Here is a 71,303-nt window from a genome sequence, read left to right on the forward strand (position 1 = left end):
ATAGATTGGGTGAGATGAATAAGGATTAAATTAAATTAAATTAATTTAAAAGTTAAAATTAAAATCAAAATAACACAACTTAAATAAAGTTAAGTTAACACTTGAGCTAAACTTTTTACTCCTACTCTTTGTAGGAATTTAAATGGATATTGGACAATGGATTATTAGATTCTAGTTAAATAAATATTATTTCTAAAATAATATTAGGTTCAGGGGAGGATATTTGAAAACTACTTTTAAAATAACATATTTCAAAAATTTTCCTCTTCTTACTATTTTTTGCAAACTGATAGTTTAACAAAAGAAAAGGATTTTGAAACTTATTTAAATTTTTTTTGTTTGTTTGAAAAATATTTTAAATAGATATTTTAAAAATTAGTTTCAAAAGTTGCACTGAAAAATAAAACCTTAAAAATTACTTTACTTAATCTTTGTAAAAAATATTTTGCAAAATACTTTCAAAACTTACTCTTATACTTTTTCAAATAATTGTTTTGACACATGAAATGAAAAGTGTTTTGAAAATTACTTTAAAAACTTCTTTGATGGTTTATTTGAAAATATTTTGCAAACACGTTTTAAAAAAAAAAATACTTTGAAAATTACTTTGTCACTTTGAAAGTTGTTTTACTTTGAAAATCACTTTTAAAATATTGTGAAAAGTTATTTTGTTTGAAAATCATTTTAAAAATATTTGGGAAAGATAATTTGTAAGACTTTTCAAAAGTTATCTTAAATAATCGAAACTTTAAAAATTATGTTACGACAGATTATTTTTTTGAAAGTTTTTTAAAATCTATCTTAAAAAATAGTTTGTAAAATTCTTGCAAAATTTAGCTTTGCAAAATAGTTTATTTTTGCAAATTTAATTTTTCAAAATTTTAAAAACCTTTTGAAAATTTTAAAAATTCCTTTTAAAATACTTTAGAAATTTTTATTAAATCCACCCTGTAATAATCTTGTAAGTTTTTATGCTTACTTTGAAAAGTTATTAGTTGCTATGTTTACTTGTGTATTTACATTTTCATAATTTGGTATACTTATCTGCATATTTTTAATAAATGTCAAAGGAGGAGGGTTAGAATTTAAGTAAAAAAATCCTAAAAATCTGAAAAACTTTAAAATGATCAAGAGAATAAAACTAACTATGTCATTTTAGATTTCTCTTCAAATCTTCAAATTATATATATGTATATTTTTTCCTAACTTTAACCCAGGTTGTCATTACATCAAAAAGGGAAAGATTGTTAGCACATTTGATTGAATTGATGAATGACCGTGTTGGATTAAAGTGTGACGAAAGTGAATGACGGATGCTTAAGTGAATTGTTGCGAGAGTTGGAAGTGGAGTTGGGACAAGTTCGAGTTGGGATGTCGTTCGAGTCGGATGAGGCTAGGAGTAATTTCCTGTGAATACTACAATGGAGATCTATTGATTTTAAGATGGGATGTTCTGATTCTCAATTAGGCGAAATGGATATGTGATTCCAAACGGGGTTAGATTGTAGACAGTCCGGAATAAGTAATGTGTCCCAGATGTAATGTTGGATCTCTTCTACTGGGGAGGTGTGAATGGCGAGGTATCACGTTTCTTCCTACAATTAGTTGCGTAGTGAAGGTAAATCTCTTCACTTCGGCGCTAGAAGAATATAATCACCTTCACAAATCACCTTTTTACTACCTGCGATATCCAATGCTAATGGCTAGGACTAGTCAAACACGGCGATCACGAGTTCGGGATGTCTATGAGTCCGCGGCATGGGATGGAGAAGCCATCTAAAATAAACCCGCTTCTTACATCCCGGAAATCAACCTGCAACAAATAACGCAAAGAGTGCAGCCAAAAGTGCGCTAGATTTGTCACCACTAGTGGTCGGTCAAGCTACGGCCAATATGCCCCGAACTGAGATATGCGCTCCGTGACGATCTGGCACGAATCACAGAGCGCGACAGCGGCAGCTAGCTGGACGTACGAGACGTCGTGGCACGGTCCCTCGTGAACGCAGCTTGAAGAAGAGCTTGCATGCGATAGCCGACAGTCTCTGCACCGCGAACCGCAGCGGCTCAGCGGATAAAAGCAGTACGGAACGGCTCCGGCGAAGCGAGAAGAAGCGCGGAAGCAGCGGCGCTGTTGCAACTGCATCAAGAACCAAGTCTCACTGACATCGTCACATAGCATCGACCACGGATCGTCCATAGCCTCGATCTGGCGGATCGTCGTCGACGCCCGACCGCCGTCGAAATAATACCGTCCATCGAAAGCTCATCTCGTCGTCGCATCGGGCTAAGCGCGGTCTACCGGCTCTTCTTCTGTTGGCGATGCCGCCACTTCCGATCCCGGATACGAAAATCGTGCCGTCGATTACAACCGTGATGAGCCACCGGAATCTGCGCGCCACTCCGATTACCGATCTTGTGGCACAGATATTTTTCAGATATCCTTATACTGTTCACCGCCACCGCACGGAGCCTTCTGCTTGAAACACTTCTCGCCCCCTTCCCTAAGTATGTCATCCTTTTGACCGCGGTCACCTAGCACTTACATCCGCTTGGGCTTGCATCTAGTCATCTTCTGCGGATGATCGGCCACGCGCATAGTTGCTTCCGAGATACTCCCTAATCATGCGGCTCCGATCATCTTTCTTCCACGTGATCCGTGCAGAGTTTCTTTCTGCACCCAGACTCGATAACATACAGAACATCCCTCTTTGCTGCCCTCGGCCCTGTGCCTCACCCACTTCTCCTTGCTTAACTTGGAGACTTAGGAGCTTCGTCAGCGAGAGTCTGCGCAAACATGGGACTTCCAGCTCAATGCAATCGATAACTTCTTTTCGGTTCCGACTGCTTCTGGACTTTTCAAATACATATTTGATCTCTAAGCTTCCAGCTTAAGTCAAAACTTTTCTTGCGCCATTTTCCTTCAAACGTCTCCATACTGTCATGGAGCCGCGCGCCAAGTCCGAGTCTCAATGCTTGTACATTCAAGCGCTTTATATCTCCGTCGTTCCGTCTAACCCTAGACTGACCTCCGATTTTACGTGTATACTAATCTGGACAAAATACTAAAGCGGGTCAACCTTGACCTAGACTCAACTTCGTCTAAGGTTGCTTATACCTTCGATATTCATCCAGAGGCTCGTATCACCATCTTTCGACTTTTAATCTTAATCTTCCTGAACAGTCGGGTTCGACAGCGAGTCGTGAGTTCGATCCGACCAGGTAAGACAATGTCATGACGAATTCCTGTTAACTCGTTAACCGTCCAAGTCGATCGGTAAGTGCCTTGATAATCCCGACCAACTGTCCAATGTCGAACTAACCATTCCAATCAATGTGTCTCTTTTTAGCAGTAAACATCCCTCACGTCATCCAATATTAACCTTGATATAACTTGACAGCATCTTGTATTTCCTTAGATCCTCCTCTGAAAGTCCCCTCATGAAGACTCATAGTGCCTAAATAAACATCCCCTTCCCTCTCAATCGTAGTCCTCCCTCTTTGATTTCCCTCAACAACTCTAGTACTTATCACACCTCCTCGAAAACTCCTTAAATTTCCCCAAAACTCTATAATCAACATCACCAAATTAAGGGTAAAAACTCCTAAAGTCAACCTCTGACAATCCCCAAGGTTAAAGGTTACTCCCTGGACTCCTCAATTATTCCACCCCCTAAGGTTCAACATTTAAATTCCAAATCCCATAAATTGCACCACTCGAAGTTTAAACAAATTTGGAACCAGATCTCGGCCCCGCATCCGGCTTGGACAATTTGAGACGCGCTCAGGACCGATCGGTCCGAGTTTGCGATTCCTGTACAATAGGAGACCTGATCCACACGCGGTCGCGATCGGATGAAATCTGAAACGTCATTCCGAGATTGAATTCAACGCATCTCCCTCAAACTGATTTTCCGCCACTAAGAATAAACTACACGAATTGAAATTAAATTCCAAATTTGAAACTTTTGAGGATACACCATATCATACACTATCAAAATAGTTTATGAATATAGTTTCCATTTTTCAATTTTGATACAAAGTTCAAAAACTTTAAAATAGTTCAAGTTTAACTCAACTTTATATCACAATGTTCAATGATGAATGCTATCACTAGAGAAGCTTCAAGATTTTTCAAATCAATTTAAAATGATTTTAAAAACCATTTGAATTTAGGACTATAATCTGGGGCTAGATGTACATGTACATACAAGCTTCCCTATGATCCTTAATCTGAATTAGGGGTCATCTAGTAAGAAGACAATGACTGATCCTAACTCATGATCTATATCTATCTCACAGTGTCGAGCCACATTAAAGTCAATTGATGAGATATGGGTTAAGGTCAACTTAGGCTAAGTTCTCTCGCATTTTCTAAGCACAGTTGATCTATCAAATATAAATGCAAAAGATGATGACATGGCTTATAATGATATCATAAGTAAAACATGTGCCAGTCATGATGTCATGGCATAAAGTTTGAAACTTAAATAAAGCATGACATATATCTAACCTAACCATTATCATGACATTTCAAATGATAATAAAATGAATGCATGGCGGTGGCATGGCAAGCCAATCATGTGCGCACAAATAAAATACCTAAACCCCATCTCAAGTATCCTTATTTTGCCTTAACTTAAAATCTAAACCCTAGATTGCCCGTATATCCAGAAAACCAAATCCATATAATCAGAAATAGAAGAGACATGTACGAATAAGATTAAAATATATTCGACAGCGCATATAAGCACAATTTAACCTCTCAAAGGTAAATTAACTTTTCATTTCAAGGTTCAAAGCCTTGAATCCTTCACCCTCATTTCCTCAAGGTTAACCCTCTTATGGAGTTGACACCTCTAACATTATTTTACGGGTAATATATGTGCTAGGGAAACCCCAATATTGAGCTCTTCACTACTTCACTAGCAACCTTCCCTAATGACTCTCCTTATGACCTCTCTTGGGCTTTCTTTGAAGCCTTGGTCATTTAGGTCTCATCAAGGTCAACTATGGGGGTGACTTGACCTTGGTGATGGTCTTCCTAGCTCTAGGTTTTGTTCCATAATCTAATGAAACATTATGATATGTGGGCTTGACCATTTGGGACTTAGGTTTGTGACACTTTCTTGTCCTTGGACTTGAGTTTTTGACTCTTAAACCCTAGAGATGACTTCTCCAAGTTCTCAAGTTTTAAGGTCTTTTCTAATTTATCAAGTGTTGACCTCAAGACTTGATTTCTCTCTCTAATACCTCAAGTTTTAATGTCATTTTCTCTTGAGATATTCCTAGGCATGTGTCTAGTCTTTGGGATTTCTACAGGTTTTCCTTTAACTTTGTGAAGTTAGGGTTGGTATTTCTAGCTACTAGGCTTAACAGGCATGTTTAGCTCCAAACATGTATTGGTTCAAAGTTAATAATCTATATTCATTAACAATTGCAACAAAACTACTAGCATGAGTTTTATTATTGCAATAATGAACCTTATTTAGTTTGTTAGCTCCCCTCAGTCAGTTCGTCCCTGGTGGCTTCTCTCCAATGGCTCCAGTGTCTGTTTCAGATGCATGCATTGAGACGAGGCTGTCTCTTCGGTCTGCCTTGGGTCTTTTTGACACTTTACTTTCTTACTGTAATGTCCATGTCATTCCATCACTACATCAAAGCAGCATATAGCACATAATAATTTAATTAACTAAATTGCAGGTTACCCTAGGTTGAGGGTGGATGAGCAGGACTCTTCTTCCCCCTTGGAGGTAGCTTCTTACTTTCGTCAACAACACTGAACTTGAAGAACTCCTCCGTCGTCCTAGATGTTGAGTACCCTCGACTTCAATTCCTCCTCCTGATGATGTGAGCTATTTGACCACCTCCTCAGCATGTCAGCATAATTCCATAGTTACTCAAGAGTTGGCCATATCCCATACCCTGCATTGTTACTATCTTTACAAGATGTTGGTAGGCAATGAAAATTCAATTATTCGTACTTTGTTGATCTCGTTGTGAATTTGTCTTTCGTCTACCTCTTTCTCAAGAGGTTTCCTTCCTTATCCGGAGAGAAATAAAAACCTGTACACAAACAATTCATTATGTTAGTCATGAAAGTACTCATCCTTACCCAATACCACTGATAGCCCGTGACAGACGTAATGAATGGAGGACGCCTTCAAGAGATCCAGCCTTGCGGGGTGCGGCCAATTAATCCATGAAGAGCAAACCTTGCTCTGATACCACTATTAGGATCATCGGCGGGGAGGGGGGGAAAAACCATCATCCTCCACACTTGCACGTGCTTTGGCGTACGGTGAATAAATAAGCTAGAAACGAAAGAAGGAAAATATCAAACCTCCCTTACAGTGCAGATGATAGTCCGGATCCTCGGCCTAATGTGGGCGTATGCCTGCCATTTCCACGTCGATGAACCTGGAATGAACTCCTTAAACAGGAAACGCAAATCATCGGTGGAGAACCTACCACAAATCTCTTGCAATGACCATGACAAAGAGACACAGAGATACTAGACAAAAATACAAGAATGAACAACAAACTAAACGCTGTCTGTTCGAAGTCCCAGATGTGATTATGACAACACTTCACCGGAGACTCCCAAACTCAGCAACCGCACCATCGAGCTCCAACTGAAGATCCAATGGCGGCAAGCTGCACTCAAGCTGCAAGAGCTCAGAGAGCACATGAACAAAGGCTCATCGAAGAGAGGAAGAAGAAGCTTCACCAAACGGTCACCTCCCTATACCGCAAGCGCGGAAGGCCGCTGCACTAGCCTAGCTAGATTCCGCGACGATGGACATCACCGACTCGGTCGGTCGCGGCCGAGCTTCCGCCGGATCACGCGACAGACAGATCGCCTCGACGGCGCTCGGTCATCGGATGGATGCAACTCCGAATGCCAGCTCATAGTCGCCATGATATTCCGTTCATCACACCGCCAAAGGCCTCAGCCGATGGACCGACGACCAACAGACCAGGCTGCCTTTCCAGCCATGAGTCAGGCTCCTCGAGGAGGCATGTTACAGCCCCAGATCTCGTGTCGGGATCGTCGCACCGTGCCGATTTCAGGACGATTGAAGTAATTACTGTAATCTCACGTCTCATCGGCATCGGCCACTGGCTTGATATCGGACGCACACCGTTTCTAGATCCGGTCATCTAGAGCGGTCAACCGTATCAATCCGGCCGTGACGTTAGCATCTAGTCGAGTCCTCTTCAAACTGCCCTGCTGAGCCTACTCTCGCTTAAGTGTCGCGACTTTTGACTCGCACAAGCCGTGCGACACCCTCTAAGTCGCGCATCCGACTCGCTTCCTGATCCACTCTAACATCGAACATCCTCTAGACTACTTACAGGACGCTTATCCCTTAGCTGTGACCGACTATGGCGCCTGCTTCGCTAGATTCTGCCAGGAAGTCCCCTTCTTGGACCTCCTGAAGAGTCTTCTCTCCCAACCGCCTCCAATTACTTGGCTTGCCATTTTCCACAGGACTTTCCTCCACGCTGATTCTCGCGATGCCAGTAAGTTTAAGTCCATGCTTGGATACTACCTTCTCGCGTACGCTCCATACTTGGATGACTCCAGTGGACTCAGTCCAATCTAGGCTCCCACACAATTTTTCCACTAGAGTGACTTCAACTGTCCCGAATCCCGACTCTCACCTACTAGCGGGTGCGACCTCGTCAGCAAACCTACCTACCTGCTCATAATCTTGATCCTTTTCCGCCAAATCCAGAATATCTGCCTATGTCCACACGAGAGTCAAACATCAAACATCAATATACCTCATGGTCACTTGATCTTAAGATCTAAGTTAAGGTCAATAATCTTCTAAGTCAACGTGAATGAGCTCCGTCGGGTGTCAACCTCGGGTCGTCAACTCGATTTGTCTTAAATGCACCACTTAAGGCGGACGGAGTGCAACTAGACCACTCGGACTCAATCCGATGGGGACCCAGGACAGATGAGGCGCCAGGCGGGTCTCTATCTGATCTCTAGGACCTTTGAGGTCTAGAAAGCTAGACTAGATTACTAATTATTTATTAATTTTATTCTTAATTTTGTGTTGTATAAGACTAGGTCTTGAGCACAAAAATAATAGTCCCCCAAGCAAGCCAGAAGCTTGAGCCTTCATGGCGTCTGTCGAGGTTCTTACGATGATATGATAGATTTGTCAAGATAACTGCCTCTAAGGGCCTCTAATGTGGGAAAGGACCCTTACTGACCACAACTATCTGACCCTGCAACCATTCTAGAATACCTGTACTAAGCTTCTGTGTACTTGTGTGTGAAGTTTCGGTGCTGAAGTACTGTCACTAGCGACTTGAGGATTGGGCCCCCACACCTTGATCGCTTGCGATCCGTCTTGTTGGGAACGAATTATTTGTATTTAATTAAAGGAAAGTAGTGTGATGATCATGTCACTGTGATGCTTTAGAGAGAGCCGGTGAATAAGGCCAAGACTTTTTTCACGCCTTTAAAAACAATGGGACTAAATGATGCAATACAGGAAATAAAAATATAGCGCTAAGCTAACTTGTACTTTTTAGTTCGACCTCTTTGGACTCTGATTTACGATTACTTGCTACGCATGTCTTTGGACAACACATTATCAATTCTATCAATCGGATTAGTACAAGTACACAAAACAATCAGTACTTTTAATTAAAATTATATATATCTATCTGATCTAATCATCTGAGGATCCGCATCGCGTCGGCATGGGCTCCATCGCTTCAGCCTGTAGCAGTAGTTAGCATAGCATTGTGTTCCTCAATTGTAGTGGAAGCTAATGATCATGTTAACCGTTACGTTGTCCAACGGTGAGGCCCTTTTTATAGCCAAGCTAGACTAATCTAGATCCATTGATCTCGAGATCGTATTTGACTGACGTTGATTGGTTGACATACACAGAACCGATACCTCTTCGTCTTCCGTTTCTAGATCGTCCGGTTTAGTCGATCCGGACCGATCGTTCAGCTCCGAGCTCTCTAATCTGAGTGGCTTATCACGATCTCCAATGCTTATCCGATCCATTCATTCGCTATATCCAACTCGACGAACCTCCTTGCCTCCCGCTAGGCCAATGATCTTTATCTTCAGTCATCTACTCAATCCTCTAAATGCCTTGTTTGATTGACAATCCTAATTTAGTTAACCCAGGCCCAAAATGTTAGTCTTCACTGAAATAGAATTAGAATAAATAAAAAAAAATAATATAATGATGGCCTTCACACTTGACCTGAGTATCTTGACACACCGTCTGTAGTGTGTCTAGGTGCTGAAGAGAGTTGCAAGCGCCGCCCTCCCCTTCAGAAACACACGCTTTCCTACTCCTCCTTTTCGGGTCTCCTGCTGTCGTCACTTTCGTCGACTTTTGACTTTTCGGTACTGCCGATGTCGAAGGACTTTCTCCACGATCGACATCCGATCCGGTCTTTCACAGGAGTGTCTGCGACAGCTTTCCTCGAATTCATGCGACGGGTCCGCGGGACTGTCACTGACTTAGGATTTTACTCTCTCTATTATACATCATCGACGACTCGACTCTCATTAATACTGCCTTTGGCACCTCGCTTGCTGGACTGTGGGTTGTCACCGTAATGAACACCATGACTACTCATCTTCGAGTTGAGTTGCTGAGGTTCTGCATCGCTTCTCGTTGAGTTGTTGAGAGAGAAATTCTGGAGGTGGATGGACTAACCCGTGACCAGGACCATTGACTTAAATATAGAGTTTAGTCGGTTTTTGGGATTAAATCGAATTTTATTTTAAAATTAAGATGTTTTTATATATATTAATATTAGTATGATAATGATAGAGTATTGAGATAAAAGTGAATAATATAGGAAATAACCAAAAGTCGCTGAATGATCGACATCGTGGGTACGTTTGGTTAGATACTACCCTGGGTAGAGTTCGGTTACCCGAGATGGTCGGAACTACCGAACTGTGACGGTCGACTCTGTTGAGTTCCTCAGTTGACTGCGGTTCAGGTTCGGTTCCATCGACGGCTGAGTCTGCCAAAAACCCCAAGGACACAAGTAGCGCTATACATCCAGGCTCTGGAAAGGATTTTCCAGTCCTAGGAACCTAGGTCTCGCTATTCCAGGGTATCTGCTAGGATTAAACCATAAGGTCAAGGTCTTACTAGGACCCTAGGATTATCAGGTGAGTCCACAGTATTAGTGCTCCACTGCCAATGTAGTAGATAAATCATGACTTGTCTTGACTGTGTTGTGTCAAAACTCGCTCGCTTGTATTAATGGGAATAGTGGAATGAGTCCACGGGAGTGCTTTCGAGCAACCAAGTAAAAGTAAAAGCTGGGTGTTCAACCAGTAAAAGCCAGTTGTCGCGCTGGTGCAGCATCGCACGCTGTGGCATTTTTTTTAAAGAAAGTTTTTAATAACGTTGATCACCCCTCCACAATAATAAATTGATCCACACACTCATTTGGAGTTATGAGAGTTATAATACTCTTTGCATGCCCTGCCTTTGTTGCGCTTGCGCCTAGTTATAAACTGTCCTCACGCCACGCTATTAGACCAGTAGCTAATGAAGCGTAGCCCGTAAACCCTGGCGTCTCGCCCCGCTATCGCTACGCGCTGGATGTGTATTGATACGTATGAGAACTGGCCTCAAGTTTCAATTTCTATTATCCCACCTCAAGATGATTAGGATCCAGGATCAAGCACACACCCTCATGAATAACACTCCCTTTATGGTAACTACCGTGGGCCTTACCCTAGAAGAGAGAGAGGGAAGGGAACAGGAAACAATACAAAAGCTATACACATGTGCGATAACTAACTTCTCCGCTCAACTTTCTTCTCGATCTAGCCTCCAGCCTCCACCGGCACGTGCCGCACGTGCAAGTGCGTCGGGATCAGGTGCCGAATAGGATCTTGTAAGAGGCTTGAATCACATGTCCTGACCTGGTGATCGGTTGTCGATCCGGCTAACACATGTTGGAGCTGTTCGATCCAGCAGGCTGCCCGTCTCTAACTGCTCAGGCTCCGCGGGTAGACGGACTCGTTGGTGAACGTACCGTCCGCGATGGTGCGACCGGATCATCCCCCGGATCGGCACAACCGGCGGGAGAACCTCGACCCGATCTCGTCGTCACACGTTTTTGATCCACCGGATCAAGACCGTGCTGTCACCTGATCCAACCGGTTTAGAGCCTGTCCACGATCAAAGGATCCAGTCCACATCCAGACCTCTCACACAACCTCACTGCGGTCTCGATCCTTTGCTCCTCGCAGTATGCGAGGCATCCGGCCGATGCGCTAGACCTATCTTGTCCTAATCCACTCTGAGCAAGTCAATGACGCTGTCTTATGTCTCACGTCAACAAGTATACCTCATGCCACTACCAATCCGTCGGAACTTTACTCGTCTGTAGTCCTCCGTTTGCCTTACGCCTTACGGGGACTTGACGATTTCCCCGGTATCACTCACAGAACCTTTTTTTTGTCTCCCATCCGCCCAGCTTCACTCACACGCTGGTTCTTCCTTTTTCACCACTCGCTTCATCCGCATCTTTCACTTACTACTGGGACCTCGGCTACTCCAGGACTTTCGCACGTGAGCTCACTTTGCTTCACTCAGACCACTAGGTTCATACGCTACTGTGACTTTCATTTCCTCCTTAGGACTAAGTTCAGCTCTCATACCTAGCTTACACTTTCTTATAGACTATGCCTTTAGCTTACGGACGGCCGCTTCGGGGCTCACGGGTTACTCACCACCTAGCTCTAGGTTTCGTCAGTGCGAAGCTCACCACATCCCACTAGTCAAAGGCTTACTCTTACTTCGATCTTGCTTGGCTTTGTGTATCTTATTCTCTTATTGACCCAAACCAAGGGATTCAACGAGCCTGGTCTGGCGACCGAGGATTTGACCCGACCATAGCCCTTCGATGATATACTAATTGATCCCACAATATGTGTTAGCTAATCCTATAATCTTTCGTACACAGGTGATAGCTTTTCTTTGTTTCTCCCTCTAGAGGGCAAACTCCCTCTAGGTAATGAAAACCTAACTTAACTTCCTTTCATTCTCCCCCTATTAGCACATTCCTATCAAACACATCAACTGTGGGTCTTTGGACACCCCCTTTGACACATGCTATGTGCGATGTCTTTTGGAGCACACCTTAACACTTCAACAACTTCTGTTGAAGACTCTCTCTAAGAGTTGCTCGTGATCACTTCACCATTGTGTCAATATACAATAATAAAGGTCCCATACTTCATTTATCATAACTTCTCCTCCCTCCTGTGAGCAACAATACCCAACCTGAGCATTCTCATGAGTTCCCCATGAGTTTGAAATAATGAGGATATACTCACTCCCCATTTCAAACCGCGTATCGTCTCATCCATTTCTAACAAGGTTAACCACCTTCCAAGGTTTATGAATAATTTCATGTCTTTAAAGAGTCCCCCCCCCTAAAGACATGGTGGTAACTTCTGTCATTGCACCAACAAGAATCCCTAAAACTTTAGGAAACCCTATTGTAGAAGTTTTGAGGTTCAATATTCAAAATTTGAAACAAACCTCAACCTAAACTTCAACTTAGCCTTCATTCTTGCTTTATCCGATCACCATATACAAATGTATATATTTAGGGTTAGGTTTATTGAGGTTACGTTACGTCGTGAAAGTGCGATCGAAAGTGAGCAGTTCCAATCGATTGACAACAGCGCCGGATCGATAGTTGATGATTACCCGCACTACGAGAACTGCTGCGCTTCCTTGAATCCCGAAGCGAACGAAAGAATGCACGTTTTCCCAATTCGCCAGTTCAACCTCAGCACCGATTCAATGGATGTCGTTTTTAGGAAATCTCCATTTCGGTCGGTCAAAATTCTACAAAAATCAAAAAATTATGAAATTTTGAACATTATTTAAGGTATATACTATCAAGGAAAAATAGTTATCTATATCATATTTTCAAGATTGACACAAACTTGAAAACTTCCAAAAACTTTAGTGTCTTTTGTTTGTCTAACTAATATCAATAGTGATTACTATCAGATAGCCTTCAGGTTTTCCAAAATCATGAAAACATTTTCAAAACCAATATCCCACCATATTCTTTATTGCTTTCCCTATGATTGGAAAGCACATAACTATGTGTTTGATGAACCTAAAACTCAAAAATACACTAAATCAACATCTTGAGTTTTGTTCATCTCCCTAACATCTCACTTGTATCTAATATACATCAAGACATCTTATAGTTCTTGTGAGATGTAGATTTTGGTTTTGCCTTAAACTAGGGATCACGCATATCTATCTAGGCATTTTAGATATATATTAGACATCCACCAAGGATGTCACTTGTTAATAAGTGTTGTTAAATGCCATTTGTCCATAATTACAAGGAATTAAACTAATGGCATACATCAAAATAAAATAACTTTTTCAAAAAAAGATATCCTATAGTGTACATATGTATGAATGTCATGATGTCACAGTCTTTTTCATCATTATCTCAAAAACAATGCACATAGAATCACATGTCATGGTCAAACAAACAATCATGGCAAATTTAGCAGTAGCATAAAATATACCTAGATTAACTATAAGTATCCTTATTATTAGCTAAACTTACAACAACCAGTTGCCCTTAAGTTGAGAAAATGCCAAACCTAAATGTTTCTAATTCCTCCTAATTAATTTATGCCAATTGAAATTAAGCATATTCCTCAAATGTTGGCATATTTCATTTTTCCACAAGTAGTTTTATTATAGGGCGTTGATTGTAAATTTTTTTAGAACATACCAAACCCAACTTGGTAGTTCTTAGATTTCAATATGTGCAAGATTAAATCATTCACCACTAGGCACATTACTCTTTTCAGGAGTAAGTAATAGTCCATTTCATTTTCAAAGGTTAACAAAAACTTGAAAATACCTCCAAGTGCCAACTTTATCAAGGTTGGGTTAACTACCCTTCTAATCGGAGTTGACCCTCTCTAACCCATCTATGGGGTAGAGAAGATGCCCCTAGGAACCCAACACCTATTGATGCTCCTTGGATGCTCTAGGTATTCTCTAGGGATAACCCTAGATACTTTCCTAGTGACCTTGTTTGGCTTCGGAGGCCTGGTCACTTCTGGAGTCAACTCTGGGATAGCCTCCTCTTTCCTTTGTGTTTCTTTTCTTGTCACATTGTTGCAAAATACCTTAGGATGACTTCTAGTATTTTGCTTGACCACTAGACCTAGAGGGTTTGTTCCATACCTATATGGAACTCATGAGCACATCCTCTTAGCTTGGTTGGTGTATCCCAAACCTCTATGCTCATTGGGCTTTTGTACCCCTAAACCTAAGTTATGCTCACTTTGCCCTAATAGGATATTTTCCATCCTTTTTAGGGTCTTTTCTCTTGACCTCAAGACTTGATTTTCCATCACTAAGTCCTTAGTTTTTGTTTTTCCATTTAGTTCATGAGCATTTTTGTTTCTAGGCTTGTAGCTACAATCCTTAGAGTTCTTGCCTAGACTTTTACCTACATTCCTAGCCCTAAGAGTGGTAGTTTTAGCATGAAGAGCTACATGTTTTTCCTTAATGCTATCATGCTTCCTATGTTCATGGTAAATAGCATTGAAATGATATAAATTTGACCTAGCATGCTTTTTACCATAATGTAAAGGAGTAGGCTCAGAGCCAAAATAAAAAATACTTTTTGGGCTACCTTTACTACTGCCCCTGACTGGTGCCTGAGCCCCTTGATCTTCCTTGGGACATCTGGACTAGTAATGTCCTTTGTGCACTACACAAAAAAAAAACCAATGTGTCCCTGCCTGTTGTCGGATGAGTCCCACCTTGCTTGCTTGTGGCCATCAGCTTCTTCTTCATACTATTTGCACTCAGTAGCTCTCTAGTCCAGTCATGTCCCCATTCAAAAATATAATATGATTATTATTAATTAATTTACCTTCTGGTGGCATCTCTCGATCGGCTTCTTCTCTTGATCGGACCTGATTCTCTCCATTTGATTTTTGACTGTGGAGGTATAGCTTCATCCTTCTCTCCTTTTTCTTGACTGACCTAGGAAGCTTCCTCCTCTTCTCGATCCTGTCACACAGGATCTCTCTCAAAGGTCTGCCTCCCTCTGGGGTGAGGGGAGGGCCATCATCTTGAATATGAGAAACACAAGGGTAGCCCTCCTCTTCTCTACGGACAGGATGAAGCTTTATTTTCCTCCTCTTCGAGGTTGAGCAGCATCTGACCCAGGAGTCCTCTCGATTTGCCGAAGAGTCACCTCTCTCCGGATTCTCTCTTCTCTTGCAAGGTACTAGATCCTAAAGCTTGTCCAATTTGCTCCATAATTCCTTTGCATCAATCTCCAGGCATGGTGTTTGTCAGGAAATGGTGCTTGCAGAAAAGCTCGTCACTTTGTCATTAGCCTCGCACTTTTGGACTTGCTCTTGGCTCCACTTGCTCCTCTTGAAAACTTTGCCCTTTGAATTCGTTGCAAACAATTGCTCTATCTCCATCATAAAGTAGTTCTCGATCCTTGATTTCCAAAGGTCGTAGAGGCACCCTCGTGTCAAATCCAAGTCCATCTGTGCATCTGAAGTTGAGCTGTGTAGGAATGTGAATTTTTGACTTGAATTTCGCTCTCACTCTCTTCTCTTGTTACGCTTGACCCTTCCCTACGATTCCTCCGTGTGCCTGCCTGAAGAGCGTTGGCCCTTGTTGGGACCTTGCAGAAGTGTTAGAGGAGGACCAAAAGTGTGAATAGTTCGGCCCGAGTAAACCTTCCAAAGTTGCATCGCTCATCTGCGTTGCTGCGTTTGTGCATACGCAAATACACAAAAGCACACCACGCGCTAACACTTTATTACTGGTATCCACCTCAAAGAGGTGATCAATCAGATCACAGCGCACCACCAGCCACCTCCACACTAATGCTGAGAAGGCTTTATGGTGAGAAGCCCACAATACCTCCAAGGCTGCCCTACAGCTTACAATGACAGAGACACCCTACTTCTCTCCTTACAGCTTGGATTCCGCCTCTTGCGATGGAAAAAAGAACTTCTTCCTCTTGCTTGCGATAGACTTGGAACTCGATACCTCCGGTGGGAAGCCGGAGAGCTCCATGGCGACCTTCTTGAAGGCTGGCGACGCTTATGGTAAAAGGAATGAACCACTGAATGAATCTGACTAAAAAATAAACCCGGACGCAGCCTTCTCACCATGCTGGCTTTGTCGGATGCGATCACCACCCAAGAAACGGTACGATCGAAGCGCCTCTCCGAGTTCACCGATCGATAAACCGTACCGGAGCAATGACATTCGTAAGCTGCATCCGATTTGTCCGACACACTTCCGATGGAGTCACTTGGATGGACGGGGATATCTCTGAACGCGGGACCGTGCCACAGACTTCTAGACATCTGAATCGGCCCAATCAATCTTAGATCCTGCCTCATCCATCGTTTTACGACTATGCCTCTGGTTTTGCGCTGTCAGATCGCACGGATCGATCATCCGCTTGGTTTTCGAGACGGATCGATCCCGATCGATCCCGGAATCACTCTTTGCTACCTCCTACATCCGCCTCGCGTTCACTTCGACACTTGTGACTTCAATCGTCACGTCAATACACCATCTGTGACAAGGCTATCCGTATTGATTGAGCATCCATGGACTCTATCCTGGCCAACTTTTACTCTGGCGTCTCGAAGTGCGGCTAATCTCGTACACTCATCGACAACGGTATGTCCGGGTCTCGTCTTCCGACTTCATCCAATCGATTGCCAAGTCCGCTTCCTGACTTGACTGCTGCTAACTACAGTCAGTCCTTAGCGTTACGATCCACACTTGCAGCTGTTTCCACGTTTTCCATCTGCCTCACATCAATCCTTAGACTCATTCACTGACCTCCACTGACCTCTTTGAGACTTGACTCACCTTCCACGTTTCGCTACTTCCACTAGCTTCTCTCACTCCTAGCTCCTTACAGTTTTCCATCTCGACAACCGCACCTCTCTACTTACCTCTAGGACTCACTTTCTCTGTCACTTCACCTAAGACTTTTAGTCCCAGTTATCAGCCCTACCCTTTCTTCTTGCTTTCACTTATATCATCTAGGACTTTCAACAAGACTCACCATAAGCGCTGTCAAACCTCCGAACCGGCCTATCAACCTCCTATGGCTCTCACGCTCGAGGGTCACAGTCATCGCCGAGGACTACGGGTTTAAACCGGGACTTGTGCGCATCGATCTAGTCAGTCGTGCGTACTAATTGTCAAACATCTAAACCACTCAGCTATAACCAGTCACATCACTTGACCGATGAAGAATTTGCAAGTTACAGGGCTGATCACATCCAGCGCATTGTCGGTTACCAGTATCAAGTAACCTTAGTCTATAACTACCTATACTACCAACGGAATGAGAGTGAGTGCGCATGCACAAAATAGCTAAACATATGTCTAATCAGTGAGGAATATACCGAATGTGCATTCCATCATTTCCTTCTCCGATGTAAACTGAGGATCGAGACCAAAATATACTAATGTGGCAAATACAGAGGGACCTGTGATTACCTTGCTTATCTGTTTTGACTCACTCATTATGAATGAGTGCTAATAAGATAACGCTAAGAAAAAGGTGGCTAAGAACACAAAAAACATGCCCAGTTGAGATGAGAGGCGGTAGGCATCAAAAGGGAATGTGATCCGACTGCATCGACCACATTTGGGCTCAAACGGGCCAACAAGCCGATCAAGTTTTGGAGCCATTTGGACCATCCATTGAAGATCGAGAGTTGAGCCATCCGCCCATCCAAAGAGCCATCTTAGCCGAGATGAAGACCCGTCAGTTTTGAAGATCTGAGAAGCTCTGAGAACCGTTGATCAAGATCAACCAACTGACCGTCCGATTAGATGACGGAGGTTGATTTAAATCACGCGCTAGCTAGCCATCCCCTTTCGATCGGCTCTGTGAGACGTTGTGACACTGCTCATCTTCCTCCAGCCCTCCACTTCCCCGACGCAGAGCAAGCTGCTTCTTCTGTCCGTCATCAGAGGTCTGCGGGTGTCCCCGTTCTGTGGAGTCCGCTTTCCCATTAGCAGATCCGTTAGAGGGTTCCCATATATGATTCCACATTACCGGAGCCTGGGGCCCCGGCATTTCATTCTATCTTCCATTTCATCTGCCGCATTCAAACCGATCTAATCAATTGACTGGATCTGATGAAGCAATTCTAGAATTTGGCCGTTTCTGTGTATGTATGAGAGTGGTTACCACCAGGAGCTTGATGGGCTTGCCGTGATCGAAAGCTTGCACTAGCTGGTAGCTTGGTTTTTCTCCAGTGATGGTTTGATGGTCGTTCCCTGATTCTTCTCTGTTTCACAGTAGGGAAGAGAGATTTTGTTCCAGGCTTTGGGTTATGGAATGTTATTAGTTAGTGTTTTCTTTTCTTTTGCATGAAACTTGCTCAGATCTTCACATCTGATCCCTTACATTGCACTTTAAATCCTGTTTGAGTTTTTGTAATTCAAATAATTCCAATTTTGATTTCTTGCTTGCAATCCCGACCTTATTAAACCTTTGCAAACGACCTATGTTCTGTTTTGAATTTGTAGTACTGCTTATTATTAGTTTGTAGGTTTTTGATACTTAGTTAGCAAATCAGATGCTACATTCAATTAATCTTCGTGATTGTGATATTGCTTAAGTGTTGATTGCTTACTATTCAAAATTATTTGGTTTGAACATTTGAGTTTGTTGAATTTGATTATGATTATGAAGTGGAATGCTATTTGGCTTCTACAAGTTTGTTTGGTGATTGAATTTAATGGTTTAACTTGGTGAGAAGGAATTGGATCATGTTTAGAAGAGAATAACCCTTTTCTGATTCTATTCTTGATTTTATTAGACAAGTTCAATTTGTGATGTGAATCAAGTGGAAATGACCTACGGACCTTGTTGATGTAAGAATTCATTTTGAAGCAATTCTAGAATTCACATACACTAGTTAGCTATCCTTGAAAAAATACGAATTGAGACTCGTTGCTACAACACTTGTCTTAATTTTAATGAGTTTCAATTTTAAATTAATTTGGAGCGCCTAGTGACATGTGAAAAAGGCCGTCACCAAATTTTGGCGATCAAAGTTAGGATGTACATGATCGAACGAACCACTTATCTTGGATAGGGCTCCCAGAATAAACTCGATTGGCCTCAGAGTCAGTTAAACTACATATATCTGCCTAGCCCCAGAGTTGGTCGGACCTCCAGACGCAGTTCCTCATCACTCCTGGGCACAGTTCCACGTATGGCCTCCATAGTCGGTCGGACCTCCAAACTCAGTTCCTCACTACTCATGAGTGAGGCTCCTAGCATACGGCCGCTCGACCCCAAAGTCGATCGGACCTCTAGACTCATTTCCTCACTACCATGAGGCAAACTCCCAGCATACGGTCGCCTGACCCTAGAGCCGGTTGGACCTCCAGATCCAGTCCACACTACTCATGAGCGAGGTTCCTAGCATGCGTTCGCCTGGTCCCAGGGTTGGTCGAACTTCCAAACTCAATTCCTCACTACTCATGAGCGAGGCTCCCAGCATACGTCCGCCCCGCCCAGAGCTAGTCGGACCTCCAGACTGAGTTCCTCACTACTCATAAGCATGATTCTCAGCCTACATCCATCCGACCCTAAAGCTAATCGGATCTCTTTTAGGAGACAACATTGTCATAGAATAACAAAATCTGTCAGAGAATAACAGTTACTCACCAGAAAATATTCCCTTATTCTGGCATATATATGTAATGAAACCTTCCTCTGCCTAGAAGAGAACTGTTGTACATACTCCATCACTCGAAATATTCTAACACCAGACATTCTTTATTGCCTCATTATTATGGATGTTATTAGAGGTGATATAAAAAAGGATCATCTCCGTTAGTCAAATAGATACATATATGCACACATCTACATTACTATTCATCTTTTTCTATAGTATTCATTATATTACTATTCTGATTCAAGCATTGGAGTGTCTGTACTCCTTAGTTCTCACTCTAATGCCTCTGTTTGTTCTCTCGATGGTGTCCACATGTCCATCCGTGTCATCTAGGTCTTCGTCTTCTCACAGTTAACAATATTACCACTTCTTCGCTTTCAGACATTATTTACCCGCCTTCATCCTGCAACGGCCGACGATGAGGAACGCTGTGGGACATTCGGGAAAGAAATCACCTTTTACTTGATTGTAATGAAGAACACAAAAGATTAAAAAAAAAAAAAATCGATCGATCAGTAAGAATTTGATATCTTCATCGTGACAAACACTTGCAAGGTTCCATCCGACGCTCCGGCGGCGAGCGCGCCGGGTTCACCGTCCGACGGTAGCTGCATCCAGCTCACCGCCCCTACGAACCCATTCCCGGAGCTTCCGCTTTCGTGCCTCCGCCGCCGAAATCCCTGCACCCAAATCGGGTCTTCCCAGCGGAGGTCGTAGACGAAAACCTCTTCGCTCTCCGAGCCGCTTCCGATGAGGCCGGCGCCGCGCCACACCGACATGCCGACGAAGCTCCGGGCGTTGGAGTGACCGCGGTACGCCCGCACCTGCCTCCCCTGCTCCCATTCCCACAGTCGGTGCGTGCCGTCGGTGCCCGAGGTGACCAGGCGGCGCCAGCCCTGCGCGAACCGCGCGTACGTCACCGCCCGCTCGTGGCCGCCGAGAGTCGCCACCGGCCCCGCCGCGCCCGCCCGCGCGTCGAACACGTACGCGCGCCGGTCGGCGCTGCCCGCCGCGACCCACGGCCCGCCCTCCGGGTCGAACTCCACGCCGCAGACCGGCCCGCCGGCGCGCATGACGGCAGCCGCGCGCCCGCTGCCGCCGCACCGCGGGTCCCACAGCTGCACCGTGCCGTCGTCGGAGCCGGAGGCGCCCAGGTCGCCGCTGGCGGAGTAGTCCACGCTCCAGACGCGGCGGCCGCCGTGCTCGTCGCGCTCCAGCACCACCGCGTTCCGCTCCACGTCGTACTCGGTGACCACTCCGTCGTAGTCGCCGGACCCGATGACGCGGCCGTCGGACCCGGGGCGCCACCGCAGGCTGCTGAGCTTGGCCGGCGCGCAGATGCAGAGCCGGCAGGCGGCGGAGCGCTCAGACACAGCGGCGTGCGGCTCGGATTGGTCGGCCGGAGGCAGCAGAGCAGCGAGACCGTACAACCTTATCTTTCTAGCGATGCCTGCGGTGGCCAAGAGTCGACCGGTGGGGTCGAACTCGACTGCGCCGATGGCGTCGGAGGCGTCGGCCGCCGCTGCCTCCGGGGAGACGAGAGAGGAGAGTCGGAAGCGCCAGTGGGACTGAGCTCTCTCTTCCCAGGAGTCGGCATGCGAGTCGCTCATGGCCCATTCATGTAGCAATGGTGATGCCTAATTAAAAACGGCGCAGGCTATCCAATTACCTTCCTTCCTTCCTTCCTTCCTTCCTTCCTTCCTTTCTTCAGTCCCTGTCATCTTCCATTTTGATTTTGATTTTGATTTTGATTTTGAGACGATCGATCTGATCCAGTGCATTTGGAATGTTTGTTTCTTAAAGAGATGGGACTTGGAGTTGTGGTGCAAAATCAGAAGAAGGGCATTGGATACATGTTCAGTGTCCAAGCCACATATTTGGCTACAGACACGGAGCTGTCAGTGAATTTGCTACGCATGCAGATGGGTGGCCCTCCAGGTTCCAACAGGATTCCCTCACTCAACTCGAATTTAAGTCGATGCTTCAACGCCAACGGTACACCTGACAATGCACCTAATTCTACAAGATATTTGTTGGGCGTGGATTTGCATTTCGATCGCTTGGAATTTTTGCAATGGAAGATGGAACTTCGTCTGTATACTAATTTTGGACTGGCAGAGATCAGAATAATTAAAAAGCGTTCCATGGATGGAACCTGATTCCTAAACTGGGCGTTAATTGGTTCATGTAAACATGAATGTGATCTTGTTAATTAACTACGTTCTTCGAGTGAGATCATGGATGGGGGTGGATTTAATGAGAGGTGGGCGTTTTTTTCAGTGTTTAGGAGTTTTGGCACACTGTTCTTTAATTGTTTTGTGGCGACGAGTCTGCAGGAACGTGGGACAATGCAAGCCTGTAAGAGCTGCCTCTCCTTAATGATGAAGATAGCTAGCTTCTCTTTTGGAAAGTTTTTATTTATTTATTTATTTATTCTTTCTTAATACGATTTTTTTTTAAAAAAAATCATTAATGAGCCAAAAGTAAGATTTTCAATGTGCCCTGAAGAATTGTAAGTGTCAAACAATATTTTATTAATAAATTTTGGCCCAGATTTATTTCTGTATTAATTACTCATGTTTGACATTCAATAATTAAGATACATTTAGTATTTTTAATATTTTCTTTAACTATTTTTAATTAAAATTTTATATTTTTACTGTAATTATTTTAAATTAGAAAACGGTAGATTTATTACAATGAGACAAAAATTAATTTTTAATAGACATATGTTTTATTTTTTCTATCCTCTAATCACTTGTCGATTATAAATTGATTAATTTAAAGACAGATTACAAGGGACATTTGAGAGAACATATATAATTATCTTTTACTATAATTTATTGATGATGTTAACCTTAATAAATAATAATACAATTTTTTATCTGAATTTGATTGATAGTTCAGGTTTTTTTTTCTTCTAGAATTTACGGAGTCCTAAGTAATTATTATTACTCTTATTTAAATACTAATCATCCATTTTTTCTAAAAAAATATTCATAAACCAGCCTAATAAAGTACAAGAACAGGTGATGCAATTAATTCAGGGAACAGTTTTGTTTTTTCTTGTTTAATTATGTGGCTTATGACAAAGTGCTACAGTTGACAAATTTCTGAATTAGGCTGTGGGACTAGGAGACCTGCCTTTTCTTCAAACAAATAAATGACACATATCGTCAGAATTCAAATGTCAGCATCTCAACATTAATCATCATAGTGACCTATGAGAAGGCAAAGTGTCGTAGCACCTTTTAATTAATTATGTGAACCCAACAAATGAATGAAATAATTATAGCAAGTCATGCTCCCATCTGAGTTTGGACGGACGCCTTTTTTTTTTTTAATTTATTTTTTCTTTTGCTTTTGTTGTTCTTCCACCATTTGTGTCTTCAATCTACTTCTCTCAAATCGAATTTTATTGGGCTTCCAACAAAAGAGAGTCACGCACGGTGAGGTCCTGAAAAATTGTCCAATCAACAAGAGTTGGGAACCCATTCGCCTGCAACATGAGAAGTTATCTAAGTAAAAAAAAAAAAAGTCATAGTGAAAATTACAGGTCTTATAGAATTTTTAACTCCCTTTCAACAATATAGTGGCTAGTGAAAGAGACATATACAGCTCATAGTGGATAGGGTTTGTAAATTAACCTACAAACCCAAATATTCATGAATAGATTTACGTTTAAGATCAGTTAAATGAACAAACTTGAACAACTCATTAAACTAAATAAACAAGTTTGAACACATATGTTCAGTTGTTCATTAATAATATTTATTAATAAAACTCTTATTAACATACTAAATAAACAAAGAAAAATTTCAAAATCAATAAACAAATTTGTATTATCAAGCTCAATAATCAATCAAACAACTTTAAAATATAAAAGTTCCAAACAATCAAACAATCTTGAATTGAAAGTTCGATAACATCTAAAAGAATCAAGCTTGAACCAAGTTTGAACCAAGTTTAAGCACATAAAAAAGCAACAAAGTCAAGCTTGAACAATCATTTCAATGACTTTGTTCATTTTAGACTCGGCTTGACTCAATTACCTTATCAAACAAATTTGAACATCACAAAGCTTACCTTGGATCAGCTCGTTTACAACCCTAAATGTGGACAAATCACTATTGCTTCAATTCAGTTATACAAGTAAGGACTTACCGTGCATTCGCTGAACAAATCGACTGAATTCTTTGAAGTTATGACTACACATGAGGACTGGGCTCAGCCTGAGGTACGTGAATGATGATAAATGTCGTCCATCTGGATCACTCAATGGCTTAGCGTTATCTAAAATCTTATTATATCCATCCCTATCATAGCAAGGAAGAGCATTTTCACTTGCCATAGGTAAAGAAACATCCCACGCAGCATTTAAGACCTGAAAATAAGGCATATACCTCATGAAAGATATATCTTTGTTCAACTCCACTTATATTTGTTACTGATGATAAATATTTTAAAGCGAACTATGAATTTTGCACCATACATCTACTAAGCAAAGAGAACCTCAAATGGATGACTTAATTTGGCCAATTGCATTGCATGTCAGAACATCTTGCAAATTAATACTAACTAATAAGCATAAGTTTGACATGGTAACCTAAAAAATGGATATATCAAGCAATGCACCAACATTATAATTACCAAAAAAATTAGGTAATTGGTAATCAAATGGATGTTTAATTATCAAACTAACAAGCGTGTATTCATAATCTCAAATTATGATTCAGTTCATCATTGATTGATCATTGGATAACTTACAGTAATAACAAGGTAAGATAACCTTAGTGTATGAACTAAATGAGAATAAACAGCACTGAATCTAAAGTGTTTGGTATTCTCAGGGGGAAGAATTAATATAACATCTAGAGAAGAGAATCAGCAACTAAACAACATACAATCTAGGATAAAGTGAAGAAGTTTCACCAGCTATCACAGAGATATAAATTGGTATTGATTGATGTATATTACAACTGAAAGAGAAATTTCAACGTGTTGGAGTCTGTAAACCATAAACGAATAAACACTAAGAATCAAATTTGATGATGCATTGAATGGTTGAACAATCTTTTGAGCCATACCTGCCAGACCAATCCTTCAGGATCTGCCAGTGCTTCTGGAAAGTCTGCTTGCTGATTCAAGGTGCGCAACTCAACGCATGTAAAATTTAGTGTTGCATCATGCTTCTTAAGCATTGAGGCGATTGAAGCATAGCCATCACAGTTGCACGGATTATAAAACCCTGCAGTTAACTCTGCAGCATGGCTGGCAGTTTTGTACCACCAATGGATCCCTGATATCTACATCAGCAAGAAAATGAAGATTCAATTACGAAATGAATAAAAGCGACCTTACAATGATACTAGAAACAAGAATTAATACCCATGAAATGCATGGGTTTTAAGTGCAACAACATCAAAAATCACTTTCCATTTCTCCAATGAGTTGTATGTGTCATCACCACTTTTTAGTCCACAGAAAAAAATATATATATTGGGTTGGCAATCTGATAGAGGTAACAGGTTGAAAGATTTAAGCAAATAAATTCTTAAAATAAAAAAGATAAAAGAACTAATCATATACAAGTAAACTACTTGGTTGAACGTGATATAATTCGCTTTCAAAATGACAGGGTTGGAATTTCAGATTAACATAATAGAAAATCAACTAAAGAAATATTTGAGAAAAAAAACACAGAATAATACTAAGATGTCAGAATTCTCAAATGTTTTCATGAATCTAAAAAAAACAAAAAAAAATCCAAATACAGATAAATTTAGTTTGGATACTCGATCCTTCAAGACCAGGCCCTAAATTATCTATATCGTGAGGATTAATAAGAGTCTTCAAGAATAAAGCATAAGCATATATTTAACTATGATGCACATAAGTGATTATGTAGACATACCTTCGTTGAAATCAATGAACCTTCAAATGCTAATTTGGCCAGAGATAATACCACGTCTCCATGATCAATCAAAATTTTCGAATACCAACCTAGAAAGAATCTGCCATATGAATTATCATAATGACCTCCATCACGGAAAAAACCGGTTTCATGAGGCTGGCTGTTATATGAACCAGTATTTTGTGGCACTTTCCCCAACAAAGGATGCCCTCTAGCTTTCGCTGCATCTCTCAAACTTTTCAGCAAATAAGCATCATAGCACTGGAAGGGAGAAACAAAATTCTTAGTTTGATTTTTATGTCACAAAAGCGAATGCAAATTAGCAAAATAAAAGGGCTGCAATTAGCCAACATTTTGATATGACAACTTCGGAAATTAATGACTGAAATGATAAGATTGAGTACATTATAATTTTTCATCTGTTCATGACTCCAAAAATGGAAGGAAAAATTTCACTAGTGCTACCTGAAATTCTCCAATTCCTGGATATCTCCAGCCATGCTTTGCAGGATAAGATGGGTAGCGTAGTTCTCCGCAAGGCCCTAATCCAATCTGAAGCTCAGATATAGTGCCATCTTCAAATAACTCATCAAACTCTACACGGAAGCTTCGCATATAATCAAAATAAACCTATAAGAGGTTTATTCAGAAATATCTCCAAACAGGTTAAATCATCAGTATTTGATGGATATATATATATATATATATATATATATATTTGCAAATCTAGGGCAGGACAAATGCAGTAAACAACATCCAAACACTTTCCTAAATAAAACCACATAATTAAGCCATTTTTCAATTCATAATCAACAACGAGGAATCTACTTCCTCTTACAGAAATGAAATTCTAAATCGAACAAAAGAGAATTTAAAAAGCTCTTGTTGACAACATCTAAAATATTTTCTGTAAAATGATTCTTGATCAGATTCAAGAATTGGATTCATTCTTCCATGTATAATTCTACTTGGATTCATAGCTCTTGAGGCATGAGAACATGAGATTTTTTCTATTCATGTCCCAGCTGCTCCCTTCTCTCGTAGATCAATCTTCTGGAACAAAAGAATTTCTTCTATCCATTTTAAAGACTAATTCTTGATGCAAACCAAAAATTATAGGATTACTGATTTCTGATAAAGATTTACTGCACACTAAAAAGCTTTCAAAACATTCTTTTAGATGACTCATTTAAAACACCATCACAAGATGCTGTTCCATTATATGAATCCTATGATTCAGGTTGGATCTTCCAATCCAGTGGTAGCATCATCTAAATGGACTTATTTTGTTCATATTGCATGTTTGCATCATCTATAAAGACACTTCCTAGTGACTAAAATAATAGCACAAAGGAAATGTAGAACGCTCTTGCAGCAACATATCATTCAAACAAATTCTGATTTAACTATGCCAAAATACTGTATGAAGAACATGAAGAAGAACCTAATTATGTACCTCTACTGCTGTTCGGCCATGTAAGATTCTCATTCTGTCAATTCCCCAAGAAAGGCATTCCGTATTGCGTCTCCCTTCTCTATCTGTGAAAAAAATGTCTGGATTGTTGTTGCCAATTTCAATCACCCATTGTGGCAAAGGAATCCACACATCATCACCAACATTACCTCCACACTCATGAAATGACATGACGACCTAGATGATATTTGTTGACAAAAGACAATTCTAGTTTCAAGAACATCCAGAAAGAACAAGGATGAGCATCAAAGAGAAACCATAATCTAGCATATCATATAGATTCAATTTCTTGCTAGTAATTTAAGCATGATACATCATAATGACAGTTTAAACATTAAAAACACTGAGACATGCCATGAAAGTTCTTCAATACCCAATTGTTATATTGAAGAAAAACAATAGTGTACATCAGTAGTTTATATAACCCAGTTGGTAGCAAACCATTAACATTTGAGATTATAGATGAGTTTAGGAGCTGGTAATCAACAACACATGAATTATGTATCCAAAATATGCATAGGAACTCCTCTAATAATGGAAAGTGAATTCATTCAAAAGCTGTATGAAGCTTCAATATCCAAAGTCCTCAAATTAGTGAAGCAGGAAAGGTTAGGAATAGTGTAATGTAATTTTATTCAAATCCATAATGATGTAGCATCATCAGCAATGCTCTTTAGCTTATAATACTAAACTACGCATAATCAGAAAATTTCAGCAACCAAAATCAAGATATTTGCATGACAAAACAAAAGGACACAAAATTTGTTAGAGATGACAACCAAAAGGCAGGCATATATACCTGGAGCTTAAGCTTCAGTTGTCGTACAATTTGAAATAGTTGTTTATACCCACCCCAATTGTAGATTCTAGGTGCAGAAGCCTCCACAATTCCCCACCAGCAGTCAACCATGACACCATCTACATTGATGGATTTTAATGCCCTCAGTTGTTCCAATAAGATCTCTGGATATGCCAGCTTGCCTTGATTATCAATGACATCAAGCTATAATACTCCTCGACACAAAATAGTAAAATAAGCACAAAGATAATAAGAATAGTGATGATTTATTAGCGGAATCTAATCTACCAAGAAAAACCCAATTGTTGGAATAAGTAACTCACGGGTAGCATCACGTACACTGGGATATAAGATGTGCCGGCAAAACAACGCTCCTCAATCTTCTGAGAAACATCGATTGCCTTGAAGCGAAAGGGAAACCCACCAATTTAATGAACGTGAAAAATTTTAAAGAAAAGAAGAAAATGACAGAAGGAGAAGAAAGCAGGCACCTGCTTGTCATCATCGTCGTTTTCCATGAAGAAAGAAGAATCTCCCTTCGGCTTGTCACCGAATTGATTGAATTTTGCTATCGAGATGGCACTGTGGCACCGTCGGTGGCAAATAAGGTGGGGAAAGGCCGAAGCACTCCGTAGACGGACAGAGCGGCGGTCCTCCACGGAGCGTAGTGCTCGGCAACGGAGAGATGCAGAAGTTGGAAATGAAACAACAGGCAGCCTCCCAAGTGGAACGGAGTAGAAGCCGGCGCAGGGGGCTGGCTGTGGCATCTTTGCTCCAGGGAACTCCTTGTGCCGGAAGCGATGCACCTAAAAGTTTTTATATTAAATATTAAGATTACAAAAACTAACGTTTTCTCCAGCAACTTTAACGGATCTTATACTGGCATTCCTATTTTTCCCCATGAACTTACACATTTGATTCTCACTTCAACAAAAACAAACTAGATAGTTGACTAATTTGTCTCAACAAGAACCCTAAGAATCATCGGAGAAAACATCACGAAATCAACGAATATTGTGAAAATCCGCAAGAATCGAAGTTTCACATAATCAGATAATCAGGCGAGATGAAAGGAAGAAGAAAGAAAAGGCAAAAAACTTGCAAGCGGAGGAAGCAACGAGCAGATGTAGGGCTGGAGAGTATCTTTTAATTCTTAAACACAAATAGTTTATAATTAATAATTATACAACAACCACCTACAATAACCTAACATTATCCCAACCGATGACAACCAATAATTACATCATTAAATTCTACCCTAAATAAATTTTATTAAATAAATTTTATTTTATTTTATTATTACTAACTAAAGCACCGTACTTTCTCTGTAATATTTTCTCTCTAATAATTATAAAAAATCTAAATTTTTATTTGATAGATTTGAAATATAGTTCAATCAAAAATTGCATTTTATGATTTTACATAAATTTAATATAGACACACATTTGACTTTCACTTTGGAATAAATAAATTATCTTAGTTTGTATTTTAAAAAAAAACTTAATTTATTTTTAACTCAATTTGTAAAATAATCTTATAAATTGCTATTTAATAAATTGTGTTTATCATAATGATTTGACTCATTCAGACTTGGCCAAATCATAATAAAATTTCAATAGTTGCATAAGAGTGATCCAACATAAAATATTAACTAGCCATTCGATACACACACAGCTATATATAATACATATGAGCTTTCAGCTTCAAAGGAAAACACTCTCCTCTCTCTCACACAAACACACACATTGTATGAGCTTTAATGTAACCAAACAATGAAGGGTATACAACAAAATCTTTGCATCCACTTCTGCTTCAGCAGACATGCACAATTGTATATCTAACTCCAAGGGGATAATAAATGACAAAAATAAAGCCGAAACAAGGTATTTCGTATGGGTTATGTAGTTTTACATGGAGGGAGTACTAGGAAGACAGAGCTAGCTCAGCCCATGCCAAAGGAGACTCCTTGAGAAGGGCAGCTACTGACAAGTCAATTCCATTCTCCAACACACCGCTTATTATTTGTATTGAAGGTCGCTTCGTTGGATCCGGTTCGATGCAGAGGCTAACCACACTGCATATAACCGCAAGATCTTCAGACTTCACGTTTTTCAGTTCAGGGTCTGCTAGTTTTCCTATGTCTTCTGGGTTCTGAAGGTATGCAGGGGCCTGCAGTTAATAGGAAGACTTTGAGCAATTGCTGCAGCTATTCAGTAATCTAGAAGAACGATGAGCAGAGATATATCATGAATCTATTAACAAGCACCAATATATACGAAGCAGAATGCTGCATGAATCTTACTGCATATATGTTGAATCATACGAAAAGGAAAATGTTTTTATAGAAAGGAACATAGAGTCTTCCATGAGCCAGATTTGATGTCCTGACATTTGATACTTGTGTGATAGAAAAATGTTCGAATTGTCAGATTGACATATTTCTAAATGATAAACCAGCAAAAGACCTACCCAAGGTATTATACTGTTAGCTGGAATTAGCGATATACAGCAACATGCAATGCTATGTTTTCCTGGTTGATAGGGAATGAGGTAACTGAAGCAGAAAATACAATATTTAACTTTGCGGGACAAGAGTATGAGTTGATTGAAGGGTTCATTGAGGATTGAGTTGCTAAACTACATGGAATAAATGAATATCAGAATTATATAGAAAATAAGAACAAATTTAGGTTTGTGATCTTCCTGTCTGTTCCAATAGTATGATGCAATAAAATTTCCTAATATGTGAATTACCCAATTTATCAGACACCCTCTTTCTTTGCAATATGGAGGCCTTCCACTGATTATTTCCAGCAAAAGCACTCCAAAAGCAAATATGTTTCCTTGTATTTCCATCTCTAGTTGCTCAAGAGAAAAATTGTATCCTGGAAGGAAGCCTCCACTGGGAATGTAACCAGAATTCGTCTTGGATTTTGAGAACAAAATTTTCCAGCTTTCAAGCTCAACCAACTGCAAAAGTAAATGCAAAAAGGTTCATCGTTGATATATCATAATAATATAAGAATGTCAAAAGAAACCAATTTAATTAGCAATCTCAGTTTAAAAAACTGCAAGTTTGTGTTTGGACTTGAAAATTGTCACATTTGGAAACTACAACACAATAAGGATTCCATACCTTTGGAGAAAAATCTTCAGTAAGATATACTGTATTTGAGCTCAATTCAGACAACACAAATGGTGGCTGAAGCTCTGTGTGCAAGTACCTCAGTCCCCGAGCAACACCTAGAACTATTTTCATGCGTCTGATCCAAGATAACTGAGATCCATCACCATCTAGATTTTAGAAGTGCTATCTCAAGTTAATTTTTAAGCATTCTCATATTCACATAAGTAGGAAAGTTTGTTGTCACACTTACAGTGTAAATGCTCATATAGTGTCCCGTTAGATGCATAATCAAGTACCAACATCCTTGAAAAAGGTTCACTTTCTTTGCAATAGCCAAGTAACTTTGCTATGTTCTCATGATCCAGTCTAGCCAGATCTACTACCTGAAAACATAAAAGTCACATTTTCAACTGAAAATTCTCATGCATCTTGGAATATATTTTCACCACCTTCAACTACCTTATTATCAAATGATTGCTGGAGATAGTTTGTCCATTGGTCTTCTAAGATGCATGATGAGATAACAGCAGCTTCAGTTAAATCCTTCATTGTCCCTTTATATACTATACTATGTGAAAAAGTGCCAATTATATTGCTGAAATCCTCACAGGCTATTTCAAGTTCCTGCCGGCTAAACCTCAGGACATTTTTTAATATGTCGCCATCTATTTTTGAAATAAATTAGACATGTCAAATATGAGTTTTTTAAACAGTGTTATACAACTTTGCAGTTATTTTGAAGACATAAATGACGTCTGAGATGCAAGCCTTACCTATTGACATCCTTCTACCACCATCCTTCCAACTTTTAGCTTTTTTGCAATGGATTTTCTTAGAAGATTTTAGCTTACAAGTCCTAATTGCAGTGCCGATTCCTGTGATAATGCAGACGACTATAAGAACTCCAGTGGTGGCCTCCAGAATCAGAAGCCATTCTGGTTGTTGTGGACTCCGATGCATATTCCCTGTGGTAGACTGTTTATTTGTCTCCTTGGTTATTGCCTGGTTTTTATTTGAAATACCTAGATCAAAAAATCGATATTATCATTTAACAGCCTCATAACAGAGATTATTCTGAAACTTAAATAGTACTTTCATGTTAGAAATTTTTAAATAGGGATGTTCTACTTCAAATTGAATGGAAAGTTTTTCACAATCAAGCTATGCAGAAGAATTACCAAGTAGACAACAGTATACATGGAATATGCATACAGATTATAGAGTGGGAAAACAGAGATCTGTTAGTAAATAAGGGCATTTTTGTTCATGCTTATAACTGATTTTATTTTTTGCCATTCCTGCATTTTTTAGAATGTTTGTAAAGCAAAAGAGGATTGTGATCCAATTAATACCACTGGTGTCAAAATATTTAAAATATAGATAGTTTAATCAATTACACATATCATTATGGTTCAATCTACGTTTTAGAAGGTTAGAATTGCCACCAAAGATGCAACAGACAAGGAGAGGAAGAACAACATAGTTGTTGCATTTATATGAGTAACCTGCAATTTTGTCATGCCTGTTAGTCTAGATATAGCAAGTGATTATGAATTTGTCAAGCTACTTAACCTAAGATGTGATTTTCTTTTTTATAAGAATGACAGATTCTAAGGGATGGATAATCTAAAATGCAAGGAGAGGTTAAAAATTTTCTTTTGATAAAAAATGTCAATTTCTTTTGTCAAACGTAATCCAGAAAAGGAACTGGTACCAGTACATAATTGAGGAGTCCTCTGCGGAACTGAGTATTTATCTCCAAAACAGTTTGCTTGGAAGCTTGACCTGCACATGGATCCAAGAATTTACCAAGTTGAGCTAAATAAGATAAAAGGAAAATTAAGATAATATTAAATACCTTGGAAGGTACTTTAAGCATGATGGTATTTGTCCGATCAAGAAGTTGTAGGAAAAATCTCCCACTCTTAACTTTGCTGAATGGCAAAGGCCGCTGCTACTATTATCAGATGTATGCCTAATTAAAATAAAAGGTAAATATCAAATATTTAAGGATAGCACATCTTAATTGTAATCTTTTAGATGCACCCAATATCTCAAAATGTAAACAGTGATATAGCTGTATATATACACATATATGTTGTTAGTACATATGTAAAGAATGTTCAAATTATTTCCAAGTTTGCCTTAGATAGCAGCATAAGCCTTTTCTTTTTGGTTCACCAATCGTAGTTTTGCAAGTATATGCATACAAACTTTAACTAGAGTGTGAATATGGAGTTAGCACTATAAAAGACTAAACATCATAAACTTCTGGCACAGGGTCATTCCAAAGTGTGGTTATTGAAAATTATTTGTGACAATACTAATAATACTAAATATGCCAAAAAAGGAAACATAATGCTCTTGAAAAGAAAGTAAAGAAATTGATTAGATTTAACACATTCTTCATATATATGGTACAGGTTTTGATTATCCAATGGAAATTATGCAAAATGCAGTGGATAGTCATAAAAGGGGAAAGAATAAAATCAAAACCAATACAAGTCTGATATTTATATCTCTATGTTATTTTGTTGTCAAAATATTATCAGTTTGATCCTATAAAATTATGATGATTCTAAGAATTTTCTCTTGATTCCGTACTTTGGCTGAAAAAATGAGCTCCTTAAAACCAAGATAGCCGCTATAGACTTTCACCTAACTTAAGACAATGGCATATTCAAATGTCATCAAAAATGATTTCACTGTCACAGCATGACATCAAGAATGAATTCACCATCATAAAAGATTCAGTCAGTGATAGATTCCAATGTAAAGCAATTTCAATCTCAGTAGTCCAAACCTTGTAATTTATTGTGGTCATCTTTATTTTCTATCGTGCAGGATACCATGTTTATATATTCAGAGATTAAATATGGCTGACAATGGATACGATTTTAGTGAACTTTAACAATCTCCTGATAGTTATCTCGATTTCTTGTTCCACTCATTTCCATTATTTTTATCATGCTGAAAAATTAAAGCTGTATATGAACATTAATGTAGCAATTTATATGAACGGGTTTTATGTTTCAAGTTTCAACTAAGCCTTCCCATAACAAGTTTGCCAACTGAAAAATAACTGCAGAAAATTTTCAACATTTACCAAGAAAAATGTTCATATTGATTGGATCAACTAAGTTAAAAACATACATAAGGTCATTTTTCATTGTTTATTCTCCAGTTGTATATGTCCATACAAACAACAACAACTTGTCCTACTAGGTGGGGTAGTTGTGTATGTCCATGAAGTGAGAAATAATGTATAAGAATATTTTCCCGTAAAAAGACATTGTCGATGACGTGGAGAAGTTTTAATAATATCTAATCCAGGAAACAGAAGTTTAGTAGCCATAGCATTTGAAGAAAATAAACAAAAAATAATAAAAATATAACTTACATGGCGTGTAAAGTTGCTGAGAAATTTGACATGGTAACTCCTGGAATTTGTCCCTCAAGCCTGTTCCTGTCTAATCGCAACTCTACAAGATTCTTCAACTTACCAAGTTCTGGAGGTATCTTACCAGTCAAACCATTGGAATGAAGATCTCTAAAAAGAGAAGAAAAAGGGAAGCCAATTAACGCAAATTAGCCACCAAATTCACTAGTGTTCAAAATCCAAGCAGTGATTACTTCGTACAATTTTGTGACGGCAGTTAATTCTCCAAGCATAGGAGGTATAGGACCAGTGAGTCTATTTACACTCAAATCTAACAGAGTAAGGTTCTTCAGCATCCCTATTTCCGTTGGAATTGCACCTAAAAGCAAGTTATTTCTCAAATGCCTGCAGAATGACAGCTAATCTTCAGAGGAAGGCACGTAACACGAAGAACTAGGTCACAAGAAACAAAACCACATACAGTTCTTGCAAGCAACCGAGATATCTAAGTTCTGGAGTGAGAAATCCTTTCAATGACGACCCCGAAAGGTTTCTGCAAAAATGAAGATACAGTTCCGCACTTCACATACTGAAACAGAAATTTCCTCAAAAAAAAAAAAAAAAAACTAATAGAGGATAATTGCAAACATGCTTTTTCCACGAGAAGAGATAAAGAGGAAACCGAGATCTAAGAAAGAGTGAAGACTCCAACAAAGCGGCAGATGTCTTACAGGGAAACAACGCAATCCCGATTCGCGGAGCAGGCAACGCCAGTCCAATTGCAAGGACTCCCATCGAGGGGATTCCAGTCGGCGAGAGCCGACAAAGGATCCTCAAACGCAGCGCGTTTAAATGCAGCCAGCGCAGAGACTACGAGGAACAACAGTTAATCCCGACATTATCTCAAAAAGACAAAAAAAAAAAAAAAAACGAGATCATTCGGATCAGAACAAGATACTCACTTTCATAGGCAGGGAAGGAGTAGACTTGAGCGAGAAACACCTCCCATCTGAAAGCAACAGCGACAACAGTAGCAACAAGAAACTGAAGCCCAACCGATCTCTTCATCCCTTAGCAAAGACCAGATTCGAAAGCGTCCATGAAGATGAAGGAGAAGCAAAACAACAATTGCCACCAGGTTGGTGGCTGCGGAGGTGCGCTTTAAAAAGAGCCGCAGGCCAGAGAGTGCAGAGCAATCCTTTTCTTGCTGGTTCACGGTCCACTATTTAAGAGACAAAAGCATTCCTTCAAGGGTGTTTAGGTGCAACTCCTGTCTAGTCATTCATTCATCAGTCCAGTATTGTGTATTAAGCTTTTCAATACTACATATACATTCATGAGTTCACTCTCAGTATTGTGGCAACGTATCGATACAAGGATCGAACTATTGCCTTATCAAATTGTTGTGACTGACTGATTATGACTTCGGATCCCACTGTTGTTGCCTTTAAGGCAGCATGTGAGCAGACCGCATGACCACCCTCTTCACTTCGTCGGTCCGGTCCCTGTTCATTTCTCTGTGCAGTACGGAACGAAACATTAATTCGATTATTTTTTGGGTGGAGCAGCTGAAGGAAGTAGGTGAACGCTGTGGAGTGCAATAAAACAATAGTCATAATGCGATCCAACAATCCCCATGAACCATCGTTTTCTTTTTTCTCTGAAGCAAAACAGTAGATGCGCTGTTCCTTTCACGCCTGTTGCTGTTTCCACTCTCAACTCACTTGCTAAGGTTGCAAGCTCAGTCAGCACCTATCGACGTGAATACAAGCTCCGAGTCCTGACTGCCAGATTACCTGGTAGCTATCTCATCCCTTCGCTTCCAAGTCAAGGTAGGACAGAGGAAATTATTTTTGTTCTTGAGCAATTACTTTCACTTGATCTTAATCTTGGCATTTTAAGAATGAAGTTAGGAGGAAAATGGATGGGGAGAGAAAGATGTGCAAAATTGCACATATCATACACATGCTTTCTTTCAGCTCATGTAAACTGAGCTTAAGTTTCACAAATTGTTAACTCAACACAATTTAGACTTTTACATTGTAAATATTGGCCACATTGGCTCAATGGACAATTGAGTTTAGGTTGAGTCAATCAAGTCTAATCGACCAAGGAGAATGATCTAAGCAACAGGGACAAATCGTCGTTACCAGCAGTCTTAGATTCAATACGACGCAAGTAAAAAAGAGAAAAAAAAGGTAAATAACCTAGTGATGCTTGCTGCTTGAGCAAAATAGCTTAAAAGCTGGAGTTCATTTATCTTCAGAGTGAACTTAAGGGGAAGATATCAAGTGACAGCAGCGTCATCCGTGGAAATAAGCCTGCAAGCTTCAACTATTCAGTTTCGCCAATGGAATCTGGCTTCAGAATCCGAGCAGCAATTTCGCCAAATGATTTCACATCTAATCCCCACAACCTGGAAGGGATCCCAAACCATGTCATGTTTCAGCATGAGCACGAAGCTATCATTTCGATTGTGACATTAGAACCATCAAAATAATCCAGAAATAACATGACGAAGAAAATGGAAATTAGTCACTAGTTATTGGCGGAAATCCTAAAGTGTTGAATTTTCCCATCGGACACATTTTAGTTTTTTGATGAACAGGTACCTTCTCTCATTACACACCATAAATAATCCTAGTTCAGTGCACTAAAACTCCTCTTCTTTCCAATTACTTTGACGATCAAAATTCATTCATTTTTAGAAGAAAGAAAATACTAGTGAATTTATAAGAACGAAAGATAAATTTGAGTATAAGCAGATCATCAAGGAGTTTAAGTTCAAAAACTAGATAACTCTAATCATGTTAATTTTGACAATAATTTGATACCAGAAACTTAAAGTTTGAGGTAGAGTGGGCAACTACTTTTGAATTAAAATGAGCCATAACAAGTTACAGCAAAAAAGACAAAAAAAAACAAAGCTCCTTGATGGTCTAAGTAATGTCATTTTGATTTGAAAATCCTACCAGACTTCATGGGAGTGAGATGAAATACTTGGATGTTTTTGAGTTGAAACAAGTTATCAAGAAGTTTTAGCACCAAAATTTATTATTTTGATTAGCAATCATACATGAGGCTGTCTGAGAGTCACAGGTAGAGTGTTCAAGCATTTTCAAGTTGAAAAAAACCAGAGACCCTTTTCAGTTCAAAATGATTAATCCTCTTGATAGGCTAAAATAAATAATTTTAGTAAAAAAGGACTTTTTTCAACTCGGAAACAACACTCCACTTGGAGAACTTCGGGAAAACTATGGTAATAGAATATTTAGTTGAAAATGATCAATCACACTGATGGCCCAAAAATATCATTTTGCCCAAAAAGGGCTCATTTATGTAAAAAAATACATATTCTTTCCAACTGAAATACTTGAGCACTCCACCTGAGACTCTAGAACACAATATAATTTTTAATCAAAATGATCTATTTTGAGTTATTTTTGTCACAACTCCTTAATAACTTGTTTCAACACAAAAAAACATCTAAATACTCCACATGACACTCTCAAGACACCTATAATACGATTTTTTTTCTAAGACCCCCAAGGAAGCATCTCTAGTATGGTGTTCTAGCAAAATTACAAAATCTTGGTTGTCAAGGAGATTTTGGCCAAAAGCTCCCCAATGATCCGGTTAAACTTAAATTTTCCAAGTATACCTTTCCTTCTTTCGGAAACACTAACATATACATTTTTTAACAATGAATAAATTTTGACCATTAAAATAATTGAAAAAGAAAGAGATGTAATTTTGTTGAAGTAGAGGTATTTTGAATTTGTGGAAAGAAAAGGGGTATGAGTATGAGTGAATGGGAAAAATTAAAAGTGGGGAGTATGATTTTGGGAAATCGGCCTAGTTATTTGACCAAGTAGTTAAATTCCTATGGTATATAACAATAAAATATCCCTAGACTGCAATAGGGTTAAAGGAAAAGAGAAGCGTTTGCCATGAATTGGAAAATTAAGCCCCACTGCTTGTTGCCACTTTTCAAGATTTTTTTTTCTGATAAGCAAATAAAAGGGCCCAAGGATACGTCAAGCTAGTAAACTGAAATAAAATTCCCCTTTCAAGATGCATCGAGTCCCAAATTGGTGTTATATTGATTCTGGAAATCTCCAAAATTGTTCCACTTACCAGCAATCAATTCCAATGGAGTTGGCACCATCTTTGTCTGCCTTTTCATCATCTCCAACATGTATCACCCTGCTAGAATTCACGCCAATTTTATCTGGAAGAAATAAAGAGAATAAGGATTTTAGATGTAAACTAATAAATTCTTAGATGGCAAAATGATTTCTAGCACACGCACAACATATCTTCATGTTAAAGAAGAGATTGTGTATGAAGGTATATGTTGTTTAGGAATAGTTCATTAATGAAGAAGCCTGATGCCTAATTAATCGAAAACAGTTCATTTTTGTACCAAGAGCTGCTCTGAATATCTCTGGAGAAGGCTTCTCGAACCCAACCTCAGAAGAGACAATGATAGCATCAAAACTATCAGATAAAGGTAAAAGAATCATTAGCATAAATGCAAAAGTATACAAATCATAAAGTTAAAATATTATGCACAAACTTTGACCAGACATTTCCATCATACAATGGTTAATTATCACTTAAACTAAGATGTCATGGATGCACTTCAAGTAGCCAGGCTGCCAAATGATAAAAAAGAAAAATCAAAGCAAAATTCCTTTGTGTTCAAGAGGATGTTACTAATGTGTCTAACTAGTGTATGATCATATTGGATAAAGGATAAACAATCAATCAACAGAAGGGAATTGGACAATGTGAAATTTGCAGCTTACAGCTTTGAAACATTGAGTTCATTCAACAGTCTGCGCAAGCGAGTATCAAAATTGGAGACAACTGCCAGCTTAACTGGAAATTAAAAAAAAAAGGTTAGAAATTCAAGGATCATTAAAAAATGCTCTTGGGTTTAGAATGAAATAAAATGGAGAAGATACTTGGCTTATATGACCTCCAGCATCTTTCAAGAGACACATTGCTTCGTATGCCCCATGTGGTAAGTGCCATGCATCACCATTTGCAAAATACTAGCAAAATACATTTACTTAAATCGACTTGTTTAAATTTATGAGAGATGAGAAAGATTTATGATGTGTTAAGAGGAGTAAATAAGCAAACATACTTGTGACAAACAAAACAAAAGAAACCTCATGCAACTGAAATTTAAATGATATTTTGTTGGATAGATCCATAAATGGCACACATGCACTCATCCTTCTGACATTCAAGCATCAGTAGCCAAACCTGGCTAAAAAACAGCTCCTAATGCAGAATACATGGTAACAATAAAAATAAGCTGCAGTTTTATGAGATTTCACATGCCTCAGTTAGCACATCTACTCTGCTTAAGCCACAAAATTGACTTTAAAAATTCAACAGAATGGTCTGTTGAACTTATCAAAATTTAAGTCTTGACGTCCAAACACACAACAATAAACTAAATCCAACCAAGATTATAGAGTCGAGAAACTTCAAAAAGTTTGTTACCTAGAAAGTAAAATTTTCTGGTCCAGGCAGGTAATGCAATTTAAATGCGCTACTTGTTAGGACTTGTTCACACTATCGTATTAAAATTTCCTTTACAAGTCTAGATGGTAGTATGGTACAGGCAAAGTGCTAAGGGTTGTACCCAAGCCAATGCAAGCTTCATGTGCTCAGACATGTTTGTTAGAAAAATAAACAAGTTCAAGCTCATATCTACATTTTGCATTCAAACATGTTTATTAAAACCTCAAGCTCAATATTAACCAAGCTCAAATATTTGTGTTCAAACTTGTTTATCAAAAATCTTGGCAAGCTCTATCAGGGATAAGATTGTTCTTACAAGTTAGCTAATGAGTTAATACCCGAGCCAATAGATGGAACTTATTATTTATTCATTTGTACATATTATAGAAAATTAAGAATCTTAAATTTTGTAAAATATCAAAAAGTATTATCCTCAAATAGTAGCATAAATATATACATGTAATGGATTTTTCTTATATATCTGAATGGGAAACTAGAGAAATAAAATCATAAATGGCCCTTCAACAAGTTTGTTCACGAATATATATGGGCATTCACTAGTCAAGCTCACTAGTTTCAAACTTCTTTATTAATTTTGTTGGTCTTAAAAGTATACATCCAAGCTTTTGTTTCGGTACATAATGAACATAAATGTGCTCTTAATGAGCCAACTATCGAACTTGTTCATTTTTTTTTATTTACAGACCTAAGGGTGCCCTTTTGTGTTCTTCGCACCAGTGTCAAAGCGTGGTATATCTTTTTCTCTGTGTTTGTTTCCGTAAATTATTTGTCTCACATTATTTGTAACTAATAATGTTAGTTCCAGAATTGACTAGTCAATTAAGATTCTCACCTCATAAACCTCTTCAAAATAACTGCTATCACTGAAACCAGTGGCTTCGGACACAACCAGCTTCCAGAATGCCCGTCCGTCTCCCTGGCCTTTCAAATTCCATTAAGAGCGCTCACAACATGCGTGCACGCAGCTCTCCGCAAAAACAAAAAAAACAAAAAACAAAAGAAAAAACAAAAAGGGTAAAACCTGATAGCGAAGCTTCTCTGGCCATGGAGCTGAAAAAGCCCTTCTGAAGCCCTTCTTTATCTCCGCCTCTGTCGTGCTCAATCCTGAAAAAGTTAAATATCAGAAAAATAAAATTAGATAGTTATATAGAATTGAAAATTAGTTCGCTCTCATGAATCGTGAGTAGAGGATTACCATATTTCCTCCCAATTGAGGCGTATGTTGCCTCCACGGGCCTTGCCAGTTGAAGAAGCGTGCCGCCAGCGTCCAACAGGAGCCCGTCATACGCCCTAGATACCCTATGATCATCCATGGAAGCTGCACAGAGGACATGGATCTTCGCTGTCATTCAATCCGGTGTGATCGAGAAGGAAAGAAAAAATGAATCCATGAACAATTGGACATGTAACTAGATGAAAAGAAAACCTGAGCCGATCTCCGTCCAACGCCGGCGAGTCTGAATGGTAGTTCTGCCTCTGAGAAGGCTAATGGATGTAGCAGGAGACCAGCAACGCATCCGGGAGAAAGCTTCCATTTCTGAAGGCTAATGGATGTATCAGGAGAAGGGCGTCAACAAGCCGCCGGCCGAGCTGGTCTGTTTACTTAATTAGATATGTTAAATATTTTATCTAACATATAAATTATATATATATATTAACATATTATAAAAAGCAATTTACCAAAAAAAAAAAACGTATTCAGATTTTTAAATTTATCAAAAAAAACAAAGGCATACTACTTTATTATTTATCGAATGATACAATTAATTTTTTTTTACATATTTTTCCTATTATACCCTCTTATTTATTTTTCTTTTTATTTTCTCTCTATATACATGGATGTGGGTGAGGTCAGGGGTGGTCAGTGTGTGGGTTACTTGTCTGTAATCTGCTTTGCTTTTGTGTCTGCATTCACTCTCCATAGTATAGTAGGATACAGAGTGGCAGTGGTTGGCGTTTTTGTATGTAATGTTTATCTCTTTTCTACTCGCTCTTTCGCCTGCTTTGGCTGGTTCTTCAAATGTTTTAGCAAAGTGAAATAAATAATGACAATTGGCTGGCGCAGCCTGTGATAGTGGAATTACGTGGATGCGATCGGGCTGGGTGGTGGTGGGTTTGGTGAAGCAACGGTGGATCTGAAACTCCGTCTCATTCGATTGGTGTGATTTTGAGATGGAAGTTGAATATAGTGTTGTACAAACCTGGTGTTAAATCGTAAAAACGTTATTGAAATAGTTGGGCGATATGGAATCATGCTCGGGCTCGGCCGTGGGTCTTCATCATTCCGTATCGGGCCGTGGCCAGGCGCATTGAATATCGGCGTGTGGGTGCGGCGATATTATGTCGGATCGATGTAGATGCGATCGTTCCTCTTGAACGATGGGTGAATATCCTTTATCTCGCGTTGACGATACGGATCAATATTAGGTCGGCGCATTGTTCTGCATTCGTTTAAATATACAGATTGATAATGGATGTGTGCGTGCTGCGACTGAATGTCTCGAACAGCGTGAGCATATAATTCAGTATTGGGCTCGTGGCCGGGCATTATCAGATATCCTCTGAACAACGGTAATTCGCGCGAAATTTCGTGGCCCAGAAACGCAATCAATTGTCTTTCCAGTACGATAGAATTAAATGCTCATTCCTCTCCAGACGCATTAGGCGCGATATCGGTCAATATTAAAGGCGTCCGTGCTGGCGATTCTTTTGTACGTTTAAAAGTTGAAATCGCTGGATGGCGTCGCTGAATGGGGTAAATGATGATTATATTTTCGACGAAATCGTTGCGTTCAAAGTTACGGTGCCGTTCGATTCGCAATGAACTACAGGTCTGAAAATTCAAATATGTTATCGTATTTATTCGGCTTTCGAGAAGGTGTTATTTTGAAATAAGCGTGTAAAAAAAGAAGAAAAAGAGAACTAAATATTGCGTCGAGGAAAGAAGAGAGAGAAATATTTGTAGAAAATAAAAAGAAAGTGGTGGGAGGGGTAGAATGGAAAACATATTACAAATAATAAAATAGTACATCTTTTGATAAATTCGAAAATCTGAATACGATTTTTGGTAAATTATTGATATAAATAATTTAATATTTTATTTTTATACATATAAATAAAAAATAAAATTATCCATATTTTTTTTATAAATTAATGAAAATTTAACCCTTCATCCTTTTCTTTGGATTAAAATCATTCGGTTCTATAATTAACAACCTCAGATTCTACTTAATTTAATCTTCGCCCTTATTTTGGGGGATTTCCATCTTGCCCGCCAAGGAGTTATTTTCACACCTAGTTCTTAAAGCCACTTCATTTCTGGTCATATCTTGATTTTAGAGCCATCAACTAATTGAGCCAAGTTGAATTGAGCTTGAGCTAAGCTTAGTCTTAAACTCGGCTCAAGTCGATTTATACTGCCTTAACTTGAGCTCGAGCTCAATCAAGCATGTACAATTGAGCTCAAGCTTGAGTTTGATATTTAATTATGAGCACAAGCGCTAGTTCTCAATTTTTTAATTTTTTTTATAAATAAATTAATATATTTATATATTATATATTATTAAAATATATATTATTACTGGCTCATTTGGTTCGATAAGTCATCAAGTCAGTAATAATTAGACTTGAGCTCAATCAATTTCAAGCTCAAGTCGAATTTTTACTGAGTCACTCGTGAGTAGTTCACAAACTATTTGGCTCATTTAATTTGCACCCTACTTGATTTACATATTTTTTAAAAAAATCTCCCTAATATTTATTATATTTTTAAAAATATTTTAAAATTTAATTAATATCAAAATTTTCATATAATTTGTATTTTATCTTCAAAATACTATTTATTCACTAACTTATGCATCCAACTTAAAAAAAAAACAAAAAAGCATAATACTCAAAGCTCAATCTAGCTTCAAATTATAAAGGTGCTTCCGCCATAAAAATCTTAAATTTATATTAAATTATTTTTTTAATACAAATATCTAACTATTTGAAGCTACTAATTCTGGAGACGAATTCGACCTTATAAAAATTTTCTATCAATTATTAAGATAAATTGAAAAAATTTCCTATAATATACCGTAGTTAAAATTAGAACCTTAGATTTCTTAATTATCTAATTGGAAGACCTAATCATTCTATTATTATCCCAAGGATATTTTTGTATGTAACAATCAAGTCGAATCTCGAATCTTGCAGAAACTCAAGATTTGAAATTCATCTTACCATATATCCCTATTTGTGTACCTAAATATATCTCCCTCCCTCTGTAACCATGGAATCAGTTTAGGGGGGACTTTAAGATGTAGGATTTTTTTTTCTCATCGGTGTAAAGTGTTATAGTATTAATTTATTATGAATCTAAGATTTGTATGACAATTAAATACATGCGAATGTGAATTTAATGAAATAATAAAAGTTTTTATTTTTTTTTGTCGTGAATTAGTTTAGGCAATCAAAGACCAACTTATGGCTTTAGTTCGAGCCCTTAACAAAATCACCAAAATTGGGTGAGCCATAAAATTATTTATTTTATTTTATTTTATTTTATCTCTTAAATAAAAAATTACTTTTTTCCCCGTTGGGCCGTGCCTTGAAGAGCTAGGAGCTTCTCCAATAGATTTAGATCTGTGGAATATTAACTCTCTTCACGGGTAAGCAAAGGCTTTATAAGATCCACACCTTCTTTTGTCGGCAACAACTCAAATTATTTAAATCCCTTTGCTCCTGTCACATTCCCTTCGTTAATTAAGTAAGAGCCGCCTCATTAAATGCGAGGAAACTAATCACATGTTCTCAAATGTGAGCTACCCCAGGCGATGCAACAGTAAGATATTTTTTTTCAGGTCGGAGTCCTAGTTTTACCGAATTAATACATGAATATTTTTTAATAAAAACATTTCTTATTTTATCATAATAATCGATGAAAATTTGATGAGACCAAATCTATGATCCTAGAATTAGGCCTAAGTTAGATACATAATACCAATAAATTAACTAGTCTCCTCCTCCCTCTCCACAGATTTGCCAGTTGGCTGGCTGAGTTGTCGCAACACACCAACTGACAGCCCCCACGGCATTATGATCAGTGTTCTAGACCTTTTGGCCTACTCTCGAGTGATACAAATCCTCACAGCTACGCAGACACATCGAGGTTACCTTGTTGGATCTACCCCTCTTTCTTAAGCTTTTCCTCATAACCGAATGGATTGAATCGGTCATTGGATTGGGAGTTGGCAGAAACAACAGCTAGCCAAGGTGTCGTGGTGGTGGTAGATCGTCCATCTGCTCATAATCATTGGCCTGGATCCGTGTCCATCTCTGGTAATCTTATTATAATCAAATCCGCAACACAAAGCCACAGAGCACAGCTTTGCAGCTTGCCCTACGCACAAGACAAGCGGCCAGCCTGCCTCCTCTCCCCTTTTCCTTTGCTGCAAGGCAAGTGAAAAATCATGCGGAGGGAGTAGAAGAAGAAGCTGGAGCAGCTCATTCTTCCCCACACTTGTTTTTTCAACCCCACCCATGGTTTGAAGTCGCTGTCGCTGTTAGCAGCCATTAAATCTTCCCCATCTCCACCGCGTTGCCATATACCCTGCCAAGATCCAGTTTTTCTTTTCTGACCACAGTCTCAGTACTGCTGGAGGAGTGGCCTGCGCTCATGGCTCTCCTCCTCCTCGCCTCCATCGCCGTCTCCATGCTGCATTGGGGCGGCAATGCTCAGCCTTCCCCCGGCTACTACCCCAGCAACAGGTTCAAGCCCTTGCCAGGCTTCTACCATGGCTACAGCAATCTATGGGGGGCTCCGCACCAGATTGTCTCAGGAGACCAGTCCTCAGTCACCCTTTGGTTAGACAGGAGCTCAGGTATGCATGCATGGCACCCCCTTTTGCCTTGTCGCTCTTCGATCCTGCCATTTCTCACTCTTACTTGGGGGCAGGCAGCGGATTCAAGTCCAACCGACCCTATCGAAGTGGCTATTTTGCTGCCTCCATCAAGCTCCAAGCAGGCTACACGGCTGGGGTCATCACTGCTTTCTATGTCAGTGAGCTAGATCTCGAGCTATACAGTACCAGAATGTTGTTTGCAGTGGTTTAATATTTCTTTTTTTTTGCCCCTTCTTCTTCTTCTTCTCATTTGCAGCTCTCAAACGACCAGGCGCATCCTGGATCCCATGATGAGGTAGACATCGAGTTCATGGGGAACACTCCGGGGAAGCCTTACAGGCTGCAGACAAACGTGTACATCAGAGACCGGCGACCGGAATACGTCGGCGGGGAGATGAAGTTCCGCTGGTTCAAACCTGTCGATTTCCACAACTATACCATCCCTATGGAACCGTGTGGGAATATTGCTGGTCTCCAGCCATCAGTGCTAATTAGTTTTGCCATGACATACAAGTTAGATCCAACCAATGTCGAAACATGGAAAGGTCCGAAACAGTTGAGACATTAAAGCATTTATTTAATTTCCACGTTCAATGGCCGCAAGGTTCGGGCCAGTCTGTGCGTCTTTATCATTGTCGTGGTTTTCTAAAAAGAATCATTAGCGAGCCTGCAATATTTTGCTGAAGACCGGTCGCAATTTGGACCTGGCAGATTCTATGTGGATGACATACCGATAAGGAGGTATCCAAGAAAGAGTGCCGACATCTTCCCGATGCGGCCAATGTGGATGTATGGCACCATATGGGATGCGTCCGCCTGGGCCACGGACAGGGGCAAGTACAGGGTGGACTACAGGTACCAGCCCTTCGTCTCCCGGTTCACTAAGTTCATCATCCGAGGCTGCTCGGCCTTCGCCCCGCCGAACTGCCGGGTGGCGCAGTCGTCGCCGATGGGCTCGGGGCTCAGCCCGCAACAGTACGCAGCCATGCGATGGGTCCAGAACAACTACATGGTGTACAACTACTGCACCGACCCTGGCAGGGATCATTCCCGGACACCAGAGTGCTATTGAGTAGCTACATCGTCTGCCCTGTTCTGGCCTCAGTGTGTTTGGTAAAATTCCTTTAGATTTCTCCATGTCTTTGCGTAGTCTCTCCATGTTTTCCTTCCTGCGGTCAGTTTCTAGACGCTGTTTCTCGGCCCTTCTCTTGTCGAGGTCAGCTCTGTATAGAAAATGGAATAAATTTCAACGAGCAAGTGTGAAGCATGATTATTATATTTTAGCTGGAATAAATAATTTTAAAACTAAATGTTTTTTTTCGACGGCCATGAAGTAAATTGTGTACATAATTAATTTTATCTTTTTTTTCATCATTTTATTAGCATTTACCGATCACAAAATAGTATTTGAAAAAATAAAATAAGTTTGATGAAGAAAAGCTTTATTTTAATTTAACTGTCGCAATTAAGATAAATGGAGTTTATTCTGTTAGTTAAGTTTAGAGTTTTTCTTTTTTCCCTTTTTCTTTGTCCTATAAAAAGTATTATTTGTTTTAAAAAGCTGTAAATATGCGGTCGGGCCCACATAAATATAACAAATTCTCAATCTAGGATACTGAGCGACTACATTATGAAGGTCAAAGGCATTTTATCTGAGAAAGGTACCTTGGGGCATGGACTTTTACGCTTTATAGACCATTTGAATGTGAAAATTTCATTAAATATCATTTTATTTGGTTAATTTGGATTCAGCTTTTTTTATCTAGTCGATTGGGGTTTTTTTCCTCTTTAATATACAGTTTTTTTAAAAGATCAATTTATATTTTTAAAATATCACTATTAATGCTAAATTTATATATATATATATATATATATTTCATTAGTTGGTTCTAGCCAAAATTAGTATATATATATTGACGTAAATAAAATCACAATAATATATATATATGAGAGGTTACATGGATTGAATATAGCGTCAGCGCTTATATTACATCGGCCCGGGTTGTACACAACAATTTCAATTTATATCCCTTATACAATACTATATATACTAACTATATAACATCTAATCAAATTGTGCTCTAAAAAAAAATCTCCTAAGCCTAAATCTATAAAATCTACAGGTAAAATCTTACGAACTTCTCGAAGCTGACCCAGGACCCTAATTAAATTAATTTAAATTATTTAATTAAAATATATAAAAACAAAAAGCGTGTGCTGTGGAGCCGCTGCTGCATCGCTTAATCGCTGCCTCAAATATCTTTTATGCTTCGCCGTGATGCATAACGAGAAACATCTATTGAGCATATCTTTTTACATAGAACATGATTTCTTACAATTCTGAGTTCTCTAAGTCCATATACCAATTTTATCCAAATTGAACACATTCATGTTTAAAAAATCACTACTCTTAATATACTGTGTTAAATTGATGTTTGAGGATAAATATATAATATAATTAGAAAAATTAGACAAGCATATAAGATTTGGTTTTATGTCATTTTAAGCTATCTAAGTCCATCAACTGGTTTCGACTTATATGCCTTCAAATATCAATTTGGCATAATATATTGAGAGTAATGATTTTTTAAATACAAATTATATATTTTTTTAATCGGGGTATTTTAAAAAAAAATATTTAAACCCAATCGATTAGGATAAATGAGGAGTAAAATGGATATTAAATATGTGATTTTAGTAATTTAAAAAGTATGGTACGTGATTTAAATATTTTAGAAAGTTTGCTACATTGTTTGGTAAAAAAAAGCAAATTTAGATTCTGATTAATTACCAATTTAGTCTCTCATTTTTTGACGCGGTCTTAATTTTATCCCTCATTTTTCAATTGACCCAATCTAGTCCTCCAATTTTTGAATATTTTCCCAAATCTATCCTTCCATCCAAATCCCTGTTAAAATAAACGAGAAAACTTGTTTAACCAGTGGAAGTGACTGATAAGTGTCATTTTAGCATGTTATTGTGAGTCCATCTTAGAGTCTTTGACTATCTATTGAGTTTAAAATTGTGTCCTTAATCAAGGTAAGGGATTTTCTCATTGATTAGAATCATCACGTGTTATGTAGGAATTATGGAGTTATTTGTAACGATATGTTGATTAACTTTTATAGTATAAGGAGGATCGCTGCTCGATCGCCGGATCAGAAGGTTGCTCTAAGCTCTTGGTGAGAGATTATGATCCTTCTGATCATTTTGTTCTCGGGGTGTGGTTGTCATGACAAAGGATGTTCTTTAGCAGGCAGGAGGGGTGAATAGCTCATCGGCTAGCTTCTTTGCTGTTTGCATGTCACGACTTTTAACTGAACAGAATCTCACACTAACACCTGACACTACTATCCACCCAAGAAGAGGTGACACTTTCGATCCAGACTAATCGTGACCCAACAACCCTCCCCCGAAATAATTCCTCCTTCCACCGATATCACCACAGAGGCGCGCGTGAGAAGCTCCGCCACGCCGCTCACACCTGAGAATAAAGAAAGAATAGTAAGCTAAATATCTCTAAGATTTACAATGAAGAACCTGTTTTCGACTTCTTGGATCTGGTGTCAAGAGCTTCCTTCGTGATGAGAACATCAATCGCGAGTGAAGTAAACTATGAAGAAATCGCTATGACTTATGGTCGTCCCAACATTAAGGAGCTCGATCGATCGGCGTTATCGTAAGTATCCGCTACCAAGTAGCTAGCTAGGCTAGAGGGGGTGAATAGCTCGTCGCGGGCTAAGCGCCGTGCCGCTGGGCATGTCACGGTTTTGTTTCTTCGGATACATCTTGGAGCGGAATGGTATCTGACAAATCACAAACCCAACGCTAAGGGTTGGTTTTTGGTATCCACATAGGTGTATAGAGGATGACCGCACTACGCGCCACACTCCCTGACACCCTTTCTTTTCTATTATGGCGATGCTGAGAAGCTGCCTTCACAATACGAGCGTATTACAAAGAGGGAGTTACAAGGAAGCAGAGCAAGCAAGACAGAAAAACTCCTCTCTGCAGATCCAGCTGGAAAGCTGACACGTCCGACTTGTGAACCACGTGAATGAACCTTCAAGAATATCACCGTGAACGTGCAGTCACGTGGGCGCAATAGCCGCTCGCTGCAATGCTGTGCGGCTTACGATCAGGAGGGAATGTTACACGGTCATGAAATAAAGCAATGTTGCAACATCGACACGAGTGCTTCCTTCGCTCACAATCCGCAGCACCTCGGGCACCACGCGATCGCGATCGCGAGCTTCCAGAACGCTACAACTGGCGCCGGACCTCATGTCCCTTATGGTCGTCGGGCGGTGCCGATGCTGGGATGCGAAGTAGAACGAACGATCACTGTCAGGCTTCGTGATCGGCACGAAGCTTCCCAAGACCATGTGCTGTTCCACATTGATTGATCTCCTCTGATCTATACTGATTTCCACCTGACACACGCTATCGAAATCCGGTCATCGGGGTTGCTCGTAGATCATCCCTTACAGTAGGAGTGATTCCGACTGCCACTGTCCCCACTTGACGCAATCTTTACATCGTGCAGTCCATTCGTCGTTAACTCCCTCATCGTATTATCCGGGTCGACCTGTCGGCCCCTTGACCCTCCGATGATGATCTCATACCAATCTCAATACCGTATTCTCTATCACTTCAGCCACATCCCCGACTCCTCACCACTCACCTTCTCACTGCTGCCTTAGCTCCACTCCTCTGTCCTCCATCCTACCTAGGACGAGTAGCTCCTTCGAGTTTCAGCTAGGAGACTTCACTATTTCGAGTTTCACGACTCACATACGCCTAGCTTTCCTGGAGCGAGTCTCGCTAGCTTCATACGCTACGCCTGACGTCAACTAAGTAGCTTCTCCAACCGGTCAGGACTTATAGTCATGACCAAGTATCCAACTTCCTACGCCTAGATCAATCATCTATTATCACAACCCCAACAAGACTCGGGCTGCCTTAACCAGTTAACCAGATCAACTGACACGAGACCGAGTACGACCACACATCGATCGATTCTATACGTACCGCAAATCAAATGATCGATAGGCTCACCAATCGGCAAAAAACAACGTTCATATGCGTCGATGATAAAATTCGTGTCGGATTTTGCGAATCTATGGTATGGTTGGGAATTGTTTTTCGGTCATCATCTATCAGCCGATCGATTGAGCTTTCCAAGCTTGGTCTGAATTCATAATCAATTTGGTAACTCAACTTCGAGCAAGTCAGGCTCTCGCCCAACCACTTCGAGACTAGGACTCCTTCGCGCGTGCATGCATAGCAACTTGATATACTGATTCACTTTCTTCACAAGTGTCAAAGAATTAATTTTGACACTTGAACTTTTCTTCTCTTGCCAAGTGCCCGATCAACCTTGACCCACTTGGACTACGTTGCTCGTGCCATATGCGTCCTCCCTGACCCCACCCACTCTTGACCCCTATCGGAATTGATTTCCTCCTGCCCATATGGCCACTCTTTACTGGCCTACTTAGACTTGCTTGTTAACTTCGGTACTTGACCCACACTAGATTCCACATGGCATTCCCATCCTCAGAATCTTTCAGACTGCTTTTACCGTGACCTGGCCATCTTCGCTAAGATTAAGACTAGATATGACTCTCCTATTGGCTTCCCTTCGCCTTTCTCTGCGCACTCGCACTTTCTTCTCTCACTGGCCACTACCTGTCACTCACTCTCGACTTCTTTCGTAACATTTCCTATATACCACTATATGTCACCCCTACTACCTCGCCTGCCATATCGCCATTAGGTCAAACCTTTCGAACCAGAACCTGTGGGATGGCAATCCTTGTCTTTCTATTAAACTTCTTGACACCGAGAGATATTACACCCTTCCCAGAGATATTAATCGAAATTATTATCATATCAGGCACCGTCGCCAGACTACGATCGCATGCACCAACGCACCAATGGATCATCGATATTCTAGAGGGCGCATCGCATCGTTCGCGATCCATGCTGATCCGGATCTGAAACCTATCTCTAGGATCTATCTAATCTTTCAGAGTGGGGGAATTAGCTACGTTACTACTGGTAGGTAGGCAGGCGGTTGGGAGCAGGTGAGGGGAATTCGCCAAGACTCAAGATTTCGGCTTCAAGCCGTGATACATCTCAATCCAACCACCGAGATCCTTTCCAACTGCAAGTAGCCTCAACCGAACTTGTCTAATGAATCCACCACAGTGCAATATTGGAAATTCAAATACTATTCTTTGTCAAGGAATGATTATATTTAAATTTATTTTTTCTATTAGTTTGTGTACAGGAATGAGCTGAGCTGGGCTGTACTACATATATTCTGTAATCATTTGTTCTTCTCGCTTATTTCATCTTAAGATTTCTAAATCTCATTTCGAGCTTAGATACAATCTTTGATTAGTTCTTCTTTTTAGCTTATAGATCTAAGATCTACGTCTCTTACAATCTTTTGATTGCGTTATTGAAGTAAACTTTCCCAATGGAGCAATTTTGTTTCTCTGAACTGCTGCTGTGTGATGTTATTTTTTTTTATCTAATGGACTGATGCTAGGTTAGTTTCTCCTCTCTCTCTAGGGATAATCGCTATTTACTTTCCTGCCAGACAGAGTTGAATTTAGATATCTCCACAACTGCAATTGTCCACTTTGGGCCTGAGCCCTCATGACTTTGCTCCCTTGGGCTCCCCAATTTAATATCTCCCGTCCTGGTTATGTTGTCATTGTATTGGTCACTTTCCCCTAGCCCTCATCGCCTTCCCCTTGGGCACACTATGATCTTTCTTATCCCATGATCTCTTTCCTTTCCAATGCAGGTGGGACTAGTTTACCTGCTGCCCCAACCCCAACCCCTCGAGACAAGGACCATGGGCGTAGCGATCCCCTCAGTCTTCCTTTCATCTTCCCGCTTCTCGCCTACTACTACCCGACTCTGTGACTCCTACGCTACTCGGGTCCGGTTACCCTGCCTACAGAGACCTACTGGACCATCCTTCCGCTTGCTAGGACTTCCTATCATATAGTCACTTCTGACTTCCCGAGTCTCTGATCTAACATGGAGCTATTTGAATTCAATATATCACGGTCCAACGTACACCATAGCGTCGCTGCGTATATCGTGGTCCGCAGTGAGCCCGAAGATATCTAGGATCGAAGAGAGTTTAGAATATCTCCCAATGTAATGCAGATTGTCCACTGCCTAGCTCCCCTTCATGGCTTCGGCTCTCTCTCAAGGGCCTCATGCATGTTGCGTGGATCTTCTCTCCTTATAAACCCATGATCTTCCTACGTGTTCCGGACTGTTTGGGAAGAATATTTATTGGTTGATTTATCCCGAAAGGGTTTACCTCCAGTTGGGTTGAACTCATAAAGAGAAAATTCAATTGAATATGGAATCAATCATGATTCACAACATGTGAAGAGGTCTTTGAGAGATGATCTTGGGTTCTTCACATCTTTATACTAGTGAGGAGTAAAGTACTTAGAGAATATTGGATACCAAGTTGTTGCGACACCATTCTTGGGTAATCAAATTTGGTGCCATTGCTAAGGACTTGAATAACATTTGAAAATTCTAGATTGATACTTGTTCTCTCGTGACATGTTTTACATCGACCACATTTGAATTACGATCTTGACTTTAATCAGGGAATCAACATCACCCTGAGTCAATCTGACAGATTGAAATCTCCTACGTTATCTATATCAATGATCCCATTGGTCAAATTTTCTACGCTGAGCATCATTAATTCTTGCATTGAGGGAAGGTTGAGCAACACCAGAGCCTTGGGAATTGATAACCCGATGGTGAGAATCAATCGACATATGCGGTATTATCGGTTAAAGGAAGTTTGAGTTGAGATCGAGAAAGCACTTGCACATACTTGCTATTTTTGGGGACTAGTTGTGAATCTAACCGACCATCTGAAATTTCCGATTATCAATTCATGATGAGGTAGAGGAAGGTATAAACTTAGAGCTTTTCTTTCCTCTTGGTCTTATCGTTAGCGAGAGAATGGTTCCTATCCTCCTTCCTGTGCCATCATTTGTGGGTGGGTGACGAGGACATGAAGTGATACGAGGATTTTCTGGAAAATTTTTTCCCAACATCTTCGAGGATAAATCAAGGATAAATGCATCTTGACGCCAATTGGGAAGAGTGTACAACATCTGATTCCAATTAGGAACCCTAGCATGTGCCGACTATGATCATCGAACATAGGTGGCTGGGGGCAGACTTGACCGGTGAGAGCCGCTCAGGGTCCCGCCGCAACTCAAGCAAAGCTGTCGTAGTCCCCCATGAATCTCGCAACTAGCTCGTCAATAAAAGTAAGAAAAGATAAACGTACAGGATACCTCTGTCTCTGTGCACCCCCTTATATAAGGGCCAGGTGCATGCAGCCACGGTATGTACTTCCTAAGATGCTCCGACAAAGATAGGTATGCATCGTACCTTGCATGCGGTTCGTCGAACTAGCGTGATCTTTGTCCTTTCCTGAACGTGCGGCCCGCAAGACTCCCCAGGATAGAAGGACACGGCGTCTATTTATTGGCTTTTTGGCCGCCAGACAGCGGCCATGACAATCGCACACAGAAGTACAAATCATAGCTCCATCAGTGTCTAGTCGTGGTCACGGCGGATGGCGTCGACACGTCAACTCATGTCTTGCACACAAATCCAATACGTCTACGATGTGGCGAAAACTCATTTGAGAATCTCGCGTTGTGATGTTGAGCTAGGGGCTAGTTTGGGTCCTACATCTCCCTTGGTAACCTCTTCGGTGGCTTCAACCCTCCCGGATGACCGGCCACCATGCTGTCATTGACTCTTGACTGATTTCTATCGTGTATGCCCTCTCTCGTATCTCGATCACAAACCTTCTCCCTCAGTCTAGTCGGAGGCAGCCGTCCGACTGAGTCCTGAGGCGCAGCATCTCTCTCGGCCTTCATCACCGTATCATGTGACCCCCGACTGATGGGCAAGATCTCCGCGTCCGCCGGCTTAAGCTGCTGTTCTTCTCCGCTCGATTCGAACAGTCTTGCGAGCACTTTTTCTTCTTCTTCTTCGGTAAGTAGAGTCGCCTAGTAAGCAGATTTATTGGAAAGTGTAAACTCTCACAAGTGAATAAGGCGCATAGGCGCACTGGCTTTAGCAGCCCGGGTTGCTTCACTTGCTCACCACATCGATGCGGACTTGGACGAGATTCATACTTTGTCAATTGAATTCAAAGCGGGAGATTTGACCAAGTTTCATTCCACCCTAGATCGAGCACTCCGATCACGACGACCCGACTCAAGTGAGTAGATGTATTTGTTGCTTCTCTCGTTGTTTCAACCCCGCACATGCGGCCCTCCGATTCCTTGAGTCTTGTCCTTGATCTTCCTGTTCCTCTCCCTCTTTCTCCCTGTTGCTCTCTTCCATCATCTTTCTTTTGAGCATTTTGCTCCAGCATTATATCGATTCGCTGCTCTTCCGGTGACTTTATTCTTTTTTCACCTTTCTTCCTCCGTTTTGCGATGACCCGCCGCCCTGTCACAAGCCGGCGTCGGCTCCCATCCGGAACCTTGGTATACCACCATAGTCTAGATTTGATGGAGGTGGAGTGAGGTGTGGTGATGAAAAGAAATACCTTCAATTCCATCCATCCATCCAATTATTCTTCTTTCCATTAGATTCTCGGCTACTGGCCCTATATTCGCTACGTCTGCTCGTGATCACTATCGCGTCGCCTTCTCCACGATTTCCCTATCCATCCTTTCATTATCGCGCAGCTTGTCTTCGACGTCAGATCTTTCCCATATGATACATGGACGAACTAAGTGTCCTTCCGTGTATGACTTCCGCAATTCCGCGGCTGCACGCCATAAATCGCTGACATCCTCTCTCTACGCACGACCATACATTCCCTCGCCTGCATACAGGAGTCTTCCATTACTACCCGGTCCAGTCTTCCAATCTAGGGGGTCGGTTTAGTTTCAATAAAATGTCGGATTGTGCTCATAAACATCGAGGGAATACTCCTGACGGGCCAAGCCATAAAATTTACCACAGCGCGGCACAAATTCAGTAGCACCCTGGCCAATAAGATCGAATATCTGAAACATATGCCGGGTGGCCTAATTAGAAGTACTATTCGATCACAAGTTGCTACAGGGTATCCTCATCACACTTTAACCGATGACGGTCGACGCGCGCGACAGGCCACCCTTTACTACCACTTTACCCTTTCCCTTTGATTCGATGGATAAGGTTGCTTTTCTCCTCACACACAGTCAGTCAAGTCGGATGGCATGCACATCTTGCCAACGATGCAGGCGGCTTTAGAGGCCTATTGAGGCGCCACAAACTATTGGTGGGACAGACGGATTGATGATCTGATACCACTAGAACCGCCAACCTATCAATCGCCAATCCTGACTCCCACGGGTGAGAGCCGAGGGAGGCCTTGGAGTGGCGGGCTATGGCAAACCACCCGCGGCACTTGGCCGAAGCGCCAGCGACCCATCATACATGGTCGAGCTCGAGTTGGTCGCCCCCATTCACTCTCGAGCTCGATGGACCTCCCGACGCCATCGATGAGCCAGGGCCATCCTCAATGCTCCGCCACGTTCCACTGCAACCTCACCGAACTACACTGCCTTACATAAACCGTCCCGAAGAGCAGGCCTTCCTCGTCGACCGAACACCCCTGGCGCCGAGGCCGCTGGCGCAGCCTGTGGGTGCCTTCTATGCCCACCTGCAACCGAACTCTCCGCGACAATTAAGCGATAAACAGCCCTAGCATCTTGACGACGGTCCCCCGGGAGCGGGAGGCTGCAGCGTGACCGGCTGTACGATCAACGACACCGATCATCACGCGACTCGCGGAGGACTAGCAATACAATCGGGCAATGAGAGCCTCGACCCCGACCCTGATCCTCATCGCACGTCAGGAGGCCCACGGGGGCCACGGGCTCTGCTACTCATGCTTCTAAATCACACCCACGACCCATGATAGAAGTTTTATGCACCTCATGTCTTACCGCTTCTGCCTGTAATCTTTCCCATTTACGCAGTATTCGGTGCCCCACCATGTATGCCACGCCATCACTTCGATCTGAGGAGGAGTTCAAAAACAAGGTCTCGGAAGCGCTCGCCTCCCAGAGCCGCCGACCAGTCCCGTCGAGTCGAACACGGAGCACCTGGAAGGCCAAGAGTAATAGGCTTAGAAGGTGAAAACAGATCAGAGATGATGTTGGCTCACTCAGAGTGTCTCCACCTTCTTGACAGAAGATAACCGCCATCGCACAGCCCTTGCCATAAAGCCATATACATGGCCATCGACTCGATTTATCTCGAATTGAAGAACAAGGAGGCCGAGTGGTCTTGTCGGAGAGGCTGAAGGTGAAGATTTTTGGTGGTTGATGAATACTCGAAGAAAAACCCCCCGATCAGATTGATTGCTCCAGGATGTCGTCGCGCTATCTTTCGCGACAGCCAACAGCCGAGGGATCCCACTACAGACAATGGTTCTCCGTTACCTTGCTTTGACAGGTAGTAGGTTTGAAACCATGAAGCAAGCTAGCGATGGCCCGTACATGTGTGTTCGGGGGGAATCTGGCTTGGTGATCAAGCATCGGATGATCAACTTTGAGGCCACCACGGGGCTGGACAAGTTTTGATAATGGTCATAGCTCGGCAAACGTATCACGGCTGCAGATTGCGAGTAGATTATCTATGACTCCTCTCGTGGAATCTTTTATAAACTTGCTTGAAGTAAATACCTAAATGCTCTGGTTGCTCAACTAGGCTTTCTGTATCTTTTCGTCTTCCCTTTCGTTGGATGAGTCATGGCCCCACATCTTCGATCAATAGTATACGTCTCTTTACACCGCCTTAGGTTAAGCATTTGCATTATCTCGCAGGACCATAGTAAATTGGGATTTTTGCCCTTTCATTCCCATTGCTCACAGACAACAGTTGGGAATATGACTATTTGATGAAGCCCCTCGTTTAATTAATATCATGCTTTGACGATGGACCATTCGACAAACGTAACGCCTAAATAGTTAAAAACCGTTGTTGCCGCTAAGGCAATGTTCGTACGCCCAGCCACCAGGGTTTAAATTTGTCGTCAACGGTGTCGTTGAGACACTTTGGATCGGGCTTCGGTTGGGGCCGAGCCTGGGTTTAGGTGTGACAACTGACAAGAGAAAGGAACCGACCGACACTGGTTGGTAGGTAGGCCACCTTTGTTGGTGGAGACCGCAGTTGGTGAAGGGAGAAGGCAGCAGACAGAAGGCTTGCGGAGAACACCGATTGCCGGAGGACACGCTACGGAGACACGCCTTGCACCGTGTTCGCGCTTGCCGCTGCTGACCGGACAGGTGCATGACTATAAGGGTAGGAAAGCCAACGCAACCAGCCGAGGGTTTAGGTCATTGCCACTATTCGGTCGTCGAATGTGCGGGCCGCCAGCTGTGGCCGTGCTGGACGATGAGAACGGCTGTTAAAGACGACATGATCGCTGATTGGGTAAGAAAGTAGGGATAAAGTAGGGTTTAAGGCGCCGCACGTTTGTATCTGGTGCTCGGCAGATAAACGCGGACTATCATTGCGTTGCTGCCGACTAACACCGTTTACCGTCATGGATAAGTCGATACCATCTCACACCGTAGTTGAAGGTGTGTCGAATTGCATAAGACCTTTTTATTCAAACTATGCTGCCTATTCAAAGTATGCCCTCCTCATTCAACGGAAGCCTTTTTTTACATTCAAGATAACGTCACTCGGATTCTCTCCGACTTGACACAGCAATTGGGTTCGCTATGCAACTCCGTCGCCCGAGTGCCTCCTTCGATACAGCAGGGTTGCACCGAGAAGCTTACGGCCTTCTCGCTGCTCTCGAGCCTCCCTCTTTGCAACGGAATAGGCTCATAGAGACCCTGCATAGCTGAACTCACTCATAGGCAGCTTCGAGCCGGTCGTCTTGTGGCACTTTTGCCCTCGTAGCGATGCGTGGATTCGCGCCTCACGCTCTCGACGTAGACTTCCCTTCTCATGCACCGCCTCGTCTCCATCCGGAGTCGGAAGCTAAAATGTGTCGTCCGGGACAATGCCCATCAGCGACTCGTGAGCGTCGCCCTGCGGAGGCTTCTTCGTGATCCATGGTAAGCCCATGCATGGTTGAGAGGACATAGCACTCGACTCTAGATCTCTGGACCGATTCCGAGTTACAGCTCAGACCCCTCTCACTGCATTGCTCTTTGATTTGGAGTTAGAAGCACAAATGATGCTCGCGAGAGGCCTGATGGTGGCGCCGTCGTAAGGATTAAGGCCATAGCATCTGTCGGCCCAAGTGGCCCATGGATTATACGGCCAAGCTGGCAGATCGGCAATCCTTTGCCAACTCTGAAACTTGTACGGCACCCATCGAAATCTCCACCGAATCCGTGTGTATGCCGATTTCGAACCTACATGAAAGTCCACGACAGATGCCGATCTCGGCAAGTGTGCCTGGGGTCCAGGCAGACCGAAACTTTGGCCGTAGGTGTATTGCTCCAGTCGCGGTAATCCTCCGACATCCACTAGAAATATAGAGGCAACTAGAAATATTTTAGATAGTTAGAGTCGTAATGCGTATTCAGTTGAGCCGGACCTCATCTCTGTCGAGAGGGGCTCGATTAAACGAGGACAACGTCCGTCAAACGACCACCGTAAGCTGCTTTCTTATCGAGCTGGTCAGACGATCGTACCCTTAGGTGCGTAGGTATTTCCTCGAACTACTCATCCGGTCCAGTCCTCGCCTCCAATCATTCGGGAAGGTGATCCATACATACACGTCGATGTGGGATACTAGGGACTTGTTTGATCGAGGACCTATAAGATCGATTGGTGAGTCTTCTCATCCACAAGCTTGGTTCTCCGACCGGAGATCTTATCTTCCGATCTTATCTTCTGTCTTCAACCATGTTCCAGACAACCACTTTGATGTTGACCTTCATATGTTGACCACTTCAACTTCAAAAGCCTCTCAAAGACATAGAGCCTTAGCCGCCGTGTGTTGTGCTTCAAAGCCACAAGGTGGGATAATTTTGAAAGTCTGACCAAGTGAGTGAGGACCTTGTCCTACATGCATCTTGGTAGCAGGCGGTGCCAACCTATCGATGCCACGTCGCCTGTCGCAGTTGTTGTTATCTCCTAGTAGGACGGACGGGAATACATCGGCGTCCTTCGGTGAGAGAGGATTAAGTAAAGATCTGCGACCTGGGTGTGGGGGCCATCAACACATATCTTTTCGCGTAAACCTTTTCTAAATCGCCTGCTTGAGCCTTGATATCTCGCTCAAGGTAGGGGTTGATATTGGATGTCGTCGCATATCTCCGATCCCGCCCACTCGCTCAGTTCGCTGCTCTCAATGCTTCGGATTAAGGAGGACCTTTCAAAGTAGAAGTATTATCATCACTATTCGAATGCGCCTAAGATATATATGTACGGCAACACTCAATGCACCACAAGTAAATCTTGCCAGCCACCTTTTTTGAGGACCAGTGAATTATCCTGATTACTTACGACTTAAAAAATACTGAGGTTTGATTTTGATTTTGTACCGGACTCTCACAGTCGATCCGATCCAGATGTGTCGCTGTTGGATGACACATCCGTCGAGCGCCAACCTTAGCCTTCCGCAGACCCGCGCTCACAATAGTGAGCTGGATACTCCTTGACTCCTTCGATGCCGGTGGCCACACTCGAGGTCTTCCCACACCAACTCCTGGTGTATGTGTGAATGTGAATTGACGATTGGATGATGACTTGAATATCGACACAACAAAGATGGATGGCCGAAGCTTCCTTCAATTCGGGTGTGGATGTTTCGACCAGACTTTCGGCGCGCCCTACGGCCAGTATTAAGTATAGCGTGCCTAAGGGCTGCTCAACTGCGCCAAATGCCAAATGACAAGCTGGCTTTATGTTCAACCCTCTCATGCGTCAATCTCACGTATCCATAAGCGCGTGTCAAGCTATTATCCGTATCGCAGAGTCAGTAGGGATTGATGGAGCCATCGACGATATATACCCATATTATGGCCGATCTGCTCGGCCTCGCCTAACACTTTATTCATTGGCCCTACTACAGTAGGTGGCTGACGATGTTCGTTGCAGTTTGGGGTTGTGGGCAGATGTAGCAGATCACGGCCGTGATGACCTTCCTCTGATCGCGAGCGCAGGATGATGGTATTCTGATGTCGTACCAGTCATGGCAGCCAGCTCCACGATGATCTATCGCTGGAAACGAAGTGGCTGATGCCTTGATGAATGACTTGTTTAATTCACGAGTCGATGCTGGACACGCCATTTAACACTTGGAGATGGCTATAGCTACTTGACCTAAATTGGCTGAAGCGACTACCACATTACAACATGTTGGCTTCAATCGGTCAATAGCATCTTTGATGATGTACACCGACAGTTTTTCTATTGGTAGTGCCCTGATGGACGTCGAAAGTCCATCCATGTCAGAGACCGCTTGCTTGGACTGAAGTCCAAGACCTGACCGAATTGCGTGTCGGGGAGAGCCAGACAAATCAACTCTGTTCTTCTTCAGGCGGTGACCAGAGGTCGTGTGTCGTCAGTATCGCGCCGATTTGAACCTTCTCTTCATATACCCAAAAGTGTGAGAATTTTGATGATGGATGCATTTACCTCCAGCATTTACCTCCAACAACCGTGGGTTTTACTACAACGTGTTTTTAGTCTCGCCCCACGCATGCCGCCTCCGTACGAGTGAACGTGACTTGACGACTGGTCTTTCGCCCCACCCACCAGTTCGGTCCGGGTGAATGAATTCTGGGAATCTGGCGATGAATTGAATGGTTAGCAGTCGTATGGGTCGGCCAGTTGTTGTGTATTCGAAGGTGCCCACAACAACTAATGCCTCATCCATCCCCCGGCCCTCCTACGGAAATAGCTAATGCATGCCGACTGGTCGACAACTTCTTATTGCTCATACATTGTCGGGAGCTGGTCACCAGTAGCCCGATCACCGATCATATTGATGACTCAACGCTTTAAATGATGATAGAACTAACTCCGTCACGAGGTCGGTGAATGGTGTAATTGACAATCACGGATGATCAACGCATTATCATGAGGGATTTGACCCTTCCAGCGCATCGCGGGGCGCAGGATCGCCCTGCCTTCACTGACCAACTGATATAGATTCTCAATTTACTCGGCGTCGCTCCTGATCATGCTATCTGTTGAAGTTGTTCCTATCTCTCCCGCCCTGAAGGCCATCACAGACCGATCCTCACAACGGACTCTCCTCCCACCATGATGGCATCTCTCCCCCCCTTCTTTCTCATCATTGAGCCAGTACAGCGACCTGACTATCCCTCGTAGGTCGATACATTCTCGACGTTCGGCATGCTTGGTGGCTCTGAAAGTCGATCGGTGTCGACCGGATCGTAGCGCCGATCGTGGATATACATACGGCCCACTTGGGACCAAATGGGACATCGGTCTTCTTAGTGCCGTTATGACACCCAGACTGGACTTGCCTCAGTGTCGGCGAGATCGGGCCCCTCGGCCTCACGAACTTCGAATGCTCGACCTTCACTTTGACTTCCGTTCACCGCTCACTCCACGCTGATGTATTCGCTGCTGGCTTTAACGTGTGGTTTGAAGTCTCCTTTACGCTTTATGGCGATATGAGTCCTCTCGAGTCTCGAGTCGGTGAAGAGCCCTCTATGGTATTCGCGGCGTGTACTCAAGGATCACATGGTTGGCTGGCGTCGAAGATGCAGGTCGACCGGCGGAAGCCCTTGCTGGTCCTGCGTCTGGAGCTACATGATTAATGAATACCAGTCTTGGGTCACATAAGTGGGCGTCTAAACTGAAACTCAGGAAGGCCAGCTCAGTCTCTGAAACTGAGCCATCAGAAGTCTTTTGAACCGGTACCAAGAGAGTCAAGAGCTGCACGCTTACTCTCTTGGTGTGGTAGCGAGCCGATAGCTCGAACCGTTAGATGATCATCTGCGTTCCGCGGTTGCGATATGCAGCAAGTGTAGTAGTTCTCTTCTTAAATAAAAATCATCCGATTCATGGACTTTAAATGTTGAAAATAACTCTTCTAAGGTAATAGATTCTAAGTCCATAGATAATATACATCTACTAATGATGCTCATTTTGTATCTAGGAAAGCATTTGAAAGTGTACTCTTTAGCGATGCGCTGCTTACTTCTTTAGATTCAAGTGTGATGGTGAGATCCTTAATCCCGAGTGATGTGCAATGCAATGAATTCATCTTCTTCAAATGATTGGTGATTATTGTCAGTAATCTTCCCCTTCTTCAACTTGACGATGTCCCTTAGATCGAACTTCTCCCAAACCTCCTTTGAAGTTTATTTAGTTGACATGTTACGGGCTGAACCGCTGGCCGTAGTCCGTCTAGTCCTTATCCACGTCCGTCCCTTGCATTCTTCCTTATCTTCTTCTGCTAGCTAAAACCAAACTTCATTATAAATAATTCAAAATCAGTTTTAAAGAATATTTGTATTCTCTCTTTCCATCTCTAACTCTCCTCTCAAATTGGTGTATATATGCTGCTTATCCGCGGACATCGATTCTGCAAGCTGATGCGGTGATTATCCTCCTCTCATGTTGAGTGTCACACAGACTCTCGAATCTTGACCCATCGACGATTATGAGATACCCCATATATAAACAATTACTTTTCTGACACTTAATAACCAGAACACACTTCATTAAATTAAATAAATAACTGAAGGCGGGCCTGTCAGTTTTACTTGGACTTGATTGGAACGAGTATTGATATAAGGCAAAGGAGCAAGGAGGTAGTGATGAAGGGTGAGCGTGAGATATAGACCGATTTAAGATTGAATTTTGTGTTGTAAGCTATGGAACGGCTTTGACTGCACTCGAGACTAAAATATAGGATTGATAGAAGGATAAAACAATTACACAACTGGCCGCACGCGAATGTTTTTCCGGCAAGACCCGTCTTCTTGCCCGGAGCCAGAGAAACATTTTACCATTTCGAGCTGCCTCGTACTCCGATTGCTTAGCAAGCTTCTTGTTTTTCCGCCGCAAGTTCTCCCTTCTAATAGCAGCATTTTCCATATGGGCGTCACCCAGCTTCGGCTCCCTTCTCCACGGCACCGGCTTGCTCCCTTCCGCAAACCGTGCCGCAGAACACATGCATCAGAACCGAGCCGTACGCAACTCCTCCCACACACCCCGCTTGCAGGCCCTCACATGTTACCCTCTACCTAGGACCAGGATCTTAATCATGGTCTCGCTAGATTTCCCAAATGAACTAACTACGACCAACTTCAAGACTACCAGACCAAGATCTCATCGCGCTAGATCACTTGCCAGAGCTCAAGACTACACATTCACTTGACTTGCCTCTTGACCCACCATCTACCTACCGGAACCACCTCCGATTACATTCACGACTTGACAACCCCTCGATACAGAATCCATCATATGGATCCTGAACGACTTCAAATGCAGCACTGAGTGAACTTCCCGCCGTAATCCCGACCGACGTCACAATCGTCGGTCCTCAACGCGAGCACTGTTGGATCATTGTGACCGCACTGAATCAATACGACTTGAGCTTAATGAGGTTCTCCCTAGCCTCTCTTATTCCCCATTCATTTGTTGTGTTGTGACATCTAATAATCTCTCGTTCTCGAAATTGGTAGCAAAATAATCGATCGATTTTCTTGATCTTTCAACTCTAATTAGTAGCATAATTATACTAAATTATATCTACCAGAGAGAGGGAGAGAGGCAAAATTTATTTGGTTACCTGGGTGGTATTAATCAGGAGAAACACAAAATCTCCTTCTTTTCAGAAACCCTTACACCTGAATGCTAGTTGCTGGAAATAAATACTACACAGAGTGTACTTATTGTTTTCAGGAAGTCTTATATAAAAAGTTATCCGTAGTTGAAGGCAAGGCACCTCTGAGGTCCAGGCCGCTCCTGCGGATAGAGTTTTAGTCGCAGCTAAAACTTATCCCTAATCCTCCTTTAGCGCTATGACGCTAATGGCTCAATGCGAGGTATGAGCCCGACTTGCGCAGCCGTGTGGAACAACTCAAAGTTAATCTCTTCGCATGGGTGATTCTCTGGCTAACCCTGAACCCAACTCCGACCTTCTCCCTCGTAGGCTTCCTTCGACAGACGTCACCCACATAGCGTCTTCAGCCCTTCACTGGCCTCATCCTCTCATTAATTTTCATTCGATGCAGGCCATGGCTTCTAATTGCCATCCAAGGCCATCTCTTAGAGTGTGTTGTTAAGCCCTTCGGCACAACATCAAACTAGTACAACACTACTCAACTGCTAAACCGATTACCACTATATCAAACTACCTTGGGTACTTACAATATTCCCTTTTGATGTATCAACCCAAGTTCAAGTTACATAGAGCTAAAATGCATAATACGACCAAAGTAGACTAAAAAAATTACTTGCAAAAAAAAAATTAAATCAAAAAAAATTCCTACTCCCCATAACTTGCACATATTTCCCTCCCTTTGATCACATAAAAAAATAGGGGAAAAAATATAATAAATAGTTAAACAAATTTGAAAAAATTTCTAGGGGTACATTACAAACATTACTAGTAGGCTAATATTTTTCAGAAGTGATTTTCAAATATATTATATTTTTATTAATTAATCTTTGATTTGACAAAAATAAATAAAAAAATTAGTTTTGGTTTCAAATTAGAGTAACTTTTTAACTTTAGTTATTTGCATCTATGAGAAAATTTTTTACGTTATTTAGTCTAACAGAAATATTTTTTAAAAAATAAATTTAATTTTCAACAATAAATATATTTTTTAAAATATATTTTTTTCTTCTAAAAATTCTGCAAAATTTTTCTTAGATATGACAAACATATTTTCTAACACTAGAAGAATAAAAAATTATAAATTTCTATTTTTATGAATTTTTAATATTAAAAATTAACTTTTCAAAACAAAATTCATAATGAATCAGATAAAATTTGAAAATATCAAAAATTTTGTTATGATAGAAGAGACATCATTTTTATCCTAGAAAAATAAAAGATTTTAAAGATAAGTCTGAAAATTATTTTTAATTTTTAAAAAACTGTTTTCATTAATAAATTCATAGAAAATAACTTAACAGTCAAAATTTTTTAAAATTATTTAGTTTGATAGAGAATATTATATTTTATGATAGAAAAATAACTTTTCAAAAAATGTCCACAAAGTAATTTTAAATTTTAAAATATGATTTTCGTTGATAATTTTTTAGAAAATGACTCAACTTAAAATCTAAGAAAAATTCCTTAACAGGAATACTTCTTTTCTGTAAGTGTAAAAAATTTTAGTAAGAAATTCGAACAAAAAAAAATTACAAAAGAAATTTCTAATTTAATTAATTTCTATCCTAATAAAAACTTTGGGAATTTTTAATCTATAAAAGATTTTGGAACCCAATATAGGTTCTTACCTACTGAATTTATTAAAATTTTTGGAGGTACATAATTTCTAGGATTTTCTTAATTTGTCCTTGGTGTTTTTTAATGTACTAGTTAATTCTACTATTAATTTTAGTTCTGATTTTTGAAAGATATTCGAATTTAAGCATGCATAGTCATTTTCTAATTTTTCTATTTGTGCTTTCAATTTTTTATTTTCTATTTTTAGATTATCAGACATATCTAAGGGGCATGAATTTGTTAAGTTTAATTTTAACGTAGCATTATCTCTTTCTAATTGTACTATATTCTTAGATAGCATTTTGATAAATTCAAAAGATTGCTTGGGAGATAGTGCACTTATCTCACTTACCTCATGTTCTGATGCTCTCCCTTTGTCACTACTTTCTTCATAGGATCCTCCCCCTTCGTTGATCTCATATTTGAGGAACTTTTAATGTCCCTCTGGTGGTCTGCCATCAGGGCTAGTCCAGCGTAGGCCTCGATCTTGGACTCAGAGGACGATGATTCATCCCATATTGCCTTCAGATTCTCGTGCTTCGATCCTGTTGGTTTTTTGCCCTTGTCCTTCTCCTTTTTCTTCAGTTCAGGGCAATCATCCTTGATGTGCCATTCTCCTTGGCAGTTATAGCATCATACATTCCTTTTGCTCTGAAAGTATTTTTTCGCTTGTGACTTATTAAATTTATTAGATTTAATAAACTTATTAAATTTTCTTACCAATAATGTTGTTTCGTCGTCGTCGATTGATGCTTCAAAGTCTGGATCATCTGTCCTTGCCTTTAGGGAAATTGTTTGACTTGGCACATTTGATTTTGCACATCTAGATTCATGAAGTTCTAAAGTGAAAAATAAGCTTTCTAATGTACTTACCTCTAAATCTTTAGAAATATAATAGGAGTCGACAATTGATGATCATTCAAGTGCCCTTGGAAAAGCATTTAATGCGTACCTTAGGGAATCTTAATTTGTTACCTTTTCTCCGAGATTCGTGAGTCCGGTGATCAGCTCCTTTAGTTTAGCGTGCAGTTGCACTACTAATTCTCCTTCTTTTAGCCGGAGGTAAGTCAGTTGGTTCTAGAGAAGATCCCATCAAGTGAGCTTTACTTCAGACGTTCCTTCATGTAGCTCCAGGAACTTTTTCCAAAGTTTCTTTGTTGATACGTAGGCGCCAATCCTACTGATTTCTTGAGATGACAGTATACTTAGTAGGTAGAATTTGACTCGTCCATTCGCCACAAAGTTCACTTGCTGTTTCTTTGTCCAAAGGTACTTTTCTTTTTGTTCATCTTTTTGATCTTTTGGAGCTTCAAAATCATATTTAATTATTAATAAAACTTCAAAGTCAATTTTAAAAAATATCTCCATGCATGTTTTCCATAGCACAAATTCTCCCTCGAACTTCGGCGGGTAAATGCTCGGTCTGGCCATCGTCTCGGTGTTTTAGTTGACGGTTAGTCCTTTTGAGACGCGCTGACTCTGATACCACTTGTTGGTGCATGTAGGCTGGCGAGAGAGGAGATGAATTTGTTGGATCGATGAGTTTCGCTAGAGGGGGGGGTGAATAGCGATAAAAAAATCGAGCGAGTAAGCACGCAGCAGAATAAGAAAAAGTGAAAAGAGAGAGCAACGCTAACACAAGTATCTTTTACTTGGTTCGGAGCCTTCGGCGACTCTTACTCTAACGCCCGCACTCGTCGAGTGCTTTCGTTGGGCAACCTACTATCAATTCGGAATATTGATTACAAATTGAGTTACAAGAATGCTAATAAAAAAAATAATACCGACAATGTAAATAAGAAAACGGAAAAGCACTCTGTCGGTCGTGGAGTCGCAGGAGTACAAGAGAGCAGATCGTTCGTTGTTGTGTGGTGACTCCAGTCTTTACCCTCCTTATATAGGAGGTTCGGGACGCCTAGATCCCTTTGGGAGCCCTGAATATGACATAGCCGAGCCAACCAGGGATCTCCACTTGGCGAGGCGACGTTGTGGATAAAAATTACCTCCGGGCGCCCAGATCGCTTTCGAGCGCCCGGACCCTTATTTTCTAGCATTCTCTTTCCTGCAAGAAAACGTTAGTCCAAGGCAATGTAAATTATATTTTCTACAACACAGAGTGTTAGCACAGTTTACAATAAAACAGGATAGTAATTGGATTCCGTCTCCTTGAGACTGGAATCTAGTCATGATCTCGACTTAGATATCCGAAATGGATCTAAATCGGATCGACACCTAATGTTCCTCTCGGGAACGTGGCTCAAGGGCCACCCCTCTCAAAGGACTTCACTCACTCTGCCAGACGTCCTATTCCCAGCCCTTCACCCATCCGGCTTCACGCTGTGCCATCCGGGCCACCACGACCTAGTCAGACTGTCAAACATCCCGGCCAACCCATCGATCGTTAGCTATCGGCTTGACTAAGCATCCCGTGCTCCAATGACCGCGACTGCTGCACCGTCTGCCTCACTCGCACTCGCTCGTAGTGTTAGATAACAAATAAACTTAATTATAATTTCGTCATCCATGCTGCTAGTTAGTGCTAACCGCTTTCCACCTTTGATGCAATGACAACTCCGTGTTAGTGAAAATATGCAAGAAAAAATAATCATTTATAAGGTTGTTAAGTTAGCTTTGTTTTAAATTTTATTGTTTAACTAACTTAAACCACCTAACCCTCTCCCTTTGGAATTCATCAAAAAATCATCATAGAAAAAATTGCAAGGAAGTCTAGAACTATAAGTCAGATTATCTTGGGGAGTTTAACATAGAAAGATAACTTTTGTTTGAAAATTTTATCTTTTATCTCTTTCAAAAAATACTTAACCTTGGAAAGATGACTTAAAAATAGTTATCTTTAAAATTTGTAAGTTAATCTTTCGAAAAGAGTTTTGCAATTTGAAAACATAATTTTCAAATATAGCATTTTTACAAAAAATATTAGGGTTAAGTCCAATTTTCAAATCAAGTTTTCAAAACTAAATAAGATTTTATTTCTCAAGACTTAATTTGTAAAATTCAACTAAGTAAGATCTGTTTTCAAACCCAAGTTTGTTTTAAATAAATTTCTAAAAATATGTTTCGAAAACTAAGTAGAATATAATTTTCAAAATGAAAAATCTAAATTACAAACCCGGATAAAGTTTATTTTTCAAAACTAAGTTTAAAAAAAAATATGCATTTCAAAATTAAGTTTGAAAAAGTTTAGAGTTTGAAAATAAAACTAATTTTCAAACCCTAGTTTAAACAGTCCAATTAAGTAAGTCTAACTTTTAAAACTAAGTTTGAAAAATAAAAAAAAAAAAAAATTAAAACACTTAGTTAGTGTTAAATTGATTTAAAAGAAGATATTTTTCAAAAATTAATTTCAAAATAGGTATAAAAAATATAATCCCCCGAACCGATTACAAAAGTCGTTTCAACTAATTAGCTACTTGGTCAATTATTAGAGACAGTAAAATTTTTGACTTGGTTAGTCGTTAAGTTCAATGCGGATCGCTAGTGTTTGACTAAACCGAATGACTTAACCTCATTAATGTCTGTTTGGTATTTAACACCTGCACTTATGTCGATGAATTAAAATACATCTTAAGTCCGTATTATTTGGGTTTCTATGCATCTCACCCCTTTCTATAAAGTTCTAAGAATCACAAGTTCAAGGAATCTAGGGTGTTGGGTGGATGCTCAAGTACTAGCCCTAGAACATAAGCTTAAGGAATTGTTCTATTCAAGACTAAAAACTGATTTAAAATTATAAGGGAAGATTAAAAAACAGATTTTATCCTAGAATTTGTAAACATTATTTTCGAAAACGGTTTTGCAATTTAGTACTATAGTTTATTGCTAATATCCCTAATTTTCACGTGAGATCGCTAAATTCACTTTCGTGGGAGGGTTTCGTAAATATGTCACTAAATTAGATTTAGACTCAATATACTTGAGTCAATGCTCCTTTAGTGTACGATCCCCAAAGTGGTGCCTACACTCAATGTATCTGCTCCTGGAATGATGCACAGATTTTTTTGTTAAATTAATTGAGCTAATATCACAATTGTCACTTTTACATTTGTAAGGCTTAAGAAGTCTTTTAAAGTGTGCATCTATCTATAATAGTTGGGCAACACATTCTCTCATTTAATTATATATTCTCGACCAATTGTAGACAGAGTAATCACACGCCTGAGGAGTCCTCGTCCGAATAAATTTTGGCAAAGATCTCCCCTGCATTTGCCGACAACTAAACTTTCTACATATCCATATTACCTCAAATTACATGCTACCGGGAATAATAGCAAATAAAATACAATCACGCATATCTCCACACACAGTTTATATAACAAGTAAACAGAACAATAATACTGACCCGAAAATCAACCCTACCCAACTACACTGTGAAGCTCAAACTGATTTTTCCACTCCAATAAACCTATAAACACAAATCCAACAATCACCTATTCTCATCTGCAAGTACTTAGTAAAACATATCGAATAAAAAATCATCAACAAGGACAATTCATAATAATATCCGTGTATCAAACAAAACCAAGTGTAAACACGGTCAAATAAGAAGCAAAACAAAACCAAAAGATCCATAAGTTTTCAGGTCTTGGGACCAACACCGAACTCTCCCGACAAAGATCATCCCAAATATAACAATGGAGGCTGGTGAGTCCAACAGACCAAAGCAGTACAATTGACATGCAAAGTAAGCAACAACACCTAAGACTAATCATGCGATACCGATAGCCAGCAGTAAATGCAAACCAAGTAAACAGAGAGAAACTGTATCAACCAGACTCGTATCGTGGACAAACAAATTCAAGTGGTATAGAACTCAGAGCATGTCAAAACATAGGTATCCAAATATGCAACATATAATGCGCAAACACAGC

At 40.7% G+C, this 71,303-nt stretch overlaps 5 protein-coding genes across 8 annotated transcripts; 1 reads left to right on the forward strand and 4 right to left on the reverse strand.

Annotated features, from left to right (window-relative positions):
* Window positions 1-20,219: 20,219 nt before the first annotated feature.
* Window positions 20,220-21,608, reverse strand: LOC122033583 (WD repeat-containing protein RUP2-like). The gene has a single exon (XM_042592642.1). It carries the CDS (start codon window positions 21,385-21,387, stop codon window positions 20,290-20,292), a length of 1,098 nt encoding a protein of 365 aa, XP_042448576.1. The 5' UTR covers window positions 21,388-21,608; the 3' UTR covers window positions 20,220-20,289.
* Window positions 21,609-23,141: 1,533 nt separating this feature from the next.
* LOC122033573 (beta-amylase 2, chloroplastic-like) lies at window positions 23,142-29,103 on the reverse strand. 2 transcript variants are annotated; one of them, XM_042592626.1, is made up of 10 exons: window positions 28,456-29,103; window positions 28,288-28,365; window positions 27,965-28,168; window positions 27,315-27,342; window positions 27,148-27,230; window positions 26,157-26,321; window positions 25,692-25,952; window positions 24,865-25,083; window positions 23,942-24,161; window positions 23,142-23,276 (listed from the first exon to the last, which is right to left on the reverse strand). In XM_042592626.1, exons 1-10 carry the CDS (start codon window positions 28,729-28,731, stop codon window positions 23,251-23,253), a joined length of 1,560 nt encoding a protein of 519 aa, XP_042448560.1. In that variant the 5' UTR covers window positions 28,732-29,103; the 3' UTR covers window positions 23,142-23,250. The 2 variants fall into 2 exon arrangements, with proteins under 2 accessions (XP_042448560.1, XP_042448559.1); XM_042592625.1 differs by having other exon boundaries at window positions 27,148-27,342.
* A 481-nt stretch (window positions 29,104-29,584) lies between these two features.
* On the reverse strand, window positions 29,585-35,682 carry LOC122033570 (probable LRR receptor-like serine/threonine-protein kinase At1g63430). Of its 2 annotated transcripts, none has more exons than XM_042592620.1 (13): window positions 35,433-35,682; window positions 35,202-35,340; window positions 34,952-35,023; window positions 34,732-34,875; window positions 34,492-34,641; window positions 32,950-33,066; window positions 32,806-32,876; window positions 31,865-32,113; window positions 31,551-31,756; window positions 31,342-31,474; window positions 31,101-31,258; window positions 30,719-30,934; window positions 29,585-30,133 (listed from the first exon to the last, which is right to left on the reverse strand). In XM_042592620.1, the coding sequence occupies exons 1-13, from the start codon at window positions 35,536-35,538 to the stop codon at window positions 29,888-29,890; spliced, it is 2,007 nt and encodes a 668-aa protein (XP_042448554.1). In that variant the 5' UTR covers window positions 35,539-35,682; the 3' UTR covers window positions 29,585-29,887. The 2 variants fall into 2 exon arrangements, with proteins under 2 accessions (XP_042448554.1, XP_042448555.1); XM_042592621.1 differs by having other exon boundaries at window positions 32,812-32,876; window positions 35,433-35,681.
* A 715-nt stretch (window positions 35,683-36,397) lies between these two features.
* On the reverse strand, window positions 36,398-41,644 carry LOC122033586 (haloacid dehalogenase-like hydrolase domain-containing protein 3). Of its 2 annotated transcripts, none has more exons than XM_042592648.1 (9): window positions 41,459-41,644; window positions 41,228-41,350; window positions 41,054-41,136; window positions 40,865-40,948; window positions 39,455-39,530; window positions 39,282-39,354; window positions 38,897-38,970; window positions 38,608-38,701; window positions 36,398-36,886 (listed from the first exon to the last, which is right to left on the reverse strand). In XM_042592648.1, the coding sequence occupies exons 1-9, from the start codon at window positions 41,565-41,567 to the stop codon at window positions 36,805-36,807; spliced, it is 798 nt and encodes a 265-aa protein (XP_042448582.1). In that variant the 5' UTR covers window positions 41,568-41,644; the 3' UTR covers window positions 36,398-36,804. The 2 variants fall into 2 exon arrangements, with proteins under 2 accessions (XP_042448582.1, XP_042448581.1); XM_042592647.1 differs by having other exon boundaries at window positions 41,228-41,374.
* Window positions 41,645-45,151: 3,507 nt separating this feature from the next.
* LOC122033598 (probable xyloglucan endotransglucosylase/hydrolase protein 32) lies at window positions 45,152-47,033 on the forward strand. The gene is made up of 4 exons (XM_042592659.1): window positions 45,152-45,896; window positions 45,971-46,071; window positions 46,174-46,370; window positions 46,629-47,033. The coding sequence occupies exons 1-4, from the start codon at window positions 45,692-45,694 to the stop codon at window positions 46,987-46,989; spliced, it is 864 nt and encodes a 287-aa protein (XP_042448593.1). The 5' UTR covers window positions 45,152-45,691; the 3' UTR covers window positions 46,990-47,033.
* The last annotated feature ends 24,270 nt before the right edge of the window (window positions 47,034-71,303 follow it).

Source organism: Zingiber officinale, chromosome 11B (assembly GCF_018446385.1).
Source record: "Zingiber officinale cultivar Zhangliang chromosome 11B, Zo_v1.1, whole genome shotgun sequence".
Lineage (NCBI taxonomy): Eukaryota > Viridiplantae > Streptophyta > Magnoliopsida > Zingiberales > Zingiberaceae > Zingiber > Zingiber officinale.

Bases quoted from the DNA above. Each gene is read 5' to 3' on its own strand.
- LOC122033583 (XM_042592642.1), bottom strand. From the start codon at position 21,387: ATGAGCGACTCGCATGCCGACTCCTGGGAAGAGAGAGCTCAGTCCCAC.
- LOC122033573 (XM_042592625.1), bottom strand. From the start codon at position 28,731: ATGCCACAGCCAGCCCCCTGCGCCGGCTTCTACTCCGTTCCACTTGGG. The intron at 25,084-25,691 runs GTATGTCTACAT...TTGCTGATGTAG, and splicing joins GTTCATTGATTTCAACGAAG to ATATCAGGGATCCATTGGTG. The intron at 23,277-23,941 runs GTAAGTCCTTAC...CTCATGTTGCAG, and splicing joins ATTTGTTCAGCGAATGCACG to GCGAATGGGTTCCCAACTCT.
- LOC122033570 (XM_042592620.1), bottom strand. From the start codon at position 35,538: ATGAAGAGATCGGTTGGGCTTCAGTTTCTTGTTGCTACTGTTGTCGCT. The intron at 35,341-35,432 runs GTGAGTATCTTG...TGTTCCTCGTAG, and splicing joins CTCCTTCCCTGCCTATGAAA to TCTCTGCGCTGGCTGCATTT. The intron at 32,114-32,805 runs GTACCAGTTCCT...TTTTTGATCTAG, and splicing joins GACTCCTCAATTATGTACTG to GTATTTCAAATAAAAACCAG.
- LOC122033586 (XM_042592647.1), bottom strand. From the start codon at position 41,567: ATGGAAGCTTTCTCCCGGATGCGTTGCTGGTCTCCTGCTACATCCATT. The intron at 41,375-41,458 runs GTTTTCTTTTCA...ATTGAATGACAG, and splicing joins TTGGACGGAGATCGGCTCAG to CGAAGATCCATGTCCTCTGT. The intron at 36,887-38,607 runs GTAAGTGGAACA...GATCCCTTCCAG, and splicing joins TCCATTGGAATTGATTGCTG to GTTGTGGGGATTAGATGTGA.
- LOC122033598 (XM_042592659.1), top strand. From the start codon at position 45,692: ATGGCTCTCCTCCTCCTCGCCTCCATCGCCGTCTCCATGCTGCATTGG. The intron at 46,072-46,173 runs GTCAGTGAGCTA...TCTCATTTGCAG, and splicing joins GGGTCATCACTGCTTTCTAT to CTCTCAAACGACCAGGCGCA. The intron at 46,371-46,628 runs GTGTGGGAATAT...TGGACCTGGCAG, and splicing joins TATACCATCCCTATGGAACC to ATTCTATGTGGATGACATAC.